Source organism: Arachis hypogaea, chromosome 4 (assembly GCF_003086295.3).
Source record: "Arachis hypogaea cultivar Tifrunner chromosome 4, arahy.Tifrunner.gnm2.J5K5, whole genome shotgun sequence".
Classification (NCBI taxonomy): domain Eukaryota; kingdom Viridiplantae; phylum Streptophyta; class Magnoliopsida; order Fabales; family Fabaceae; genus Arachis; species Arachis hypogaea.
Genome location: NC_092039.1, coordinates 119,604,420 through 119,671,545, shown reverse-complemented (window position 1 = coordinate 119,671,545; position 67,126 = coordinate 119,604,420). Strand labels below are relative to the sequence as shown.

At 36.7% G+C, this 67,126-nt stretch overlaps 4 protein-coding genes across 4 annotated transcripts; 3 read left to right on the top strand and 1 right to left on the bottom strand.

The window, feature by feature from the left end:
* Positions 1–31,149: 31,149 nt before the first annotated feature.
* Positions 31,150–31,662, top strand: LOC112795320 (putative sucrose transport protein SUC6). Its single transcript, XM_025837256.1, has one exon. It carries the CDS (start codon positions 31,150–31,152, stop codon positions 31,660–31,662), a length of 513 nt encoding a protein of 170 aa, XP_025693041.1.
* Positions 31,663–31,725: 63 nt separating this feature from the next.
* Positions 31,726–32,205, bottom strand: LOC140184246 (sucrose transport protein SUC1-like). The gene has a single exon (XM_072234559.1). It carries the CDS (start codon positions 32,203–32,205, stop codon positions 31,726–31,728), a length of 480 nt encoding a protein of 159 aa, XP_072090660.1.
* Positions 32,206–32,554: 349 nt separating this feature from the next.
* LOC112795319 (sucrose transport protein SUC2-like) lies at positions 32,555–33,887 on the top strand. Its single transcript, XM_025837255.1, has 4 exons — positions 32,555–32,778; positions 32,983–33,254; positions 33,342–33,538; positions 33,687–33,887. The coding sequence occupies exons 1-4, from the start codon at positions 32,555–32,557 to the stop codon at positions 33,885–33,887; spliced, it is 894 nt and encodes a 297-aa protein (XP_025693040.1).
* Positions 33,888–52,059: 18,172 nt separating this feature from the next.
* Positions 52,060–56,599, top strand: LOC112797599 (AP2-like ethylene-responsive transcription factor BBM2). The gene is made up of 10 exons (XM_072236126.1): positions 52,060–52,435; positions 52,527–52,994; positions 53,079–53,202; positions 53,286–53,368; positions 53,651–53,659; positions 53,775–53,863; positions 54,372–54,445; positions 54,546–54,596; positions 54,840–54,916; positions 55,577–56,599. The coding sequence occupies exons 1-10, from the start codon at positions 52,186–52,188 to the stop codon at positions 56,473–56,475; spliced, it is 2,124 nt and encodes a 707-aa protein (XP_072092227.1). The 5' UTR covers positions 52,060–52,185; the 3' UTR covers positions 56,476–56,599.
* Positions 56,600–67,126: the final 10,527 nt, after the last annotated feature.

Genomic DNA, 67,126 nt, shown 5'->3' with positions numbered 1-67,126 from the left:
GAATATATAATAGAGGAAGTTCACAGAAGCTATGTTCTTCCTGTAAGAAAAATCAGAGAAGATGACATGGGGAAAAGATAAAAAAATACCACAATAAACCATTTCGGTATCCTTGTGGATGTTACAGAAAGTATGCCATACTGAAAAGATACTCCAGCTCACCATCAAAAGCAAAAAGAGGGGAAACGGGCGAATATTGTGAATATCACCGAATCTATGGACATTCCACCAACGAATGTTCGACCTAAAAATTTCATAGAAAAACTGGTAAGAGAAAGAAAATTAGATCGGTACTTGGCAAACTGAGCAGACGATCCCAGAAAAAGAAGAAGGGATGAAGACATCGAACAGGCAGAAGATCTACAAGAGAACAATACAGGAGGGGGGAGGTGGGATCTCATCATCTCGAAAAAAAAAAAATAATGTAAGAAAAAACCCGACATCACAATTATTTTACCAAAAACGCATCTGCATCATCCCAGGACACGACGATCCTATGGTCACACTATCGATTGGCAAACCAAATCTCCACGCACACTGATAGAAAGGAAGCTGTGCGACTATTATCAAAGCTACCTTCGACAAACTTGGCATAGAAGAAAAAGAACACAGAGCATATCCGAACAGTCTATTCAGACTGGGAGACACCCTAGTTCAACCACTTGGATACATTCACTACACACGACCTTTGGAAAAGGAAACCAGTCAAGAACACTCAAAATAGACTACATCGTGGTCAACGTAAGCTCAGCCTATAATGCCTTAATAGGTCGGACAACATTGAATTAGCTCGGTGCAGTAGTCTCGACTCCACATCTATGCATGAAGTTCCCAACTGCAGAAGGAATAGCTACAATAAAAGCAGACCAAAAGATGGCGCGCCACTGCTATAACAAAAGTTTAAACCTCAGAGGCAGAGGAGAAGAATTCCACACCATCAAACTCGGTGGAACTCAGAGGCGAGAAGAACTCCGCCCACAACCCAAAGGTAAAGTGGAAAAGTCCAGATCGGAGATATCCCAAACCAAACAATCAATATTGGTACAATCCTAAAGGGAGACATAAAAGAATCACTCGTATAGTTCTTGCAAGATAACGTTGACCTCTTTGCATGGAAGGCTACAGACATGCCAGGCATAGACTCTAAATTAATGTGCCACAAGCTAGCAGTCTACCCAGGATCTCGGCCAGTATAACAGAAACATAGAAAGCTCAGGCCAGAATGATCCCAAGCTGTGGAAGAGCAGGTACAAGCCCTACTGGAGGCAGGATTCATAAGAGAAGTCATGTACCCACTATGGCTAGCCAACGTTGTCTTGGTGAAAAAATCAAATGGGAAGTGGCGGATGTGCACCGACTACACTGATCTCAACAAAGCCTGCCTAAAAGATCCTTATCCACTCCCAAGTATCAACGCTCTGGTGGATGCCTCCTCCGGATATAAATACCTCTTGTTTATGGACGTATATTCGGGATACAATCAAATCCCGATGTATCCACCCCACCAAGAAAAAACCTCATTCTTAAGCCCAAAAGCAAACTACTACTACATCATCATGCCTTTTCTACTAAAAAATGTAAGAGCTATGTATCAGAGATTAATGAATAAGATCTTCACGAATCACATCGGAAAAATCATGGAAGTATATGTGGACGACATGTTAATAAAGACACAAAGTAAAAAAACGCTGCTATCTGACCTCACCCAAGTATTCGACACTATAAGAAAGCATGGTATGCGACTTAATCCTGCAAAATGCACCTTCGCAGTAGAAGCTAGAAAGTTCTTGGGTTTTATGCTCACACAAAGAGGAATCGAGGCAAATCCGGATAAATGTCGGGCCATACTCGACATGAAGAGCCCGACTTGTGTCAAGGAGGTACAACAACTCAATGGAAGGTTGGCAGCCTTGTCCAGATTTCTAACTGGATCAGCAATAAGATCTCTCCCCTTCTATGCCACTCTAAGGAAGGGGAAGAGGTTCAAATGGACAACAGAGTGTGAGCAGGCCTTCCAAGATTTCAAAAGATTCCTGGGGCAGCCACCTATCCTGACTCGGCCTCGGGAAGGAGAACCACTTATATTATATCTCGCAGTAGGAAGTCGGGCAGTAGCCTCAGCATTAGTCCAAGAAGACAACAATGGGCAACAACATGTATACTTCACCAGCAAAGCATTACAGGGATCTGAGCTGAACTACCAAAAAATAGAAAAATTTGCCTATGCTCTCATACTAACCTCTCGATGGCTCCGATTATATTTCCAAGCTCACATCATTAAGGTTCAAACCAACCAACTCATAAAAGGGATTTTGCAGAAAATGGACCTAGCAGGAAGAATTTTGCAATGGGCAGTAGAGTTGTCCGAATTCGACCTTCAATATGAAGGTCGGACAGCTATCAAATCGCAATATATATCCGACTTCATCGCAGAATTTACAGACACTCCGGAAATACCTACAGAATGGAATCTTTATGTGGACGGTTCCTCAAACAAAACTGGAAGCAGCGCAGGCGTCATCATAGAAAGCGACCAGGGAACCCAAATCGAACTTTCTCTCAAATTCGGGTTCCCTGCCTCAAATAATCAAGCTGAGTATGAAGCACTACTGGCTGGTTTAAAGTTGGCTAAGGAGGTTGGAGATCAAAAGCTCATCATCTTCAGCGACTCACAAGTAGTCACTTCACAAATAACAAGGAGCCACCAAGCCAAAGATCCCACCATGAAAAAGTACCTGGACAAAACCAGGGAACAACTCGGACAACTCGGGGAATATGAGGTCCACCACATACCTCGAGAACAGAATGTCTGAGCTGATGCACTCTCAAAACTAGCCAGCAGCAAACCAGGGGGTACAATATAAGCTTCATCCAAGAAACGCTGCAGAATTCGTCAATCATGGAAGAAGAAAAAGTCCTAGCCATAACAGGTCAGGATCAAAGATGGATGACTCCCATAATTAACTACTCAAAACAGAAACGCTCCTCGCAGATGAAAAGGAGGCAAAGAGGTTAAAACGGGAGGCACAATACTACACTATCAAAAACAATACTCTATACAAAAGAGGGATCTCAATACCATTATTAAAATGTATGCCGACTTCCAAGACAAAGTAAGTTTTAGAAGAAGTACACAGTGGCATCTGTGGCAATCATCTTGGGGCACAGGAACTCACCAAAAAAGTACTCCGGGCAGAATTTTATTGGCCAACTCTACAAAAAGAAGCCACAGAATTCGTAAAGACATGTCCACCATGTCAAAAACATGCCAACTTCCACATCGCCCTGCCAGAGGAACTCATCAGCGTAATTTCACCTTGGCCATTCGCAAAATAGGGACTCGACCTTCTCAGACCTTTCCCTCAGGGAACGGGACAAGTCAAATTCCTCATAGTATGGATAGACTATTTCACAAAGTGGATCGAGGCAGAACCCCTAGCTCACGCCACCGCTCAAATAAGTCAAAATTTCCTATATAGAAACATTGTTACAAGGTTTGGGGTCCCATACTCCATCACCACAAACAACGGTAATCAATTTACAGATACAGGCTTCAGAAAATTGGTGGTCGATTTGAACATAAAACACCAATTTACGTCCGTAGAACACCCTCAAGCCAATGGACAAGCAGAAGCTGCCAATAAAGTCATATTGGCTGGGCTAAAACGAAGATTACAGGGTGCAAAAGGAGCCTGGGCCGAAGAGCTCCCACAAGTCCTATGGGCATATCGAATAACACCACATTCCACCACAAAGGAATCCCCTTTTAGATTAACTTACGGGATGGAGGCAATGATCCCAGTAGAGGTCGAAGAAGGATCGCCCATAGTGATCCATTATAGTGAATAGGCCAATTCCCAACTTCAAAGGGAAGAACTCGACCTACTTCCAGAAATTCGAGAAAGAGCTCGGATCAGGGAAGAGGCATTAAAATGTCGAATGGCTTCAAGATACAAGCAAAAGGTAATACCACAAGGTTTTGTCAAGAACGACCTCATCCTAATCCGAAACGATATCGGAACAACTCGACTCGGAGAAGGAAAGCTGACAGCAAACTGGAAAAGACCCTACCGAGTCATAGAAGTACTTGGAAAGGGCTACTACAGACTGTCCGAACTCGAAGGGCGAGAGCTTCCCAGGTCATGGCACGCCTGCAACCTAAGAAGATACTACAGTTTGAGGTAATAAAGATCTTAGGATAAGGTACACTCTTTTTCCTGAAAAGGTTTTTTAATGAGGTGCCAAGCCAAGATTTACAAAATTTTAGAGGGATAAAACTCCCACATGTATATATATACATTTTCTTCTAATAAAGTTTTTTAGATTTTCTACAAATTCTCAAGACGCATTACTCTGAAACGCTAAATAATTCATCGCCCGATAATAAAGCTACAAGATCGGTAGAAAGTGAAGATCAAATTCACTGTCCGACCACCATAAAGATAAAAAAGATGAAAACCAAATTCATCAAAAGGTCAACCAAACAAGGATCAAACCTGCCTTCGACAAAATCGGCAAAGATGAAAAGAGACATAACAGAATAATGCAAGAAGTTATCGAAAGTGATCCATAGAAAGGACCTGATGAGGTCTTAATAAAATGGGTTGCTAAAAATAACTTAAAAGACAGGCCGACATAGAGAAGTCGGACCAAGTCATAACCAAAGTTATAAAAGTCAATCCCTGGAAAGAGGCCTGGCCAGCCCTAAAAAAGATGATTACTAAAAATAACTTAGAAGGGACCAACACAAAGAAGTCGGCCCCAAAATCAAAAATTATAAAAAGTAATCCCTGAAAGAGACCTGACAAAGGTCCAAGAAAGAGGATTACTAAAAATAACTTAGAAGGGACCGACGTAAAGAAGCCGGCCCCAAAATCAAAAGTTATAAAGAGTAATCCCTAAAAGAGACCTGACAATGGTCCAAGAAAGAGGATTACTAAAAATAACTTAGAAGGGACCGACGCAATGAAGTCGGCCCCAAAATCAAAAGTTATAAAAAGTAAGCCCTGAAAGAGACCTGACAAAGGTCCAAGAAAGAGGATTACTAGAAATAACTTATAAAGGACCGACATGATGAAGTTGGCCTCCCACAAATAGGTTATAAAAAGTAATCCCTAAAAGAGACCTGACAAAGGTCCAAGAAAGAGGATTACTAGAAATAACTTATAAGGGACCGACATGAAGAAGTCGGCCTCCCACAAACAAGTTATAAAAATTAATCCCTGAAAGAGACCTGACAAAGGTCCAAGAAAGAGGATTACTAGAAATAACTTATAAGGGACCGACATGATGAAGTTGGCCTCCCACAAACAAGTTATAAAATTAATCCCTGAAAGAGACCTGACAAAGGTCCAAAAAAGAGGATTACTAAAAATAACTTAGAAGAGACCAACATGATGAAGTCGGCCTCCCGCAAACAAGTTATAAAAAGTAATTCCTAACAGAGACCTAACAAAGGTCCACACAAAATGGATTACTAGAAATAACTTGTGACCAAAGTGAGAAAGTCAACATACAAGTTGAACCCAAACATCCACAACCTCAAAAAGATTCAAACCACAAGTATGAAAATACAAAGGCAATCCAAAGAGGTCGGACAATAAGGCTCCAACACTCCGAAAAACCTAAAAAGGTACCAGACAGATGCAGACAAATGTGTCATAAAAAGCACAAGTTAAAACTCAAAGAGGCCACCAGAATCAGCCCCAAGAGCTTGAAAACTACTTTGTTTTTCAAAATAAAGTTGCTAAACAAGCAACTAAAGAACGTAGCAGATAGTTAGAACCACCATTTACAAAATATAAAAATTTTAAAAGCCCACAAGCCAGGCTATCTACACAAACATCCAGAATAATCATTGAGGATCCAAAGACTTCTCAGCAGCATCAACACGGGGTGAAAGAGGACTAGTCTGAAGAGGCACCGCATCCACTGTCACATCATCCCGGTTCAAGATTTGACAATCAGGTTCTGACTCAGGATGACCAACCTCAGCTGAAGGAGTTAAAGAGGTCGGCGCCACAGAGGTTTTGGTGGCAGGCAGTGAAGGAGGGTCGACATCATCATCATCAGGGTCATCAGGAACAATCTTACCATCCCTAACAATGTTGTCTAGGCTAAAAAGGAAAAGGTCAAGCTCCGGCGCAAGAACTCGAACTTGCTCCTTCAGATTCTCATAAGCAGCATTAACACTGCCTACAAGGTGACCTTGGAGTTCGGTATAATCAGCCAGGACAGATTCCAAAATATTCCTGAGATCTATCATCTCTCTATAGGTGGTAACATAACTATCCTTATGTTTTCAACGCTGTGTCCTCAGCTAATTTCACAGAGGCCGCCAGACTAATAGCTCGAGTCTTAATCCGATCAAACTCTGACTTCGCCTCCTCCATAAAAGCCTTTGTAGCATGGATAGGAAGATTCTGAGCGGTCTAGTATAAAGTTGCTCCCATGTGTGCCAATTTAATGCCACTCCGAGTGATAAAATCCAAATGATGAAGAATGGATACATCATCAGTAGGCATGACACCATAAGAAGCAATCTGTTGATCAATAAACCCGACAGCATCAAAGTCAGGAGCATCCAGATTAAAAGGCTTGACAGTCTAGGTTCTTTTTGGAGGAGGAGCGTCGGTAGAAGAAGAGGTAGCAGCAGAAGCCTGTGAAGGATCAACCAAACGAACCCGAGGAGTAGGGATCATCCTCCTTGGTCCAGGAGAGCTCGGAACAGAAGGCTTCGACAAAACCTGAGAGGACCCCTCCCCAGCCACCTTGGCCGAGATGTTTTGAGCCGCCGTAGCCTTCTTTGCCTTTTTAAAGGCTTTCATGGAATCTGTTCCGAGGGTTACCTGAAACTATAGGTCGATCTCGGATGAGATCTTCTGTATTGGTCGGGCTATTGTGCCCGACTTAGTGATGGTGCTGATCCTTCGTCCCCGGAGGGTGAGGGGTACCTGCAAGGGACTCCGATGCTTAAGTTAGCAAGGGTATTAAGTAGGTATTGAGTAGAATCATTGTATGAGTTATACCTGGGTGCTCCAGTGTATTTATAGTGATGAGGCGTGACCTTTTTTAGATAAGATAAGTTAGTTATCTTATCTTATCTTACCTTCTAGGTGAGGTCAGCTTATCTTTGTGGGAACCGCCCTTCCCTCTGTAGGCTTGGGCTGCCTTAGGATTTCGGGCGTATTCCTCTATTTGGGCCCTTCTTTGGGCTTTTCTGATGACCTGGCCGAGCTCTTTGGAAAGAGATCGGGTTATCCTGACCTGAAGAGGTCGGTTGCTTTGTCTGTAGAACATCCCGAGTCGGACAGCTTGATCCAGGGTATGAACAGTGCCCCTGCTCGAGCTCGGTCTTTATCTGGAGGTTGAGTCTTGGTCTTTCAAGCTTGCTCGGGTAAAGCCAAACTCGAGCATTTTATCGCTTTATCTTTGTAGAGCTCCTTTTGAATGTGGAACGTTTCTGCTTCTTTAAGCGCGCGCTTTTGCATTAGCGCTCTAACTTTGAAAATGTGTGAGGGTTTAACACCCTCATTAATGGACTTTTAATGCTCCGCTTTCTTTGGGTCTCTTTATTTTTAAACTTCACAATTAAAAGATGGTTTCTCTTCTTCGTAACCTTCTTTCTCTCTTTTCTGTTTTCTCTATGATTTTCTCATTTCTTTCTGTGACGTTTGCTTGGCGATCGTTTGGTGTTGTTCTTGGAGTGCGATTTTGGTTTTCTTCTTTCTTCACCTTCTTTAGCGCTTCCTCTTTTCCTCAGGTTGGTTCTTTTCCCTACTTCTTTACTTGCTTTGGAATGTGATTCTTCAAAAAAGTTTCAATTTTGCCTGCATCTATGTTGGAAAGCTTGAATTTTTTCATATTGTCATGCTTGATTGCCGCTGTGATGTACGTGTTCTGGTCCTCTTTTTGCCCTTCTGTTTAGTGTCTCTAGGGTTTTGCATGTTGCCGCTGCTTGAAAAAGGTTGCTCCTTTAGTTGGTAGTACGTGTTGGTAGTTTCTCTTTTGATGAAGACGATGTTTTCTTGATGATTTCTGCTTTGGTTGTTGTTTCTGGTTTGAAAGGGAAGCATTGTTGCTGGGGTGTGAATCTTGTAAATCTTCTTGGGTTCTTGTATTGTGGCTGCCCCCAAATGGTGCCCCAGGATTTTTAACGTAAGTCTTGGGGACTCCTTTTGTTGCTTGTAATGCACTTGGTTGTGTAGTCGAGTTGTTTTGCTGCTGCCCGAGATGTGTTTTAGTAATCCGATTATTCTTTTCTTTATTGTAGGACTAGTTGGTCTTATGGCTTCTCGTAAGAACATTGTTGAGACGTCTTCCCAAGTCCCTGAGGGCATGGCCGATTGGGTGGATTCCATGGTTCTTCTATGTCTTTCAGTGGTGGATTCTGACTTCTGTAGAGAGCTGCGAAAACACCATAGGGTTTGTGGTAGTGGTGCCCAGGAAGGGAATTACGAGCTGGTAGCGCCTGATTCCAATGAGAAAGTTTGTTTTCCTACTTCAGTTGAGGGGGGCGTCCCTATTTTTATGCTTATGAATACTTCTTTAGTCTGTTGGACATTACTTTTCCTTTTTTTGCTTTTGAGACCAACTTGTTGTGGTCTTGTAACATTGCTCCATCCCAGCTTCATCCCAATTCGTGGAGTTTTATAAAAAAATTTTAGCTGCTGTGTCAAGAGTTAGGCATCAAGCCTTCTCTAACTCTTTTCCTCTATTTGTTTGTTTCGGCCAAGCCTGGGGCCTCTTCAAAAAAGAAAGCTTCTTGGGTTTCTTTTAGATCTGCTCAAGGGCACAAAGTCTTTGCCATGTATGATGAGTCCTTTAAGGACTTTAAAAACTCTTTCTTTAAAGTTCGAGCTGTTGAGAGGGTTCGCCCCTTTTTTTCTTGATGAAAATGATGAACCTGCTTTTCCTCTTGAGTGGCAAAAGAATGTCATGGTGTCTCGGTATACTTGGGAGATGTTGGACGGGGTCGAAAACAGGCCTTTGTGAGTATATTAGAGGATATTTGGAGGGAGCCTCCGCATCTGGATACTAAGAGATTTCTGGAGGACCCATCTTTGGTCCGAAAAGTGTTGGGTATTGACTGACGTGTTATTTTATTCTATTTTACCCTTGTGATCTATGCCTTTTGTTTGTTGATTCTGTCTTTTCTGTTTTTCAGAAATGTCGAAAAACAACGACTCCATGAAGTCTTTCAAAAAAGCCAGCAAGGCAGCCGCTGCACAAAACATCTCGGTCAAGGCGGCTGGAGAGGGATCTTCTCAAACCACCATGAAATCGCCCGTACCGAGTTCCCCTGGGCTGAGGAGGGTGATCCCTACTCCTCGGGTTCGTCTGGTAGATCCTCCACAAACTTCTACTGCTGCTTCTGGTGCTCCTTCCTCGAAAAAGCAGAAAACAACTGAGCCCTTTAACCTGGATGCCCCGGATTTTGATGCTATCGAGTTTGTCAACCAGCAAATTGCCCCTTACGGTGCGCTTTTTATGGATGATGTGTCCCTTCTTCAGCACATAGATTTCATCACCAGAAATAGTGTGAAGATGGCACATATGGGTGCGACTATTTTCCGAACTGCTCAGGGTATCCCGATTCATGCTACGAAATCCTTCATGGAAGAGGCTAAATCGGAGTTTGATCGGATTAAGGGTCTGAAGAAGGAGTTGAAGGTGAAGTTGGCGAAGGTAGAAAAGGAATTGGAGGGTGAGAAGGCTAGCTCTATCGCCTTGGCGGCTTCCTTGAAGTTGGCTGAGGACATGGCATTGAAGCACAAGGATAGCTATGTCTCAGCTTATAGGGAGTTGGTGCATCTCCGAGATGACTTGGAAACTTCTTAGGTTGATTATGTTGAGCTCCAGGGTCACCTTGTAGGCACCGTGACTGCCGCCTATGAGAACCTGAGGGAGCAGGTCCGGATTATTGCCCCTGATACCGATTTGACTCTCTTTAGTCTTGATAACGTAGTAAAGGATGGCAAGATTGTCCCGGATGATCCTGATGATGACGTTGAGCCTCTTCATGCGCCTTCTCTTAAAGCTTCTGCTATGCCGGTCTCTTCAGCCCCCTCGACCGTAGTTGAGCCAGATCTTAATTGTCAGATCTTAAGTCGAGGCGACGGGACGGTGGATGCAGTGCCTCTCCAGACTCGTCCTCCTTCACCTCATGTTGATACCGCTAGTGAGGGACCTCCGAATTCTCTTTAATTATCTTTGGTATATTTTGGCATAGCCCAGCCTGTGGGCTTTTGAACTTTTTATTTTGTAAAGCATGCTTCTGACTTTGGTACTTCTCTAGTTGCTTCGCTTTAGCAACTTTATTTTCATTTAAACAAAATAGTCTCTGAACTCTTGGGCTTGACTCTGATGGCTTCTTGAGTTTGTTCATTACTGCGACTTGTGTTTGGATTGGACCTTTTTTGCTTTATGTTTGTAGCTCGACTTCTATTAAGTCTGAATCCACCTTGTGTGTTGGTCTTCTTTCTTTGTCCCGAAGTTATCTTTAGCAATCAATTTCGGTTGGACCTTTGGTGAGGTCTCTATTAGGATTTGCTTTTTGAGGTTTTCGGGTGGCCATCATGTCGAGCTTTTTACGAGTTATTTATGTAATTCTTTTTCCTGGACCTTTTTCAAGTCTCTTTCAGGGATTACTTTATAACTCTTTGTCGTTTGTGTCGACTTCGTCATGTCGGGTTCTTCTGAGTTATTTCTGTAGCTTTATCTTTCCGGGCCGACTTTGTCACGTCGGGCCCTGTCGAGTTTACTTGATAATCCTCTTTTTTAGACCTTGTTTTAGGTCTCTTTCAGGGATTATCTTTTGTAACTTTATCTTTTTGGGCCGACTTTGTCACTTTGGGCCCTGTCGAGTTACTTGATAATCCTCTTTTTTGGACCTTGTTTTAGGTCTTTTTCAGGGATTATCTTTTGTAACTTTATCTTTCCGGGCCGACTTTGTCACGTCGGGCCCTGTCGAGTTACTTGATAATCCTCTTTTTTGGACCTTGTTTTAGGTCTCTTTCAGGGATTATCTTTTGTAACTTTATCTTTCCGGGCCGACTTTGTCCCGTCGGGCCCTGTCGAGTTACTTGATAATCCTCTTTTTTGGACCTTGTTTTAGGTCTCTTTCAGGGATTATCTTTTGTAACTTAATCTTTCCGGGCCAACTTTGTCACGTCGGGCCCTGTCGAGTTACTTGATAATCCTCTTTTTTGGACCCTATTTTAGGTCTCTTTCAGGGATTATCTTTTGTAACTTTATCTTTTCGGGCCGACTTTGTCACGTTGGGCCCTGTCGAGTTACTTGATAATCCTCTTTTTTGGACCTTGTTTTAGGTCTCTTTCAGTGATTATCTTTCGTAACTTTTTGTAGGAGTCCGACTTTGCCATGTCGGGCTCTTTAAAGTTATAGTAATCGTCTTTTATAGGGCTGGCCAGGCCTCTTTCTAGGGCTTTACTTATAACTTGGGTTGTTGTGGCTGGTCCGACTCTTTGTGCCGGCCAGTCTTTAAGTTATTTTATAGCAATCTATTTTATTAGGTCCTCGTCAGGTCCTTTCTATGGATCACTTTCTATAACTTGCATTATTCTGTTTTCATCTTTGCCGATTTTGTAGAATTTGGGTTTTTAGCCCTCGTTTTTATCGTGATCGCGCAGTGAATTCGATTTTCACTTTCTGTCGATCTGTAGCTTTACAACCGGGCGCTAAATGTTTTCAGAATAATACAGCTTGAGCGTTTGTAGAGAATCTGAACAAATTTTATTAAAAGAGAATGCAAATATACATGAGGAGTTAACTTCCTAAGTCGGGTGATTTGTAGGTCTTGGCGGGGCGTCTCGTTAAAAAACCTTTTTCAGGAAAAAGAATGCACCTTGTCTAAGATCTTTTATCATCCCTAGCTATAGTACCTTCTTAGGTTGCAGGCGTGCCATGATCTAGGAAGCTCTCGCCCGTCGAGTTCGGAAAGTTTGTAGTAGCCCTTTCCCAATACTTCTATGACTCGGAAGGGTCCTTTCCAGTTTGCTGCCAGCTTTTTTTCTCCAAGTCGAGTTGTTCCTATGTTGTTTCGGATTAAAATAAGGTCGTTTTCAACAAAGGCCCGCTGTATTACTTTTCGGTTGTATCTGGAGTCCATTCGTCTTTTCAGCGCCTCTTCCCTTATCCGAGCTTTCTCTCGGATTTCCGGAAGTAAGTCGAGCTTTTCCCTTTGAAGTTGGGAATTGACTTTTTCGCTAAAATGGATTACTCTGGGTGATCCTTCTTTGACCTCCACTGGGATCATTGCCTTCATTCCGTAAGCTAATCAGAAGGGTGACTCATTTGTCGTGGAATATGGAGTCGTTCGGTACGCCTATAGGACTTGTGGGAGCTCCTCAGCCCAGGCTCCCTTTGCATCCTGTAATCTCCATTTTATCCCTGCTAATATAACTTTGTTAGCAGCTTCGCCTTACCCATTAGCTTGGGGGTGCTCAACAAAGGTGAATTGTTGTTTTATATTTAGGTCGGCCGCTAGTTTTCTAAAGCCTGCGTCTGTGAACTGGGTGCCATTGTCTGTAGTGATGGAGTATGGAACTCCGAACCTTGTGATGATGTTTCTATACAGGAATTTCTGACTTCTTTGAGCTGTGGCATTGGCTAGGGGTTCTGCCTCGATCCATTTAGTGAAGTAGTCTATTCTTACTATGAGGAATTTGACTTGTCCTGATCCTTGAGAAAAAGGTCCGAGGAGATCGAGTCCCCTTCTTGCGAATGGCCAAGGTGAGGTTACGCTGATGAGTTCCTCTGGCGGAGCAGTGTGGAAGTTGGCATGCTTTTGACATGGCAAACATGTGCTTACGAATTCTGTGGCTTCTTTTTGTAGGGTTGGCCAATAGAATCCTGCCCATAATACTTTTTTGGCGAGTGCTTGCGCTCCGTGGTGATTGCCACAAATGCCACTGTGTACTTCTTCTAGGATATCGTTAGTGTTAGAAGTCGGCACGCATTTTAGCAATGGTGTTGAAATCCCTCTTTTATATAAAGTGTTATTTATGATGGTATAGTATTGTGCTTCCCGTTTTAACCTCTTTGCCTCTTTCTCATCTGTAGGGAGGGCCTCTGTTGTGAGGTAATTAATTATGGGGGTCATCCATCCCTGATCGCGACCTGTTATGGCTAGGACATTTTCTTCTTCTGAGATTGATGGCTTCTGTAGAATTTCTTGGATAAGGCTTCTATTGTTGCCTCCTGGTTTGGTGCTGGCTAGTTTTGAGAGTGCATCGGCCCGGGTATTCTGTTCTCGGGGTATGTGTCAAATCTCATTCTCTCTGAGTTGTCCGAGCTGTTCCCTGGTTTTGTCCAAGTACTTTTTCATAGTGGGATCTTTGGCTTGGTAGCTTCCTGTTATTTGTGAAGTGACTACTTGTGAGTCGCTGAAGATGATAAATTTTTGAGCTCCAACATCCCTAGCCAGTTTCAAACCAGCTAATAGTGCCTCATATTCCGCTTGATTGTTTGAGGCAGGAAACCCGAATTTGAGGGAGAGTTCGATTTGGGTCCTCTGGTTGCTTTCAATTATTACGCCTGCGCCACTTCCTGTTTTATTCGAGGAGCCATCCACATATAGATTCCATTCTGCGGGGACTTCCGGTGTGTTCGTAAATTCTGCAATGAAGTCGGCCAGATATTGAGATTTGATGGCCGCTCGAGTTTTGTATTGAAGGTCGAATTCGGACAGCTCGACTGCCCATTGCAAGATTTTGCCTGCCAAGTCTATTTTCTGTAAGATTCCTTTTATGGGCTGGTTAATCCGAACTATAATAGTGTGAGACTGGAAATATGGGCGAAGTCGTCGAGATGTTATTATGAGAGCGTAAGCGAACTTTTCTATTTTCTGGTAGTTCTGCTCGGACCCTTGTAACGCTTTGCTGATAAAGTATGGGTTGTTGCCCACTGTTGTCATCTCGGACCAGTGCTGAGGCTATTGCCCGATTTCCCACCGCGAGGTACAAGATGAGTGGTTCTCCTTCCCATGGCCGACTTAATATAGGTGGCTGTCCCAAAAAATTTTTGAAGTCTTGGAAGGCTTGCTCACATTCAACTGTCCATTTAAACTCCTTTCCCTTCCTTAGAGTGGCGTAGAAGGGGAGAGATCTTATTGCTGATCCCGCCAGGAATCTGGACAAGGCTGCCAACCGCCCGTTGAGTTGTTGTACCTCTTTGATACAAGTCGGGCTTTTCATGTCGAGTATGACCCTGCACTTGTCCGGGTTTGCCTCGATTCCTCTCTGTGTGATCATAAAACCCAAGAATTTACCAGCTTCTACTGTGAAGGTACATTTCGTGGGATTGAGTCGCATGTCGTGTCGTCTTATGGTGTTGAATACTTGTGTCAGGTCGGATAATAACATCTCTTCATTTTGCGTCTTCACTAGCATGTCGTCTATGTAGACCTCCATGATCTTTCCAATGTGATCTGAAAAAACTTTGTTCATTAATCTTTGGTAACTGGCTCCCACGTTTTTGAGACCGAAGGGCATAACAATGTAGCAGTAATTTGCCTTTGGGGTTAAGAAAGAGGTTTTTTCTTGGTCGGGTGGGTACATTGGGATTTGGTTATATCCTGAGTATGCGTCCATAAAGGAGAGGTATTTGTATCCGGAGGAGGCATCTACCAGTGCGTTGATGTTTGGAAGCGGATAAGGATCTTTCGGGCAAGTTTTGTTGAGATCGGTATAGTCGTTGCACATTCTCCACTTCCCATTTGACTTTTTTTACCAAAACGACATTAGCAAGCCATAGCGGGTATTTGACCTCTCTTATGAAGCCTGCCTCCAGTAGAGCTCGTACCTGTTCTTCCACTGCTTGAGAGCGTTCTGGTCCTAGCTTTCTGCGCCTTTGTTGTACCGGCCGAGATCCTAGGTAGACTGCCAGCTTGTGGCATATTAGTTTGGGATCTATGCCTGGCATGTCTGCGGCCTTCCACGCAAAGAGGTCGGCGTTGTCGCGTAGGAACTGTATGAGTGATTCTTTTATGTCCCCTTTTAGGAGTGTGCCGATGTTGGTTGTTTGGTCCGAGGTGTTCCCAATCTGGATTTTCTCTATTTCTCCTTCAGGTTGTGGGCGGAGCTTCTCCCACCACTGAACTCCACCGAGCTCGATTGTTTGGAATTCGTCTCCTCTGCCTCTGAGGTTTAGATTTTCGTTGTAATAGCGGCGCGCCATCTTCTATTCTGCCTTTATTGTGGCTATTCCTTCTGCAGTTGGAAACTTCATGCATAGATGTGAGGTCGAGATTATTGCGCCGAGTTGATTTAACGTCGCCTGACCTATTAGGGCATTGTAGGCTGAGCTTACGTCAATGACGATGTAATCTATTTTGAGTGTTCTTGACTGACTTCCCTTTCCAAAAGTTGTGCGGAGCGGGATGTATCCCATTGGTTGAACTGGGGTATCTCTTAACCCGAACAGGCTGTCCGGACATGCTCTGAGTTCTTTTTCTTCCAAGCCGAGTTTGTCGAAAGTGGTTTTGAATAAGATATCAGCAGAGCTCCCCTGGTCTATCAATGTGCGGTAAAGATTTGCGTTTACCAGTATAATAGTGATGACCATGGGATCGTCATGCCCTAATGTGACGCCGGATGCGTCTTCCTTGGTAAAAGTGATCGCCGGGATGTCGGATACTTCCTTCTTTTTTGCGACGTGGTATACGTCTTTGAGATCTCTCTTGCGGGATGATTTGGAGATTCCTCCCCCGGTGAATCTGCCGTGTATCATGTGGACATGTCTTTCTGGCGTCCGGGATGATCGCGCGGTTGGTCCGACGTCTTCTGCTCTTCTTCTTTTCCTTTGTTCATCATCACGGGTGGCCAAGTATCGATCTAGCTTTCCTTCTCGTACGAGCTTTTTTATGATGTTTTTTAAGTCAAAACAGTCATTGGTGGAGTGCCCGCGGATCTGATGGTATTCACAATATTCAGCCCGGTTTCCTCCTCCTTTTTTGCCTTTGAGGTCTCTCCTAATCGGGAGTTTTGTTCCATGTTGATGTACTTTTCCGCTCATTTTTGCACCTCGTTCAGAGACGTGGGGTGCTTCTTTGATATAGATTGACTAAAAGACCCTTTTTGCAGGCTATTAATGAGGCCCATGATAGCGGCTACTGTTGGCAGGTTTTGTATATCCAGGCATGTCTTGTTGAATCTCTCCATGTAGTTGCGCAGGGTTTCCCTTTCTCCTTGTCGGATTCCCAGTAAGCTCGGCGCATGTTTAACTTTGTCCTTTTGGATGGAGAATCTTGCCAGGAACTTCTTGGCCATGTCGTTGAAACGCGAGATGGATCTAGGAAGGAGGTTGTCAAACCATCTAATTGTTGTTTTTGTTAAAGTAGTTGGAAAGGCTTTGCAACGAACTGCATCTGAGGCGTCCGTGAGATACATTCTGCTCCTGAAGTTGCTGAGATGATGGCTGGGATCCGTAGTGCCGTTGCACAAGGTCATGTCTGGGAGTTTAAAGTCTTTTGGGATTCTTGTCTTCATGATCTCCTTGGTGAATGGATCTTGCTCCTTGCGGGTGCTATCTTCGGGAGTGGATCGGCCAGCTTTAGTCTTGACATCGGCTTCAAGTTTTAGGAGTTTGTTCTCCAATTCCCGACGTCGCCTTATTTCTCTTTGCAGGTCCTTCTCAGCCTCTCGTTGGCGTAGAACTTCTTTCTCAAGTTGTTTTAACCGATCTTGAAACGCATACATGGTTCCCTCGTTTGGGGAGTTCTTTTTGTTGATTTGGGGAGTAGCTTTTGGTGTAGTGTCCGCATTTTTGTGCGGCGTTCTATCTTCTATATCTGAGTCATGGTTGTTGTTATGGTCGTCTTCCATGGTGCTGGGATGACTTCCAGGTTCCCCGCCAACAGCACCAATGTTCCGAGGGTTACCTGAAACTATAGGTCGATCTCGGATGAGATCTTCTGTACTGGTCGGGCTATTGTGCCCGACTTGGTGATGGTGCTGATCCTTCATCCCCGGAGGGTGGGGGGTACCTGCAAGGGACTTCGATGCTTAAGTTAGCAAGGGTATTAAGCAGGTATTGAGTAGAATCAGAGTATGAGTTATACCTGGGTGCTCCAGTGTATTTATAGTGACGAGGCGTGGCCTTTTTTAGATAAGATAAGTTAGTTATCTTATCTTATCTTACCTTCTAGGTGAGGTCAGCTTATCTTCGTGGGAACCGCCCTTCCCTCTGTAGGCTTGGGATGCCTTAGGATTTGGGGCGTGTTCCTTTATTTGGGCCCTTCTTTGGGCTTTTCTGATGACTTGGCCGAGCTCTTTGGAAAGAGGTCGGGTTGTCCTGACCTGAAGAGGTTGGTTGCTTTGTCTGTAGAACATCTCGAGTCGGACAGCTTGATCCAGGGTATGAACAGAATCTTTGGTCTTGGCCATCTCTGAAAAACAAATCAAAATAAGTTACAAAACTGGAAAAAAAAGAAGCTGGTCTCTACCCAGTTCAGCTCGAACAAGGGAAGGGTCCCCAAGAATCTCTTTGTGTCAAGATAGGGAGGTTCCCCCCAAATATCCTCCAACACAGTCACAAAAGCCTGCTCGACCTCGTCCAACATTTTCCAAGTATATCTAGACACCACTACGTTCTTCTGCCATTCTAAAGGAAAGCGGGGATCGTCATTCTGATCCAAAAAGAAAGGACGAGCTCCTTCAACAGCTCGGATCTTAAAAAAGTAATTCTTAAAATCCCGGAAGGACTAATCATACATGAAAAAAACCTTATGTCCCTGGACCGACCTAAAAGAAATCTAAGAAGCTTTCATTTTGGTAGTCCCAAGCTTGGTCAACAAAAAGAGATACAGAAAAAGAGTTTGAGAAGGCGTAACACCAAATTCTTGACAAACCAACTGAAAAATCTTAATGAAACCCCAAGAATTCGGATGAAGCTGAGATGGGACTACATTACAAGACCATAACAGGTCGGTCTCAAAAGAAGTAAAGGGAAGGGTGATGTTCATCTACCTAAAGAATAAATCGTATGCTTAAAAAAAGGGACGCTCCTCCTGGGTCAGAACAGGGAAGGAGACCCTTTCGTCAGAATCATGTGCTACCAATTCATAGTTGTTTTCTTGATCCCCACTACTACATATTCGATGATGTTTCCTAAGCTCCACACAGAATTCTGAATTAGCTAGGGATACACACAGGAACACAAGGGAGTCCAACCAGTCGGACATCCCCTCAGGAACCTTGGAAGACGTCTCAACAATATTTTTGCGAGAAGACATGGCCAACTAGTCCTACAAACAAGAAAGAAAATGGATTACTAAAAAACATCTCGGACAAATACGACACAGAGCAATACAAGCAACAAAAGGAAACCCTAGGACCCACACTAAAGATCCAGGGGCATCCTTTGGAGGCAAGTGAAGGAATAAGGACTCAGGGAAGCCTACAAAACTACATCTCTACACACCCTAATAGGAAGCTAATCCCCTTCTCAACAAAAGCGACACTCGAAAAAAAAGCCACGAGCTACAAATCAAAAGTCATCAAAATAACTACCTCCCCAACTCATGTCTCAGCTTATCAACAAACGGAACTACCAAACAACGAAAGTATCAAGAAGAAAATCAAAACGAGCCACCAGAGAAAATCGTTACTTTCTACAAATGTTCATCAGTAAAATCATCAAACATAGCGAAAGTCATCAAAAGGAACAACCTTTTAGGTAAAGAAAACAGGTTCACAAAAATCAGAAAAACTCGCAGCACATCAACAAGTAAGCACAACAACGCAAAAAGGTTCAAGCTTCCCAACATGCATTCAAGCAAAACTAAAACCAAAGAACCAAAGGCAAAGCAGAAGAAGTAAAGAAGCAGAAAGAAGAACCAACCTGGAAAAAGGAAGCTTCGAAGGAAACTGAGGATGGAAAAATAGAAACCGGAATCACCCTTCAAAACAAAAGCACCAACGATCACCAAATAAACATCGCGGGAAGAAATGTGAAAATACAAATATTCAGGTGTTCATATCCTGGGTCGAGTTGTCCGACCAGGGATGATCTACAGACAAAACGACCGACCTCTTCAGGTCAGGACAACCCGACCTCTTTTCAAAGAGCTCGGCCAAGTCACGAAAAAGCCCAAACAAAGGGCCCAAATAGAGGAACACGCCCCAGATCCTAAGGCAGCCCAAGCCTACAAGAGAAGGGTGGTTCCCTTGAAGATAAGATGACCTCACTTGAAGATAAGATAAAGATAAGATAAGATAACTTATCTTATCCACAGGAGGCCATATCTCACCATTATAAATACACTGGAGCACCCAAGTATAACTCATATTCTGATCCTACTCAATACCTACTTAATACCCTTGCTAATTTAAGCATCGGAGTCCCTTGCAAGTACCCCCCATCCTCCGGGGACGAAGGATCAACAGCACTTTCAGTTCCACAAGTCGGACACACCAGCTCCAGCCGCTATACACCTGCCGGACACGTCGGCTCCGACCGACACAGAAGATCTCGACCGAGATCGACCTACAGTTTCAGGTAACTCTCGAAACATTGGCGCCGTTGCCGGGGAACCTGGAAGTCATCCCAACACCATGGCGGACAACCATGACAACGACCACGACTCAGGTTTGGAAGATAGAACACCGCAAAAGAACATGGATGCTATACTTAAAGATACTCCGGAATAAATGGAATCAAAAATTCATCAAATCCGGGGGTGATAGAAGCACTTCAAGATCGATTAAAGCATCTTGAGAAAGAAGCCCAACATCAACGCAAAAAAGAAGAGGATCTTCATCGGGAGATAAGGCGGCGCCGAGAATTAGAAGATAAGCTTATGAAACTCGAAGCTGGTCTCAAAACTAAAGCTACTCGATCCACCCCAGAGGATAGCTCTCACAAAGATCAAGATCCATTCACCAGGAAAATTATGAAGACCAAAATTCCAAAAGATTTCAAACTTCCAGATATGACTCTGTATGACGGCACCTCGGACCCCAACTACCATCTCAGCAACTTCAGAAGTAGGATGTACCTCACTGACGCCTCAGATGCAGTTCGTTGCAAAGCCTTTCCAACAACTCTTACCAAGACAGCCATTAGATGGTTCGACAACCTACCTCCAAAATCCATCTCGAGTTTCGATGACCTGGCCAAAAAGTTCCTGGCCAGATTTTCCATACAAAAGGACAAAGCCAAACACGCACCCAGCCTACTAGGAATCAAGCAAGGAGATCGGGAGAGTCTTCGTAACTACATGGAAAGATTCAACAAAACATGCATGGACATACAAAGTCTACCAACAGAAGCTGCCATCATGAGCCTCAAAAATGGCCTACGAGAAGGACCATTTAGCCAATCTATATCAAAGAAGTCCCCAGCATCCCTAGATGAAGTACAAGAACAGGCGCAGAAGTACATCAACATGGAGGAGAATTCTCGACTTGGGGAAGCCTCGAGGTTCGGTTCTGCCTACCGAGATAAAGATAAAGAATCCAAGAAGAAGGAGGATCGCTCCGGGGAGAAAATCAAAAAATATCATAACTACACCCCTCTTAGGGTATCCTTGGTAGATGTTTACAAAGAAGTCTGCCATACGGAAAAAATACCCCCAGCTCGGCCACTCAAAGGCAAAAGGGGAGGAGGAAATCGGAATGAATACTGTGAGTATCATCGAGTCCGAGGATATTCCACCAACAAATGCTTTGACTTGAAAAATGTCATAGAGAAATTAGTAAGGAAAGGAAAACTAGATCAGTTCTTGGCCAATCGGGACGAGGAACCAAGAAAAAGAAAAAGGGATAAAGATGTCGGACGGTCTAAACGATCACCCCGCACACCGGAGAGACACATCCACGTGATACACGACGGATTTGCTGGAGGAGGAATCTCCAAATCATCCCGCAAGCGACACCTCAAAGAAGTATAACATGTCGAAGGAAAGAAGGAGGCGTCAGACATCCCAGCAATCACGTTTACCAAAGAAGATGCATCCGGAATCATCTCAGGACACGACGACCCCATGGTCATCACAATCATATTGGCAAACGCCAACCTCCACCGTACATTAATTGACCAAGGAAGCTCTGCCGACATCTTATTCAAAACTGCTTTCGACAAGCTCGGCTTAGAAGAAAAAGAGCTAAGAGCATACCCGAACAGCCTGTTCGGACTTGGGGATACCCCAATACAGCCACTGGGATACGTATCGTTACATACAACCTTCGGAAAGGGGAACCAATCTAAAACACTCAAGATAGACTATACCGTGGTCGACGTAAGCTCAGCCTACAATGCATTAATAGGTCGGACAACGTTAAATCAACTCGGTGCAATAGTTTCAACTCCACATCTATGTATGAAATTCCCAACTACAGAAGGGATAGCTACAATAAAAGCAGATCAAAAGATGGCGCGTCACTGTTATAACGAAAGTCTAAACCTCCGAGGTGAAGGAGGAGAGTTCCACACAATCGAACTCGGCAGAGTTCAGAGACGAGAAGAACTCTGCCCACGACCCGAAGGAGAAATAGAAAGAGTTCAGATCGGAGATACCTCGGATAAAACAACTAATATTGGCACAATCTTGAAAGGAGACGCAAAGGAATCACTAATACGGTTCCTACGAGATAATGTTGATCTCTTCGCATGGAAAGCTACCGACACGCCAGGCATAGATCTCGAACTAATGAGCCACAAGTTGGCAGACTACCCGGGATCCCGGCCGGTACAACAAAGACGAAGAAAACTCGGGCCAGAACGGTCTCAAGCTGTAGAAGAACAAGTACAAGCACTACTAGAGGCAGGGTTCATAAGAGAAGTTAAATACCCACTATGGCTAGCAAACGTCGTCTTGGTGAGAAAGTCAAATGGGAAGTGGCAAATGTGCACCGACTACACCGACCTCAACAAAACCTGCCCAAAAGACCCTTATCCACTCCCAAGCATCGATGCTCTAGTAGATGCCTCATCGGGATATAAGTATCTCTCGTTCATGGACGCATACTCAGGGTACAACCAGATCCCAATGTATCCACCGGATCAAGAAAAAACCTCGTTTCTCACACCAAAAGCAAATTATTGCTACATCGTAATGCCTTTCGGCCTTAAGAACGCGGGAGCCAATTATCAAAGGCTAATGAATAAAGTCTTCTCAGACCATATCGGAAAAATCATGGAGGTCTATGTGGATGACATGTTGATAAAGACACAAAGTGAAGAGACATTACTAACCGACTTAGTTCAAGTGTTCGACACCATACGGAAGCACGGCATGCGACTCAACCCGGCTAAATGCACCTTCGCAATGGAAGCAGGTAAATTCTTGGGCTTTATGCTCACACAAAGAGGAATCGAGGCAAATCCAGATAAATGCCAGGCCATACTCAACATGAAAAGCCCAACCTGCGTCAAAGAGGTACAACAACTCAATGGGAGATTGGCGGCCTTGTCCAGATTCCTAGCAGGGTCAGCAATAAGATCCCTCCCCTTCTATGCTACCTTAAGGAAGGGAAAGAACTTCGAGTGGACAACGGAATGTGAACAAGCCTTCCGAGACTTCAAAGAATTCTTGGGACAGCCCCCGATCCTATCTCGACCACAAGAGGGAGAACCACTCATAATGTACCTCACAGTAGGAAGTCGGGCAATAGCCTCAGCACTAATTAGAGAAGATGAAGGGGGACAACAACCCGCATACTTCATTAGTAAAGCACTACAGGGGTCAGAGCTGAACTACCAGAAAATAGAGAAGTTTGCCTATGCTCTGATAGTCACATCCCGACGACTTCGCCCACTTCCAAGCGCACACCATTAAAGTTCGGACCAACCAGCCCATAAAAGGGATATTGCAGAAAACAGACCTAGCAGGAAGAATCCTACAGTGGGCAATCGAGTTGTTCAAGTTCGACCTCCAATACGAGGCATGGACAGCCATTAAATCACAATACCTAGCCGACTTCATCGCAGAATTCACAGACACCACGGAAATCCCCATAGAGTGGAACATATACGTGGACGGTTCCTCGAATAAAACCGGAAGCGGTGCAGGTGTGATAATCGCAAGCAACCAAGGAACCCAACTTGAGCTTTCCCTGAAATTCGGATTCCCAGCCTCAAACAATCAGGCGGAATACGAAGTGTTATTAGCTGGTTTGAAGCTGGCTAGAGAAGTCGGAGCTCAGAAACTCAACATCTACAGTGACTCACAAGTCGTTACCACACAAATAACGGGAAGCTACCAAGCCAAAGATCCTACCATGAAAAAATATTTGGATAAAACCAAAGAACAGCTCGGACAACTCGGGGAATATAAGATCTGCCACATACCCACGAGCAAAATGTCCGAGCTGATGCACTCTCAAAACTAGCCAGCACCAAACCAGGGGGCAACAATAGAAGCCTCATCCAGGAAATACTGCAGAACCCATCAATATCGGAAGAAGAAAGAATCCTAGCCATAACAAGTCGGGATCAAGGATGGATGACCTCCATAATTAACTACCTCAAAACAGAAGCACTCCCTACAGATGAAAAGGAGGCAAAGAGGTTGAAAAGGGAGGCACAGTACTACACTATCATAAACAACACCCTCTACAAAAGAGGGATATCAATACCATTGTTAAAATGCGTACCGACCTCCAGCACAAAGGAAGTCCTGGAAGAAGTACATAGCGGCATTTGTGGTAATCATCTCGGAGCACAAGCTCTCACCAAAAAGGTACTTCGGGCGGGATTCTATTGGCCAACTCTACAAAAAGAAGCTACATAATTTGTAAGGACATGCCCACCATGTCAGAAGCATGCCAACTTTCACATCGCCCCACCAGAAAAGCTCATCAGCGTGACCTCACCCTGGCCATTTGCAAAATGGGAACTTGACCTTCTCGGACCCTTTCCCCAGGGATCGAGACAAGTCAAGTTCCTCATAGTGGGGGTAGACTATTTCACAAAATGGATCGAGGCAGAACCCCTAGCCAACGCCACTGCTCAAAGAAGTTGGAAATTCCTATATAGGAACATCATTACAAGGTTCGGGGTCCCATACTCCATCACCACAGATAATGGCACCCAATTCACAGATGCAGGCTTCAGAAAACTAGTGGCTGACTTGAATATAAAACACCAGTTCACCTCCGTCGAACTTCCCCAAGCCAATGGACAAGCCGAAGCGGCCAACAAAGTCATATTGACCGGAGTGAAACGGAGACTGCAAGAAGCAAAGGGAGCTTGGGCCGAGGAACTTCCACAAGTCCTATGGGCGTATCGAACAACCTCCCATTCTACTACGAACGAATCACCATTTCGATTAGCATACGGAGTGGAGGCAATGATCCCAATAGAAGTAGAGGAAGGGTCTCCCCGAGTAGTCCACTACAATGAACAAACCAACTCTCAACTTCAAAGAGAAGAGCTTGACCTACTTCCGGAAATCCAAGAAAAAGCTCGAATCAGAGAAGCACTAAAACGGCGAATGGCTGCCAGGTATAATCGAAAGATAGTGCCAAGAGGTTTTGCTGAGAATGATCTCATCTTAATCCGAAATGATATTGGAACAACTCGACCCGGAGAAGGAAAGCTGGCAGCCAACTGGAAAGGACCCTACCGAGTCACAGAAGTACTTGGGAAGGGCTACTACAGACTGTCCGAACTCGAGGGACGAGAACTCCCCAGATCATGGCACGTCTGTAACCTAAGAAGATACTATAGTTAGGAAAGATAAGGGTCTCATCACAAGATGCACTCTTTTTCCTGAAAAGGTTTTTTAATGCGGCGTCAAGATTGAGATTTAATCCGACTTAAGGGTATGAAAAACTCCCGCCTGTATATATTTGCACTTTCTTTAAATAAAATACATTTCAGATATTCTACAAATTCCCAAGACGCATTAATCTGAAGCATTCATCGTCCGATTATAAAGCAACGGATCGAACAGAAAGTGAAGAACAGATTCACTATACGATCTTGATAGGAATGATCGACCGACAAAGGTGAAAACGCGATTCACCTAAAGGTCGATTAAACCAGGACAGAAATCACCATCTACAAATCGGCAAAGATGAACACAGAATAATGCAAGAAGTTATCGAAAGTGATCCCAAAAAGAACCTGACGAGGTCTTATGGATTGCTATATAATAACTTAAAAAGACTGACCGACACTAAAAAGTCAGACCAAGTCAATCCAAGTTATCAGCAAATCCCTGGAAAGAGGTCTGGCCAACCCTATTAAAGAGGAATTGCTATAACTTAGAAGAGATCGACCTAACAAAGTCGGTCTCCTACAAGACAAGTTGTAAAAGTAATCCCTGAAAGAGACCTAACAAAGGTCCAAGAAAGAGGATTACAAAATCAACTTAGAAGAGATCGACCTAACGAAGTCGGTCCCCTACAAGACAAGTTGTAAAAGTAACCCCTGAAAGAGACCTATCAAAGGTCCAAGAAAGAGGATTACAAAAACAACTTAGAAGAGATCGACCTAACGAAGTCGGTCCCCTACAAGACAAGTTGTAAAAGTAATCCCTGAAAGAGACCTAACAAAGGTCCAAGAAAGAAGATTACAAAAACAACTTAGAAGAGATCGACCTAACGAAGTCGGTCTCCTACAAGACAAGCTGTAAAAGTAATCCCTGAAAGAGACCTAACAAAGCTCCAAGAAAGAGGATTACAAAAGCAATTTAGAAGAGATCGACCTAATGAAGTCGGTCTCCTACAAAACAAGATAATCCCTGAAAGAGACCTGAACAAGGTCCAAAAAGAGGATTATCAAATAACTCGACAGAATCCGGTATGACAAAGTCCGCCCGAAAAGGATAAAGTTACAAAAGGTAAAACCTCAAAAGAGATCTGAACAAGATCTAAGAAAAAAGGATCACCTAGTAACGAAACGGGGACCGACATGAAGAAGTCGAACTAAAGCTATGAAAAGTTATAAAAAGTAATCCCAAGGGGTTGCTCGAAAAGATCAATTGAGAAGATCAACCAACAGAGGAGAGATAATTCGACCCGATAGACCTTGACCTCGCCACAAAAGCGAACAAAAGAGGATGGATATAAAACAACTCTGAAAATTCCAGGTAAATGATAAAGAAAGCTGCAAGCAAGCATATCGCAGTTACCATAAAACAAATACTCAACAGGCCGCTTGAAGCCAACCCCAAGAGCCAGAGAAACCATTTTGTTTTTCAAAATAAAGTTGCTAAAAATAGCAACTGGAGTATCAACAATCAACAAAGTATCATTTACAAAAAAGAGTTCAAAGCCCACAAACCGGGCTAATTACACAAATATTTAAAAAGGAGGTCAACCAAGATCTAGAGCCTTCCCGGCAGCATCAGTACGGGGAGAAGGAGGGCAAGTCTGAATAGGCACAGCATCTACAGTTCCATCATCCCGGTTCAGAATCTGGCAATCCGGATCAGACGTAACGGGAGGAACCGAGGAGGCCAACACTTTAAGAGAAGGCACTGGAGGAGGGTCAGCATCATCATCATCCTGGTCATCAAGGACAATCTTACCATCCCTCACAACATTGTCCAGGCTGACGAGAGTCAAGTCGGCATCAGGAGCAATAATCTGGAACTGCTCCATCAGGTTCTCGGAGGCGGCAGTTACGCTGCCCACAAGGTGACCCTGAAGCTCGGCATAGTTAACCCGAGCAGTTTCCAAATCATCCCGGAGATGCATTAATTCCCTATAAGCTGAGACATAGCTATCCTTGTGCTTCAATGCCATGTCCTCAGCCAACTTCAAAGAAGCAGCCAAAGCAATAGAGCTGGCCTTCTCACCCTCCAGCTCCTTCTCTACCTTTGCCAACTTCACCTCCAACTCATCCTTCAGACCCTTGATCCGATCAAATTCTGATTTGGCCTCCTCCATGAAGGATTTTGTGGCATGAATCAGGATCCCCTGAACTATTCGGAAAATAGCCGCACCCATATGTGCCATTTTCACACTACTTTTGGTGATAAAATCCAGATGCTGAAGAAGAGACACGTCGTCCATGGAGAGCCCACCATAGGGGGCAATTTGCTGGTCAACAAACTCAATAGCATCAAAATCTGGGGCATCCAGGTTAAAAGGCTCGGATGTTTTTTGCTTTTTTAAGGGAGGAACACTAGAAGCAACGGCAGAAGTCTGTGGAGGATCGACCTGACGAAACTGAGGAGTAGGAATTGCTTTCCTCGGCCCGGGAGAACTCGACACAGGAGGCTTTACTGGGACCTGAGAAGATCCCTCGCCGGCCACTTTGGCCGAGATGTTCAGAGCAGCAGTTGCCTTCTTTGCCTTTTTAAAGGCCTTCATGGAGTCGTTGTTCTTTGACATCTCTGCAAATACAGAATTAGCCACAGCAAAGAGTTACAGTCACAACAAGAGGAAGAAAAAATTAAGAAACAAGTATAAGAGACAAGTCAGACAAGTACCCAAAATAGTCCGAACCAAGGACGAGTCATTCAAAAATCTTTTTGTATCAAGATGGGGTGGTTTCCCCCATAGATCCTCAAGAACAACAACAAAGGCACGCTCAACATCATCAAGCATCTCCCAGGTATAGTGAGACACTCTCACATCCCTCTGCCACTCTAGAGGGAAAGAAGGCTCATCATTTTCATCAAGAAAAAAGGGGCGGGCCCCCTCGACAGCACAAACCTTAAAGAAGTAATTCTTGAAGTCCTTAAAGGACTCATCATACATAGCAAAAACTTTGTGGCCCTGGGCGGACCTGAAGGAAACCCAGGAAGCTTTCTTTTTTGAAGAACCGCCAGGCTTGGCAGAAACAAACAAATAAAGGAAAAGAGTCTGGGAAGGTGTTACATCTAATTCACGGCAGAGAAGTTGAAAAATTTTAATAAAACCCCAGGAATAGGGGTGAAGCTGGGATGGGGCAATATTATACGACCACAACAGGTCAGTCTCGAAAGCAGTAAAAGGAAAAGTAACGTTCAACTGGCTGAAGAAGTATTCATAGGCATAGAAGAAGGGACGCTCCCTCTCAATGGAAGTCGGAAAACAAACTCTCTCATCAGAATCAGGAGCAACAAGCTCATAATCCTCCTCACGGGCATTGTTACCATAAATCCTATGGCGCTTCCTCAGCTCTGTGCAAAACTCAGCATCCACAATAAAAACACACAACAAAACAAGGGAGTCCAGCCAATCGGACATCCCCTCGGGAACTCTGGAAGACATCTCTACAATGTTATTGCGAGAAGACATGAGGCCAACTAACCCTACAAGTAAGAAAAGAAGATGGGGTTACGACAAACATCTCGGACAAAGGGAGAAAACAACTCGGTCAATACTTCTCAGGCGATGGAACAAAGAAAAAGAAAACCCCAAGACTCAAACCAAAGTCTCGGGGCATCCTTTGGAGGAAGTAACAAAGCAAGGTTTCCAAAAATCAATCTACAAGCTTACATCCCAGCATGTCTCAAAAAGAAATTCAAAAAATAGCAAACACCTTTCTTCAAGGAGAAATACAAAAAATTGTTACATTCTACCAAACACGCCAAGCAGAGACCATTAAAGATGCAACCTTTTTCAAGATCAGACAAAAAGTAAATCTCCAAACAAAGCGAGGAACAGACGCAGATTTTTATCAAGTATCAGGCAAAAAAAAACCACAAGCGACAATAAAACCCTAGAAAGCCTCAACGGAAAAGCCAAGAGAATGCATAAAGGAAAGATGGGAAAAACATGTCAAGCAAATACAAGACCACGAAAAGATTCAAACTTTCAAACATGCAAAATCAAAGCTTCACCAAAAAATTGAAAACGAAGCTACAAGAAAGCCAGTACTAACCTGAAAAGAATAGCAAGCTTCAAAGAAATTGAGGATGAAAGACAAAATCTGGGATGCCCTCTCACAAGCAAAAACGCGAACAAGAGCAATGTCGCAGAAGAGAAAACACGAAAACTACAAAAACTCCAAGAGAAAGCAGAAGCGCAAACGAAAGAACAGAAAGCAAAGAGAGCAGAGAAAAGAAGTTACGAAAAGGCTAAAGGAGAGAAACCGTTTCTGGGTTTTCAAAATCAAAGTAAAGAGCCAAAGGGAAACGGGGCAATTAATGCTCAAATTAAAGAAGGCATTAAACCCTCGCACGTTCCCAAAAAAGCGCCGATATAAAAGCACGCGTCTTTTAGAAGAAACGTTCTATATTCAAAAGCTGCTACAAAAGGAGTCAACAAAATGCCTGAGTTCGGCTTCACCAAAGAAAGACCGAAGTCAAGGACTCGACCTCAAAAAGAAGACCGAGCTCAAGCAGGGGCACTGTTCATATCCTGGGTCGAGTTGTCCGACCCGGGATGATCTACAGACAAAGCGACCGACCTCTTCAGGTCAGGACAATCCGACCTCTTCTCAAAGAGCTCGGCCAAGTCACGAGAAAACCCAAACAAAGGTCCCAAATAGAGGAACACGCCCCAGATCCTAAGGCAGCCCAAGCCTACAAGAGAAGGGCGGCTCCCTTGAAGATAAGATGACCTCACTTGAAGATAAGATAAAGATAAGATAAGATAACTTATCTTATCCACAGGAGGCCACATCTCACCATTATAAATACCTTGGAGCACCCAGGTATAACTCATATTCTGATCCTACTCAATACCTGCTTAATACCCTTGCTAACTTAAGCATCGGAGTCCCTTGCAGGTACCCCCCACCCTCCGGGGACGAAGGATCAGCAGCACTTTCAGTTCCACAAGTCGGACACACCAGCTCCGGCCGATATACACCTGCCGGACACGTCGGCTCTGACCGACACAGAAGATCTCGACCAAGATCGACCTACAGTTTCAGGTAACCCTCGAAACATCAGGCGAAAACAGAAAGTGAGAAAGAAAAGGGGAAGTTACGAAACAGAAAAGAGAAGCTGTTTTGTGAAAAGTTCAAAAAGAACAAAGAAACGGAGCATTAAAAAGAATTAATGAGGTTATTAAACCTTCGCACATTCCTAAAGCAAGGGGAAGCGCATTTTCAAAAGAATAAAATTCAAACGGAAACGTTCCGCATTCAAAGGAGAACTCTACATAGAAGAAGTTGACAAAATGCTCGAGTTCGGCTTCACCAGAGAAGGATCGAAGTCCTAAAACTAAGACTCGACCTCAAAAAAGACCGAGCTCGAGCAGGGGCACTGTTCATACCCTGGGTCCAGCTGTCTGACCTAGGATGATTAGCAACGAGGCGACCGACATCTTCAGATCAAACTACCCGACCTCTTCTCAAAGAGCTCGGCCAAACTGCCAGGAAAGCCCAATAAAGGGCCCAAACAGAGGAACACGACCCAGATCCAAGGGCAGCCCAAAACCTATAGAGATAAGGGTGGTTCCCTTGAAGATAAGACGACCTCGCTCGAAGATAAGATAAAGATAAGATAAGATAACTAACTTACCTTATTTAAGAAAGTCGCTCTACACCATTATAAATACACTAGAGCACCCAGAGATAACTCATACTCTGATTCTACTAAAAACATGCTTAATACCCTTGCTAACTTAAGCATCGGAGTCCCTTGCAGGTACCACCACCCACTGGTGACAAAGGATCAGCAGCATTGCGAGTCCAACAAGTCGGACACGACAGCTCCGGCCGCCACACACAAATCGGACCCGTCATCTCCGACCAGTACAAAAGATCTCGTCCGAGATCGACCTACAATTTCATGTAACCCTCGGAACAGTAACTGGGCACAAAGAAGAGAGTTTGGAGGGAGGTAGAAGGTATCGGGTACAAAGAGGAAGGTATTAGAAAGTGGGCAGAAAGAGGAAAAGCTTTGGAGGGTGGTAGTCCTCGGCTGGGCAAGAGGTGCGTTAAAATAAATCATCATCATCTTCATCACCTTTTTCTTCAACCAAAGCTTTAGTTAAACAAACTCTTATTTTAAACCACCTCTTGCCCAGCCGAGGACTACCTCCCTCTAAAGTTTTTCCTTTTTGTGCCCACTTTTTAATACCTTCATCTTTGTGCCCGATAGAATCTACCTCCCTCCAAACTCTCTTCTTGGTGCCCAGTTACTTACCTTCTTCTTTGATAGCCATGAGTTCACTGACAGAATCATGCTCCACACCGACGGAGCCAATCTCAGTGTGGAAGCTGGTTTTGGTGGCCACCATCGCTGTCGGGATCCACCTTGTCAACGCTGTCTAAATAGCATGGCTAATACCAATCTATATGGAGTTCGAAATACCGGATAAATGGACCTCTTTGGTATGGCTCGTCGGCGCCGTTTCTAGCTCTGTTTTCCATCCCATAGTTAGATATTACAACAACACCTGTAAATTCGGGTGGCGGCAACGTCGTTTTATGTTTGCGGGTGCCGTTGGTGCCACCATAGCTTTTTTGACAATTGGATTCGCCAAAGACATTGGGTACGCCTTTGGAGACAACCTCTCCGAGTATACTAAGAATCGCACCTTAATCATTTTTGGGATCAGATTATGGATGTTGGAGATTTCGATCAACATAATCGATGCCCGCTGCAGAGACTTCCTTGATGATCTTGCCAGTAGAGACCAACCAAAGATCAGACTGGCATACCAGTTCCTCTCATTCTTCATGTCAGTCGGAAACGAAGTGGGTTACTTGACCGTCTTATTTAGTATATTCGATGTTATATTGCCATTCACCATGACAAAAGCATGTGATAGGTTCTGTGAAAATGTGAAAAGCATATCAATTTTTTAAATCCTTCTTCTTCCCGTGGCTGTGTTCTGCTTCCAGAACAAGCCAGCATTACATGAGGATGAATCAAGTGAGAGGGAAGAAAAAGATGACATATGCGCACAAGTTAAATGCTTCCGAGAAATGTTTCGGACCATGAAGAGGCTGAATAACATGTTGGGTTTTATTTAGCCTCTTCAAGATCCGAAACATCTCTTGGAAGCATTTAACTAGTGCACATCTGTCATCTTCCTCTTCTCTCTCACTTGACTCCTTCTCAGGTAATGCTGGCTTGTTTTGGACGCAGAACACAGCCATGGCCATCAATAACGGTAGAAGAAGAATTAAGAAAATTGATACGCTTTTCACATTTGCGTCGAACCTATCACATGCTTTTGTCACGGTGATTGCCAACATGACATCAAATCTACTAAATAAGACGGCCAAGTAACCCAATTCATTTTTGACTACCATGAAAAATGAGAAGAACTGGTATGCCAGTCTTATCTTTGGTTGGTCTCTGCTGGCAAGATCATCAAGGAAGTATCTGCAGCGACCATCGTTCATGTTGATCGAAATCTCCAACATCCATAATCCGATCCCAAAAATGATTAAGGCGCAATGCTGAGTATACTCGGAGAGGTTATCTCCAAAGGCGTACCTAACGTCTTTGGCGAATCCAATTGTCAAAAAAAGCTATGGTGGCACCAACGGCACCCGCAAACATAAAAGGACATTGCCGCCACCCGAGTTTACAGGTGTTGCTTCAATAGCTAAGTAAGGGATGAAAAATAGAGCCAGAAACAACACCAACAAGCCACATGAAAGAGGTCCATTTATCCGGTATTCCAAACTCCACATAGATTGGTATTAGCTATGCTATCTGGACAGCGTCGACAAGGTGGATCCGACAGCGATGGAGGCAACCAAAACTAGCTTCCACACTGAGATTGGCTCCGCCGGTGTAGAGCCTGATTCTGTCGACGAACTCATGGCTATCAAAGAAGAAGGTATGAAACCGGGCATAATGAGGAGAGTTTGGAGGGAGGTAGAAGGTATCACCCACAAAGGGGAAGGTATTAGAAAGAGGGCAAAAAGAGGAGATGCTTTGGAGGGTGGTAGTCCTCGGCTGGGCGAGAGGTGGGTTAAAATAAAGCATCATCATCTTCATCACCTTTTTCTTCAACCAAAGCTTTAGTTAAACAAACTCTTATATTAACTGACACATTGCCCAGCTGAAGACTACCTCCCTCCAAAGCTTCTTCTTTGTGCCCACTTTCTAATACCTTTCTCTTTGTGCCCGATACCTTCTATGTCCCTCCAAACTCTCTTCTTTGTGCCCAGTTACATACCTTCTTCTTTGATAGCCATGAGTTTACCGAATTCATCGATAGAATCAGGCACCACACCAGCGGAGCCAGTCTCAGTGTGGAAGCTGGTTTTGGTGGCCTCCATAGCTATCGAGATCCACCTTGTCAATGCTGTTCAGATAGCACGGCTAATACCAATCTACGTGGAGTTCGGAATGCCGGATAAATGGACCTCTTTGGTGTGGCTCGTCGGCGCCATTTCTAGCTCTGTTTTTCATCCCTTACTTAGTTATTACGGCAACACATGTAAACTTGGGCTGCGGCACCGTCCTTTTATGTTTGCGGGTGCCGTTGGTGCCACTATAGCTTTTTTGACAATTTAATTCGCCAAAGATATTGGGTACGCCTTTGGAGACAACCTCTCCGAGTATACTCAGCATCATGCCTTAATCATTTTTGGTATCGGATTATGGATGTTGGAGATTTCGATCAGCATGATCGATGCCCGCTGCAGAGACTTCCTTGATGATCTTGCCAGCAGAGACCAACCAAAGATCAAACTGGCATACCAGTTCTTCTCATTCTTCATGGCAATTGGAAACGAACTGGGTTACTTGGACGCCTTATTTAGTTGAGTCGATGTTATGTTGGCATTCACCGTGACAAAAGCATGTTAAGTTCTGTGGAAATATGAAAAGGATATCAATTTTCTCAATCCTTCTTCTACTGTTATCGAAGGCTGTAGCTGTGTTCTGCGTCCAAAACAAGCCAGCATTACCTGAGGAGGAGTCAAGTGAGAGGAAAGAGGAAGATGGTAGATGTGCACTAGTTAAATACTTCCGAGAAATATTTCGGACCATGAAGAGGCTGAATAAACCCATGTTATGCCTGATGGCGGCTGAGTTATTCAACTGGGTGGCCTTGTACGGGTTCTTCTAGTACATCTTTGATTGGATGGAGAGCGAGGTATTCGATGCGAAGCATAGAGAGCTTAACTCTAGTGCAAGACCATTATATAACCCAGGCTACCGGTATGGAACTCAGGGTCTTATACTAACTTGGGTGGTTGCGGGTGTTATCTGCTTGGCTGTACAGCCCATTGGGCGAGCATTTGGTTGTGCGAAGAACCTTTCGGCAGCTGAAAATTTTATACTTGCTGGTGGCTTGGCCATGACGTTTTAGATAAGCAAGTTAGCAAAAGACAAATGGCGGAGAGCAATGATTTAATACCCTCCAGCGGCATTCTGGCTTTGGTCTTCTGCTTTTTTGGAGTTCTGGGCATTTCTATTGGGGTAATTAATAATATCTTTCTATTAGTATCAGATATAAGATAAGAATATATTAGTATATGTTCTTATCTTAAATAATTATTCATTTTGACCTCAATAAAATTAACCATTTTAGACATATTAATCGTACTCTTATTTGGATTTCAGATAACATTTAGTGTCCCGTCAGCACTAGCATCCTTCTACTCAAACTAGTGTGGCTCAAACGAGAGTGGTGCAGGAAAAGGTATGACACTCACCCTAAATTATACACTACAAATAATATTATATTAAAATAGGATGACATCCACTTTTAAAAAAAACTAAAGTAGAATATAATTTGTTTAGAGAATAAGCCATAACCAATAAAAAAGTTTTCCATCAACTTGGCCCTTTAAAGATTACGAATTTGACTAGACAATTTCTAACCGTGTGTTTTGCTTCTCAACTTACTCCACGAAGTTACAATATACGGATTAAAAAAAAGAAAAAAAAGTAAAACTTCTGTTTTGCTTCTCATCTTACTCTACGAAGTTACAATATACGAAAAAAAAAGTGAAACTTCTGTTTTGCTTCTCATCTTACTCCACGAAGTTACAATATACCAAAAAAAAGAAAAAAAAGTGAAACTTCTCCTTACGCTCTCTGCTTCAGTGCTGCTTCTTCTCTTTACTCTATTTCTTCATCTTCGTCTTCTTCATCAATCATCATCAGCTTCATCTCCTTCTTTTTCTTCTTCTTCTTCAAACAAAGCTTTAGTTAAAAAAACTCTTATTTTAACCTACCCCTTGCCCAGCCAAGGATTACCTCCCTCCAAAGCTTTCTCTTTGTGCCCACTTTCTAATACCTTTCTCTTTGTGTCTGATCCCTTCTACCTCCCTCCAAACTCTCTTCTTTGTGCCCAGTTACATACCTTCTTCTTTGATAGGCATGAGTTCACCGAGTTTAACTCTTATTGGATGGAGATTGAGGTATTCGGTGGGAAGCATAGAGAGCTTAACTCTAGTGCAAACCATTATATAACCCAGGCTACCGATATAGAACTCAGGGTCTTATGCTAACTTGGGTGATTGCGGGTGTTATGTCCTTGGCTGTACAGCCCATTGGGTGAGCGCTTAGTGGCGCAAAGAACCTTTGAGCAGCTGGAAATTTTATACTTGCTGGTGGCTTGGCCATAAAATTTTGCATAAGCAAGTTAGCCAAGGACAAGCGGGCAGAGAGCAATGATTTAAAATCCTCTAACGGCATTCTGGCTTTGGTCTTCTGCTTTTTTGGAGTTCTGGGCATTCCCATTTAGGTAATTAATAATATCTTTCTATTCGTATCAGATATATGATAAGAACATATTAGTGTATGTTCTTATCTTAAATGATTATTCATTTTGACTTCAATAAAATTAACTATTTTAGACATATTAACCGTACTCTTATTTGGATTTCAGATAATATTGAGTGCCCCGCTAGCACTAGCACCCATCTACTCAAACGAGAGTGGTGCAGGGAAAGGTATGACACTCTCCCTAAATTATACACTACAAATAATATTATACCCATCAAATTGGTCATTTAAAGATTACGAATTTGACTAGACAATTTCTAACCGTGTGTTTTGCTTCTCATCTTACTCCACGAAGTTACAAGATACGGATAAAAATAGAAAAAAAGTGAAACTTCTGTTTTGCTTCTCATCTTACTCCACGAAGTTACAATATACAAAAAAAAAGAAAAAAGTGAAACTTCTCCCTTACGCTCTCTTCTTCAGTGATGCTTCTTCTCTTTACTCTGTTTCTTCATCTTCGTCTTCTTCATCAATCATCATCAGCTTCATCACCTTCTTTTTCTTCTTCTTATTCAACCAAAGCTTTAGTTAAACAAACTCTTATTTTAACCCATCCCTTGCCCAACCAAAGACTACCTCCCTCCAAAGCTTCCTCTTTATGCCCACTTTCTAATACCTTCCTCTTTGTGTCTGATATCTTCTACCTCCCTACAAACTCTCTTCTTTGTGCTCAGTTACATACCTTCTTCTTTGATAGCCATGAGTTCACCAAGTTCATCGACAGAATCAGGCTCCACACCGACAGAGCCAATCTCAGTGTGAAAGATGGTTTTGGTTGCCTCCAAAGCTGTCAGAATCTGCCTTGTCAACGCTGTCCAGATAGCATGGCTAATACCAATCTACGTGGAGTTCAGAATACTGGATAAATGGACCTCTTTGGTGTGGCTCGTCGGCGCCGTTTCTAGCTCTGTTTTTCATCCCTTACTTAGTTATTACAGCAACACCTGAAAACTCGAGTGGTGGCACCGTCCTTTTATTTTTGCGGGTGTCGTTGGCGCCTCCATAACTTTTGTGACAATTGAATTCGCAAAAGACATTGGGTACACCTTTGGAGACAGCCTCTCCGAATATACTCAACATCGCGCCTTAATCATTTTTGGGAGATCGGATTATAGATATTAGAGATTTCGATAAACATGATCGATGTCCGTTGCAGAGACTTTCTTGATGATCTTGCTAGCAGAGACCAACCAAAGATCAGACTGGCATACCAGTTCTTCTCATTCTTCATGACAGTCAGAAATGAACTGGGTTACTTGGCCACCTTATTTAGTAGATTCGATGTTATGTTGACATTCACCATGACAAAAGCATGTGACAAGTTCTGCACAAATGTAAAAAGCATATTAATTTTTTCAATCCTTCTTCTACCGTTATTGACGGCTGTGTCTGTGTTCTGCGTCCAGAAAATTTTATACTTGCTGGTGGCTTGGCCATGACGTTTTACATAAGCAAGTTAGCCAAGGACTAGTGGCGAGAGAGCAATGATTTAACACCCTCCAGCGGCATTCTGGCTTTGGTCTTCTGCTTTTTTGGAGTTCTAGGCATTCCCATTGGGGTAATTAATAATATCTTTCTATTCGTACTAGATATAAGAAAAGAACATATTAGTATATGTTCTTATCTTAAATGATTATTCATTTTGACCTCAATAAAATCAACTATTTTAGACATATTAATCGTACTCTTATTTGGATTTCAGATAACATTGAGTATCCCATCAGCACTAGCATCCATCTACTCAAACGAGAGTGGTGCAAGGAAAGATATGACATTCACCCTAAATTATACATTACAAATAATATTATACTAAAATAGGATGACATCCACTTTTAAAAAAAACTAAAGTAGAATATAATTTGTTTAGAGAATATGCCATAACCAATAAATTTTTTTTCCATCAAATTGGCCCTTTAAAGATTACGAATTTGACACCATAATTTCTAACCGTGTGTTTTGCTTCTCATCTTACTCTACGAAGTTACAATATACGGATAAAAAAAAGAAAAAAAACTGAAACTTCTGTTTTGCTTCTCATCTTACTCCACAAAGTTACAATATACTAAAAAGAAAAAATGAAAAAAAAGTGAAACTTCTCCTTTACGCTCTCTTCTTCGGTGTTGCTTCTTCTCTTTACCATGTTTCTTCATCTTCGTCTTCTTCATCAATCATCATCAGCTTCATCACCTTCTTTTTCTTCTTCTTCTTCTTCAACCAAAGTTTTAGTTAAACAAACTCTTATTTTAACTCACCCCTTGCCCAGCGAGGACTACCTCACTCCAAAGCTTTCTCTTTGTGTCCACTTTCTAATACCTTCCTCTTTGTGCCTGATACCTTCTACATTATTCCAATTTCTCTTCTTTGTGCTCAGTTACATACCTTCTTCTTTGATAGGCGTGAGTTCACCGAGTTCATCTACAGAATTAGGCTCCACACCAATAGAGCACATCTCAGTGTAGAAGCTGGTTTTGGTGGCCTCCATAGCTGTCGGGATCCACCTTGACAAAGCTGTCCAGATAGCATGGCTAATAGCAATCTAAGTGGAGTTCGAAATACTGGATAAATGGACCTCTTTTGTGTGGATCATCGGCACCGTTTCTAGCTCTATTTTCCATTCCTTACATAGCTATTATAGCAACACCTGTAAACTCGGGTGGCAGCACCATCCTTTTATGTTTGCGGGTGTCGTTGGCGACACCATAGCTTTTTTGACAATTAGATTCGCCAAAGACATTGGGTACACTTTTGGAGACAACCTCTCCGAGTATACTCAGCATCGCCCCTTAATCATTTTTTGGATCAGATTATGGATGTTGGGGATTTCGATCATGCCCGCTGTAGAGACTTTCTTGATGATCTTGCCAGCAGAGACCAACCAAAGATTAGACTGGCATAACAGTTCTTCTCATTCTTCATGGCAGTCGGAAACAAACTGGGTTACTTAGCCGTCTTATTTAGTAGATTCGATGTTATGTTGGCATTCCCGTGACAAAAGCATGTGACAGGTTCTGCGCAAATGTGAAAAATATATCAATTTTCTCAATCTTTCTTCTACCGTTATTAACAGCTGTGGCTGTGTTCTACGTCCAGAACAAGTCAGCATTACCGAGGAGGAGTCAAGTGAGAGGGAGGAGGAAGATGACAGATGCACACTAGTTAAATGCTTCCGAGAAATGTTTCGGACCATGAAGAGGCTGAATAAACCCATGTTATGCCTAATGGCAGCTGAGTTATTCAACTGGGTGGCCTTGTACGGATTCTTCTAATACATCTTTGATTAGATGGAATGTGAAGTATTCGGTGTAAAGCATTGAGAGGTTAACTCTAGTGCAAGACCATTATATAACCCAGGCTACTGGTATGGAACTCAGGGTCTTATGAAAACTTGGGTGGTTGCAGGTGTTATGTCCATGGCTGTACAGCCCATTGGGGGAGCGCTTAGTGGCGCGAAGAACCTTTGGGCAGCTAGAAATTTTATACTTGCTGGTGGCTTGACCATGACGTTTTACATAAGCAAGTTAGCCAAGGACAAGCCGCGAAAGAGAAATTATTTAACACCCTCCAGCGGTATTCTGGTTTTGGTCTTCTGCTTTTTTGGAGTTCTGGGCATTCCCATTGGGGTAATTAATAATATATTTCTATTCATATCAGATATAAAATAAGAACATATTATTATATGTTCTTATCTTAAATGATTATTAATTTTGATCTCAATAAAATTAACCATTTTAGACATATTAATCGTACTCTTATTTAAATTTCAGATAACATTGAGTGTCCCTCCAGCACTAGCATCCATCTACTCAAACGAGAGTGGCTCAAACGAGAGTGGTGCAGGAAAAGGTATAACACTCACCCTAAATTATACACTACAAATAATATTATACTAAAATAGGATGACATCCACTTTTAAAAAAAACTAAAGTAGAATATAATTTGTTTAGAGAATAAGCCATAACCAATACAATTTTTTTCCATCAAATTGGCTCTTTAAAGATTACGAATTTGACTAGACAATTTCTAACCGTGTGTTTTGCTTCTCATCTTACTCCACGAAGTTACAATATACGGATAAAAAAAAAGAAAAAAAAGAAGTGAAACTTCTATTTTGCTTCTCATCTTACTCCACGAAGTTACAATATACCAAAAAAAAAAAGAAAAAAAGTGAAACTTATCCCTTACGCTCTCTTCTTCAATGCTGCTTCTTCTCTTTGCTCTGTTTCTTCATCTTCGTTTTCTTCATCAATCATCATCAGCTTCATCACCTTCTTTTTCTTCTTCTTCTTCAACCAAAGCTTTAGTTAAACAAACTCTTATTTTAACCCACCCCTTGCCCAGCCGAGGACTACCTCCCTCCAAATTTGTACCCACTTTCTAATACCTTTCTCTTTGTGCCCGATACCTTCTACCTCCCTACAAACTCTCTTCTTTATGCCCAGTTACATACCTTCTTCTTTGATAGACATGAGTTCACCGAGTTTATCGACAGAATAAGGCTCCAAACCGGCGGAGCCAATCTCAGTGTGAAAGATGATTTTGGTGGCCTCCATAGCTGTCGGAATCTATCCGATAGCATGGGTAATACCAATCTACGTGGAGTTCGGAATATCGGATAAATGGATCTCTTTGGTGTGGCTCGTCGGCGCCGTTTCTAGCTCTGTTTTCCATCCCTTAGTTAGTTATTATAGCAACACCTGAAAACTCGGGTGGTGGCACCGTCCTTTTATGTTTGCGGGTGCCGTTGGCTCCTCCATAGATTTCTTGACAATTGGATTCGCAAAAGACATTGGGTACGCCTTTGGAGACAACCTCTCCGAATATACTCAGCATCGCGCCTTAATCATGTTTGGGATCGGATTATGGATATTGGAGATTTCGATCAACATGATTGATGCCTGCTGCAGAGACTTCCTTGATGATCTTGCTGGCAAAGACTAGCCAATGATCAGACTGACATACCAGTTCTTCTCATTCTTCACGGTAGTCAGAAACAAACTGGGTTACTTGGCCGCCTTATTTAGTAGATTCGATGTTATGTTGGCATTCTCGTGACAAAAGCATGTGACAGGTTCTGTGCAAATGTGAAAAGTATATCAAGTTTTCCTATCCTTCTTCTACCGTTATTGACGGCTGTGGCCGTGTTCTGCGTCCAAAATAAGCCAGCATTACCTGAGGAGGAGTCAAGTGAAAGGGAAGAGAAAGATGACATGCGCACTAGTTAAATGCTTCCGAGAAATGTTTCAGATCATGAAGAAGCTGAATAAACTCATGTTATGCCTGATGGCGGCTGAGTTATTCAACTGGGTGGCCTTGTATGAGTTCTTCTGGTACATCTTTAATTGAATGGAGAGTGAGATATTCGGTGCGAAGCATAGATAGCTTAACTCTAGTGCAAGACCATTATATTACCCAGGCTACCGATATGGAACTCAGGGTATTATGCTAATTTGGGTGGTTGCGAGTGTTATGTCTTTGACTGTACAGCCCATTGGGCGAGCGCTTCGTGGCGCGAAGAACCTTTGGACAGCTGAAAATTTTATACTTTGCTGGTAGCTTGGCCGTGATGTTTTACATAAGCAAGTTAGCCAAGGACAAGCGGCGAGAGTGCAATGATTCAACACCCTCCAGCGACATTCTGGCTTTGGTCTTCTGCTTTTTTGGAGTTCTGGGCATTTCCATTGGGGTAATTAATAATATCTTTCTATTCGTATCAGATATAAGATAAGAACTTATCTTAAATGATTATTCATTTGACCTCAATAAAATTAACCATTTTAGACATATTAACCGTACTCTTATTTAGATTTCAGATAACATTTAGTATCCCGCCAACACTAGTATCCATCTACTCAAATGAGAGTGGTGCAGGAAAAGGTATGACACTCACCCTAAATTATACACTATAAATAATATTATATTAAAATAGAATGACATCCACTTTTAAAAAAAACTAAAGTAGAATATAATTTGTTTAGAGAATAAGTGATAACCAATAAAAAATTTTTCCATCAAATTTGCCCTTTAAAGATTACGAATTTGACTAGACAATTTCTAACCATGTGTTTTGCTTCTCATCTTACTCCACGAAGTTACAATATACAGATAAAAAAAAAAAGAAAAAAAGTGAAACTTCTGTTTTACTTCTCATCTTACTCCACGAAGTTACAATATACAGAAAAAGAAAAAAAATGTAAAACTTCTGTTTTGCTTCTCATCACCAAATTTTGAGAATGAAAATATCTTATTTTTCTTGCAAAAAATTATATCAAAATATGATATAAAAAATATTTTTTGTTAATATATATTTAATATCTAATTCTATTTTGTAGTATTTTAAAATCTTTTGAGAACTTATTTGTCATTTATTAATATTTTTTGGAATTATTTTTATCAGCATTATGAACTTTTCGAGTACTATTTTAGTAGTTTATTCTTAATTGTTCTATATAATATTTTTAATTACAGATCATATTTCAAAAAAAAATGCTTCAAACTTAATTTTCAATTATTATATTTATAGTTAGAAAAAATTAATTTTTATGTACTATTATTAGTATAAAAAAATTTATATATCATAAAAATAACAAAATTTTAAATTGACTAATTAAAAATTATTAAATTTATACATATAATTAGATGATAATGTAAAATTTTTTGTACGGTCAATATATCGAAATAAAACTCTTACAAAATACTAAAATTGGTAAATGAAAATCTTTTAATAAACGCATTGTAAGTGAATAGTGATCAACCTAATTCGATATTAGGGTAGCCTATGACAAGTGAATGGGAAAAAAAAGTCAAAGAATCAGTCAGGACAAATCGGCACACTTTCGGCTTTTGATAAGTTTTTGTTTCGTTTTTTTAACTCTAGAAACTTAAAAAAAAAAAAAAACAAAAAGGTCCGATCCAACTCACTAGTTGAGCTAAGGTTATTGGTTCATAAGATAAACTCATTCCGTTTCACAACTCTACGTACTTTCATGAAACTTTCCACTAACGTTTAACACTATATATGCCACTATATATTGTTAGACTTTTCAAAAAACAAAATACATTCACCAAGATGGATACCATATAGTAAAATGAGCTCATGAAATCATATAAGAAGAAAATATAATAAAAAATGGTTAAGGCCCATGATTTGTGTTATATGTGTATCATACTCATAGATTATAGGTGATGGTACTATTAGAAGTAGGTCAAAATTAGCTTTATCTCTGTCTAATTCAAGGGCTTCTTCTGCTAATCTGGTCGGTTTGTCGTGTGTTTATTACTTGCAAAATTTAAATTTTTATATACTTATTTTTTTTCATTTCCATCCGTTGATAAATTCATAATTAATTACTTTAAAGAATTATGCTTTTGTAGAGTTTCAGGAATTGCTTTTTAATTTTGGTGTTGCCTTTTCAGCGATGTTTTTTAGTAATGTTAAAATTTAGTATTTTTTTGGTACATGGAGATCACAAATTTAATTGGGACTTTTATTTTTTTAAAATTTATAAATTTAAAGGATAAATTTAGTTTTTTATTTTAATTTTTTAAATATATAAATATAACTCTCAAAATTTTTATTTTAGTATTAAAAAATTTTTAAATGTATAAATAAGATTTTTTAATTTATTTGATGTTAAAAAATTCAATATAAATAAGATCTTTCGATTTATACATTATAAAATCTGATTCTCATTTTTCTATAAATTTTATTATCTCTCAAATCTAAGAGTGTAATTTATTATTTAAAATAAAAAATTAAAATTTATATCAGAATAAAACATATCAATTAACTATTACACTGAATAACACGCCATTTTCTTCCATTTCTAAAAATATTAGCCTAATTTAATTTGTGTATTCATATTGTTTTGCTTTATTATTATTATTATTATTATTATTATTATTATTATTATTATTTCTAAAATAACTTAATATAAAACTAAATATGTTTATTTTATTTTAAAAAAGATTTGAATAAATATACAATAGAAATATTAAAAGAATTTTGCCAAACTATGTCTTGAAGACACTTATTAAATGTACTATTTAAAAAAAATTTAACTAAAAGTTATAAAAAATTATTATATTCTTAATTATACCCCTAAAACATAAATTAACCAGGGGCCGTTTAAAAATTTTCAAAAGTAATTTTTTTGAGTTTTTAACTTATGAAAAATAGTAGTATTAATATTTGGTGTAATTTTTTAAATTAAATTATAACTTTTTAAAAAATTATTTGAAAACTTATAGAAAAATTGAAAAAAAATAACTTCTCTCATAATAAAAGAAAATTTATCACATTTTTTTAAAATAAATACTTTTAAAATTAAAAACATAAACATAAAATAACTTATTTATAAATTATTTTTAATATAATTATTTATTATTTAAATTATTTTTAAAAAAATTAATTAAATTATTTATCCAAATTGGACTATATTAAAAACTTCGAACTTTTAGATTCTCAACAAAATTTTCTATATTTAATACCTTGAAATTAAATGTATACACGTCTTTATTAATTTAAAGAAAACGATGACATACGCGTCTATAAAGTATAAATGCTACTATATAATGTAGATGGAATGGATTAGGCAGGTCCAAGATAACTTGCATGCCTATTACTTACATTACCAAGGTAATTAATTAAGCATGTTTTTTACGGTGGCAAAAGGGGATGGCAGAACAACAAGTTTGATTTTAATAATCCACTTACTTTATTTTTTGTATCTTAGAAAAAGTAGTTTGAAGGCCATGTGTTTTTACCCATTCTTTGATTCCTTTCTTCACAGTCAAACTTATAAGTATTGAATTTGCACTCTTCGAGATTAATCTTTTATCTGTCATCAACTCATATATATTATTAAAACTTTTCTTTTTGTATTCATTCTCTTCGTACGTGTGTCTCCATGTGTGTACTGTTTTTCCTCCTTTTCATACTTATTATTTAACCTTGCATTTCAAATTACCTTGATCTCTATCTTATGTGATTCAATTAATCATATCAATTTGTATGGTAATGCTACTATAGAAAAAGAAAAAAAATAAATAAATAGTATTTACACCCAATTGACTTTTTTATATGGGGCAGTTAATGATATTGACTTCATTCAAGAATCCTTTTTTTTTATCGGTTCAATATTAAAGAAATCAAATTTTGCATCCTAATAAAATCAAAAATATTATTTACACATTAAAATGGGTTATTATATATTTTTATATAAAAAAATTTAGAAATTAATAAAATTTATTATTTTTATCTGTATTTTAGTCATTAATCCATTTTTCTTATTTTTCACAGTATTTTTCAACCCAATAGACACGTTAAAGACTAGTTTTTCACAAAAAATTTGTCATTGGGCAATAAATTACTGCATATACGAAGCGAAATTTAAATCCTGACACTTACTTAAACGGATTAGTGAGCTAACCAATAGACCAATTCAATTTAGTTATCAATCCAATATTTTTAGTTTAACAATTTAATAACATGCTTTTGATCTACATTTTTAAACATTATTAACTCTTTATTGACAAAAAATAATAAATTCTACTACTTCTCTAATATTCTTCGTTATATAAATACATATATAATTTAACTCATTTTTAGTATATATTTTGTATTTTATATTTCAATATATATTCTATATTAGTAGCTGATTTTAATATACAGTTAACATAATTATAATAAAATAAAAGATTTTATTATTTTATATTCTAAAAATATATGCTAAGATTACAAATTGAGTAAATTTTTATTACAAAAATAAAAAATTTAATTTAATGAAAAAAATTTAAAACTTTTTACTATATTAAAATATACCGTTACTATATTAAAATATACAGTTGTTATTAAAAGATTTTATTATTTTATATTCTAAAAACTTTTTTCCTAAAATAAAATATGATACTACCACATTATTTAATTTCATATATTATTATATGAACGGGTACGAATTTTACTTACATTGTTATAATGTGTTTATCTAATTAACAATGCAAGTATATGTATAGATCACTAGTCCTAGTTCAAAAATTTAGGAAGGAAACTTTTGCATTCATAAGATGAACATGTGTATGTGATGTATTGAATAATATGTTGAAAAGGGTTTATTAGTTAATTAAAATAGTATTTATAGACATTTAATTTGTTACAGAAATAAAATATTACAAATGGAAAGAACTTTATGTCTAATAATAATGTATATTATACAATTCACTATACTTAAAGTTTATACATCAAATTCAAAATATTTTTTTTCTTAATTTTTTTAATCAATGATATTAATAATGTAGCAAAACTAACAAAACACTAGTAAAATGTATAGGCATTTTCTTACAAGATTTTTTCTATGAAAATTAGGATTTTGCTAAGATATTGATTGATGATTAGAAGAATTATAAAAATTAAAACATTTTTTTTATTATGAAGTCATTAAATATGATAAATTATTTACTATTAGCAAAACCCTAAATTTTTTGTAGTTTTGTTCACACATACACATGGGAAAAATTAATCCAATTCCCTTCATTGATTTGTTTCTCCACAAGTTTTAAGGGGTTTTTTTTTTTGAGAATGAAATAATATAACCCGCAAGACAAGGGTGGTTGTCCTCTCATAGGGGTGCAACGTGAAAAATCCACACTACTAGTACTCCTCCTCCTATAATATATATGCATATCTCGAATTTCTATATTTACAATAATTATGCTCTATATTTTTATTTCTTTTTTTTTATTTGAGCTTCTACTATCTATTCCTTAGCTTTATGTTTCATAGAAAAGCAATCATATGTATAGGTGTACACAGTATTATTCCTAAGCTTTGAAGACGAAACCATTTTGAAGCAAAGAAGAAAACAAAGTATGCTGTCATACATGAATAATTATTTGCATTGGTTTGCGGCTGTGCAAAATATAACATCTTATTCATTTGCTTGTCTATATGTACCAATTTTTTTTTTTTTGTCAATACAAGTCAATTTTTTAAAAATTATTTTATTTATTTTAAATTTAAATAATAAAACTAACTAATATTGACTAACTAAAAATTAATTTTTTTAATTTTTTTATATAAAGTACAAAATTATGAGTTAAAATATGTGTTATAAATTCATAAATTAATATTTTTATTTCATAAGATATATGAAAATATAGTAGATAAAAGTTATTAGATAGTTTAATTTATGTTTAATTATTCTATTGATTCATATAGTTTTGTCAAATTTTTAATTAGGTCTTTATGCTTTTTTTTAATTAAATTTTTATACTATTTTTAATTTTGTAATTAAGTACTTTCTAGTATAAATAATATTAAAATTAACTGAATATTTTTTTTACAAATTAAAAGTATTTATAATTAAAAAACTAACTAAATCTTTAATTTCATATATTTTTGAATAAATATTCTATTACTTTTAGCAGATTTTGATATAAAAATATCTAATTATAAAATTAAAAATAATATAAAAATTTAATTTAAAAATATATATATAAAAATCTAATTAAAAATTTGATAAAACAGTACAAACCAAACAAAACTTTTAATTTATTCAACTAAATAATTGTCTAATAATTTATTATTATTATTTTTGTAGGGAGAGAAAGAGTATCTTACTTAGCTTACTGTGTTCCCATAACATGCAAGAAAAGTTCCAAAAAGAAAGAGACACTCCCGTTTGTAGCGGGGGATGGGAGCAGATCCATTATTATCATAACACTTAAGAATCTGTCTCTCAAAGTATGTAACTATGTATACATCATACATGTAATGTGAGAAAGCAGCGAAAATTTCAACATACAAAGCATTCATCAGATATTATATTAATTTACATTTTTATATCTATTAAATAAAATACAAATTTTACTATTAATAATATCTCACAGTAACTATATAATGGAAAAGCGAAGAGAGAGGGTTATATTTATCGGAGTTGTGATAATAGCATCTGACATGAGGTGACTAATGTCCAAGTGGGCTTCAATTGTAAATGGCTCAGGAGAGGGGCTGCGTGTGTATTTTTTGTCACGCTATATAAATCTGTCAGCAAAATTATATATATTATTATTTTCAATCTTCACCCTACTACAGGTGTTTACAGCCAAGAAAACACCAATAAAATAATGTATACCCATATTTAAACCGCGAGCATGTTAGTGTACACTAAAATTAAATTAAATTATATATATTTATATATAAATATATAATAATTAATTTTAATAATTTTTAATTTTAATATATAAATAATATTTTTGTTAAATAATAATTATTTGATAACTTGAAATCTTGTATTGAAAAGGCATTTAATAAAATTAAAAGGTGAAAAATAACAATGATTATTAGTAAAAAAATGCGCCTAAAAGAAAATATATTATAAAAACATTATTCTACCAATATATATGATATAAAAATATTTTGCTATAAACGATTTTGCAGCATGTGGTAATTATTTAATGTGACGATTAACAAAAGTATAAAGTATAATTCAGGGATTTGAAGTCCAAATTTTAACATTATTTAAGTAGATAGGTCTGGATGCATGAATTACCCTATAAGAATAACTGGTAAATATTCTTGGCTTGTTCATGATATTGGAAAGGAAAGAGATGAAGTAAGCACTGTAGTTCCCTGTAGTTATATTGGCTGAGAGTAAAGTACCGTTTTTATTTTTAATATTTGGAATTAGTTTTAAAATTATTTTTAATATTTAAATCATCTAACAGTTTTAAAATTGATTTAATGTTGTTATGTCGTTAAAAATCTGTTAACAGAATTAATGATAGAATAAAATTGGGATAATTTTAAAATATTAAGGACTTAAATAGAATGAAAATGTTAGAGATAAAAACGATATATAAAAATAAAATTTAATTTTATCCTTTAATAATATCAATCTTTTATAATACATAGTTATTCAATTATTTTTTAATCACATCTAAGTAAATTATACTTAATCATATTATTTTTATTTTTAAGATTTATTTTTTATAATTTTATTCTTAAAAATTTTTACTCATCATGAAATATTTGTAGAATGACTGGAATTATATTATTTTATTGTATATGTATCATTTTTTTTCATAAATTTATGTACTAGTCATTTTACAAACATTTTATTAGAATAAAAATCTTTAAGAAAAAAATATAAAAAATAAATTTGATTTAGAATAAAAAATAATGTGATTAAGTATAATTTACTAAGATGTAACTAAAAATAATTGAATAACTATGTACGTAAAAATTGATATTATTTTGAAGGATAAAATTAAAATTTATTTCTATATGTATCGTTTTCGTCCTATTTAAGTTCCTAACGTTTCAAAATCGTCTCAATTTTATCTTGTCGTTAATTCTGTTACAGATCTCTAACGACAATATAATATTGAATCAATTTTAAAATATTAGAGGATTTAAATAGGACAATTTAAATATTAGAGATAACTTTAAAATTTATTCTAAACATTAAAAACAAAAACAGTATGTTACTCTATTGATTTAATTCATCTCAAAATAAATAAAAAATAAAAGGATTATATTAGTATTACCGACAGATTAAACTAGTGGATAATAACTAGCTACATGTCTGGTTTATAAGATCATAATATAAGATTTCAATAATGTTTCATGCTTCAGGGTGCTAAGTAAATCGGTCACTTTCATGGTTTTCTAATAATGTGATATTTATTTATATTTCTTACAAGAATATTGTTATGCATTGTTTTTTATTTTTTGTTTTTAATAGGATTAGATTCTGCACACAACTGGCACATACCGTAGATATCATGCACATGCACAATAATTAGATCAGTGTCTGTACAAAAATACAGTTTGAGAAATACTAGAATATACTTAGAACTCGCACGTATTTTATGCATACAAATTAATTAAAATATATAGTAGAGATCAGATTATCTTTGTAAGCAAAAATTATATAAATAATATAGTTTCAAATGTCTATCGAAATATATCAACTGATTGGTTTGTTGTTGTGGCTTTTTTTGGATATGCACAAAAAACTTGGATATATATAAATAAAGCTCACTCATTTTTATGGGAATTGAAGAATAATTTTGTAACTTTTCACTTTCTTTTAAGAAAAAGTGAATGATGTATTTGATGTGTGAATAGAATAGAATATAATTAGAGGATTTATTTCAGGAAAAATTAAGGAAAAACAAAAGCATATACTTGAGAGAGATATGACTCATGACATATACACACCTTTACTTAAAAGTTATAACTTTGGCCAGTTTTTATAGTCTATAAGAATTTTTTTAAAATTTTTAACTTTTAAAAAGATATAATATTAATATTTAGCATAATTTTTAAATTTAAATTGTAATTTTTTTTAAAAATTATTTAAATACTTATAAAAAATTAAAAAAAATAACTTTTTTAAAATAAATCTTTTTATCATTTAAAAAAATACTTTTAAAACTAAAAAATTAAATATAAAATAACTTATTTACAAATTATTTTTAATGTAAATATTTATTGTTTAAACTCTTTTTTCAAAAATTTTTTAATTAAATTGTTTACTAAACTGAACTTTAGACGAATACACTTTTTATTCCCCTAAAAAAAACCGTGGATTTGGTTTTAAGTAGAATTTTAAAATAAAAAGTTTTAAGAGTAAATATTGCGTCGATAATATTGTATAGTCAATATTTAACACAAAAAAATTATATTTAAAATTTTTAAAAACAATAATATCCAAAATTTAATTTAAAAAAATATTTGACATTTATACTAAAAAAAGTTCATCTTTAATAAATTTTATAATAAATTTGTTATTTAATAATCTGTTATGATATTAATTGAAATTGACCATTATAATCTTGATTTTTTAGTATTATTCTTTTAAAATAGAATAATGCTACGTGTATATTAAAATCAGTCATCAAAATTCGTTACTAATATAAAATATATATTAAAATATAAATACATATTAAAAATAAATTAAACTATATATATATTTATACAAAAATATATTAACTAATTTTAATATACAAATAATATTTTTGTTCACCGTTTAAATTTTGGATGCGTTTGTGTTCTTTTGAAATGATTTTGAAACATTATTTACATTGGATAAATAAGACTATAAATGCTTTCATTGAAATTATTTATATTAGATTTTGTTTTGTAGATGATCAAGTGCCCTAACACTTATTAAAATTCAAAAGTAGCTAGAAAGTGTTTATGGAATTCAAATATTTATTGTCATTTTTTTTAAATAAGCTTATTTTTCTGTTGTAAAGATAATTGAGTTTAGATTAAACTATCTTGATTAAGAGCATTGACTAAGAAGATGAAAGTGATAGATATATTTGTTTTTCCAATGCAGAAACAATTTAAAAAATTTATAAGTAATATGCCTTTCCTATTCAAATTTTTTATTTGTTAGTAAGACTCAAATTAATTACTTTTGAATTATTAATAAATACCCTTAAAGTACTTTAACGAAAAAATTTTTTATAGTATCAAATATAGTTTAATGAAATAATTATTAATAAACTCTCGGTAAAAAAAATGGATAGAATAAAAGATAAATAAAAGGTGAATGGCACAAAAAAATTTTAAAAATTATTTATAAAATGATTAAATAAGATTTACATATAAATAATTTTTCTATAAATATAATATATAATAGAATTTAATAATATTATTTAATTTATGTAACCGATGGATTTTATCTAATAAGATAAGATTTTTGTTGTTGTTGTTGACATTGTTGGATGAAAACTAAAGTGTAAATTTAAGTTGAAAAGATTAATTGTAATTTTGATGAAAAGATCAGAGTAGAAAGCGTGTTTGAACTCCATCAGTTGAGCATTAATTACGAAATGGTCATCATCATTATCATCAATCCTTCTTCTTTTCATTGATTTTGGTGTGTGTATGTGATTTGAAAAGATCCCAATAGTGTGCCCTAGAATGAGAAGAGCCCCATATTCATTACTATAATATTCATTAATAAATCATGTACCTGCACCTAGCACATCAAAAACATGAAATACAAGTACAAAAATATTTAAAAAAATAACAAAAATTTAGGCATTTAGAGTATGAAATCCATAATTAAAAATTATTAAATGTCAATCTAATTAAATTTATTAAATTATTTAATAATTTTTAGTTATTAATTTTTTATAAAAACAAATTATTTACGAGTCTGTAATTCAAAAATATCATATTATAATAAAGGAAGATATTATCAAATGACAAAATTGCTCTATTTAAAATTTTTGTATTATTGATAAATTATTTTTTTTATAAACTTAATTTTAATATATTAATAGTGTGAAAAATTTTACAACTTTATCCAATCATATTTTTATATTTAGATAACATTGTAAATAGAAAAATTGAAAAATAGTTTACAATGAATTTCTTGTATAAAAATTAATTTTTGTTGTTGCATTTATCGATAATATTAATTAATATGAAAGTATCTATGACTCTATGACTATATTCATATATAGAGAAGGGGGAACAAAGAATATTAAGTGTATAAATGCTGTTTCATCTCAACTCTTCTCATTTTCTGCATTCTCTTCTTCTTCTTCTTCTTCACGAATAGCAATCTAACCTTTCTTCTTCTTCTTCTTCTTCTTCTTCTTCTTCTTCTTCTATGGCTTCAATGAACTTGCTGGGTTTCTCTCTCTCCCCTCAAGAGCAACACACTACTACTACTCATCATCATCATCAAACTCGTTTTGGGCTATTCAATCCCACTGCACAAGATGATGTAACTGCTGCTGATGATGGAAACTGCTTCGATCTCACTCCTTCCACTCATGCCGCTACTACTCTCAACCTCCCTCCTTTTCCCATCTATCAAGAACCCTTCAACAATCATCATCATCTTTCTACTCATCAAGGTTTGACAATTTCTTTTCTCGTTTAATTTCTCTATTATTATTACAAATTTCTTTTTTTCTTTTTTTTTTTAATTTTCCTTTATCATCATAGATTGGAAGGAGAATAACTACATCAACCAAAACCTGCTATTAGAAACTTCATGCAACAACAATAACAATGTCGACAACAACCACCACCACCATCACCAACAACCCAAGCTCGAGAACTTCCTCGGTGGACACTCCTTCGCCGATCATCATCACGATTACGGTGCCAACTCATCAGGAGACTACCTCTTCCAAAACTGCTCTCACCCGGAAGTTACAGCAGGAGGAGGAGAAGGCTCCGCCGGCGGCGGCGGTGGAAGCACAAACTCAATAGGGTTGTCAATGATAAAAACATGGCTAAGGAACCAACCACTTCATCATCATCACTCATCAGAAAACAAAGAAACCATGATTGCATCTTCAAATAATACTACTGCACCAACAACTCAAACCTTGTCGCTTTCTATGAGTACTGGCTCACAATCTCTCCCGCTATTACCACCTACTAATAATAATAATGTTAGTGTTGCCGGTGCCGGTGCCGGAGGAGGCGGCGGAGACAGTTATTCTTCGTCGGAAATAAACAGCAACAACAACAACAAACAGATAGTAGTAGTAGCAGGAGGGTCTTCATCAACGGGAGCAGTTGAAAATGGAAGCATTGTTGAGAATAACAATGTGACCAAAAAATCCATTGACACTTTTGGACAAAGAACTTCCATTTACCGTGGTGTAACAAGGTCTTTCTTTTTCTTCTAATTAACATTATTGTTATTATTGTGAGATTAGGGTTTTGATTTTTTGATAAAAATAAATTAAATAGGCATAGGTGGACAGGGAGATATGAAGCTCATTTGTGGGATAATAGTTGTAGAAGAGAGGGACAGACTCGCAAAGGGAGGCAAGGTATGTAACATCATCAGCTACCATCACCCACCATTCCTTTCTCTTTTTTATTTTTATTTTTATTTTTAATTATGTCGCTAATTTCATTTTCCCAAATCTCTTCATGGACCCTTGTCAATATTTTTATTTATTTAGTTTGTGCTCTTTGTCCTTTTAAAAAAATAAAACATTTATTTATTCTTTTATGAAATATTATATTAACTTGTGTGTTCTTCATCTTTGCATATTACCCTCTTCATTCCAATGGTGTATGATCTTCATCAACCTTAACGGTTTTTGCAGTTTACCTGGGTGAGTAGAAAAAATGAAATAAAATTACCCCCCCCCCCCTTCCTTTTTTTTTTTTATGAATTATGCCATGTTTTCTGTTTGAGTAAAATTTTAATTTGTTGATGCTTATTTGCAGGAGGTTATGATAAAGAGGAAAAAGCAGCTAGAGCCTATGATTTAGCAGCCCTAAAATACTGGGGAACCACAACAACAACAAATTTTCCGGTAATTTTAATTTTCATTTGCACACTTTTTTATGTTAATTCTCTTCTTAACTGCCTTGTATAGTATTACCCTCAATTAAGGGTTTGTGTTGAATAAAGCTCTATAGGCAACAAACATTATTTGCATTGGGATTAACATGCAACAATGTTGTGAACATATAAGCTATTATCCACTACTAGCAGATATAGGGAACATTGTATATATTTGTGTCAATGTGCAATATGGAAAAAAGTTTCCTCTTTTGATGGGTTTTGTTTGCTCATAGAAGAAACTAATTTAGATTATTTGTCTTATCAAGCTAACTATGTTACAGTATATATAATTGATGTGCTTATTAATTGGTAATTAAGGAAAACGAATATTCATTTTACACTATTTATTTAATTATCAAATATTTGTTAAGAAGGTAAATATATAGAAGTACAACAGTTTTGTTTATGTAGCAATATAATTTATATATTTCTTATATTTTATTTTTGTTAGAATATAATTTTGATAATGACTTCAGATTAGTCAATATGAAAAAGAATTAGAAGAAATGAAGCACATGACAAGACAAGAGTACGTTGCGTCATTGAGAAGGTATGTGTATTTGTAATTGTATATACCCTCATTGTTATTGATTAATTTTATTTAAAAATATGAATAATAAATTATATATAAATAATATTTTGTATTGTAGGAAGAGTAGTGGATTTTCTCGTGGTGCATCCATTTATCGTGGAGTAACAAGGTACATTTGATTATTAGAATTTAAAATATATCTATGCAATAATGTATAATGTAATTAATAATAACCGGCATAATAAAAATTTGTTAATGTAGTGAACTTAATTGATATTTGAAGTATTAAAATATAAAGAATTAATGGTATTCTTTTTTGCCTGCCTCAAACTGTGTTAAGACTTGCTCTTATCCAAATATCAGAGTGTCATTAGTAGAGAGTTCATTATTATATTTTAAAATATGAATGTAGGCATCATCAACATGGTAGATGGCAAGCTCGGATTGGAAGAGTTGCAGGCAACAAAGATCTTTATCTAGGAACTTTTAGTAAGTGAATTTAGGCATCTAGCTATTCTATTCCACTTTAATTCTCTATTCTATGCATGTATGATAATTCACTAGCACATGCCAACCATATTTTTTAATTATGGGCAAAGAAACCTCCAAGTAACTAAAACAAGAAAAAGAACCATGCATGATTATACTAATTCTATGTGTCTCACTTTCAATTGCGTTGAATTATATCACCTCTTAAAATATCATGACTCATTAGGTACACCTATATATACAATCAATGAAAGCAATAATTGATGGTTAAAATAAAACTTGTGACTAATATTTTAAATAATATTAGGTAGTTAATATTTTTAGTAAATATTAATCTTTTTAAAAAATGTTTATTTTAAATTATGAATTTTTAAAAGAATGAAAATTTTAAAAATATAAAATTTAGTATTTTCTAAATAAAAATTAATTACTTATACTTTTTCTAATGATTTCTTTTCTATACAAGCTAAATGTTTTTTCTTTGATTCATTCATTCTAGATACATATAAAAATTCTAGTGTTTGTTTTATTCTTGGGACAGATGTTCCAATTAACTTTGGAATATTTCTATAATCATTTCTACTTATATCAAACGTAGATACTTAATTTGTGATATGTCTTATGTTACTTCAATTCTCTTAACATGTTGGTTTTTTGCAGGCACTCAGGAAGAGGCAGCAGAAGCATATGACATAGCAGCCATAAAGTTCCGAGGTTTGAATGCAGTTACAAACTTTGACATGAACAGATACGATGTGAAGAGCATACTAGAGAGCAGCACCTTGCCCATTGGTGGCGCCGCCAAGAGGTTGAAGGACATGGACAATGGAGACCTAATTAATGTAGACAATAGTGTTCACCAAAGACAACACCAAGAAGATCACAGCAACAACATCAATTCTCATTCTCTAACTGATGGAATCAACAACTTTGTAACTGCGGCGGCTGCCACCCATCATGGTGGTTGGCCTGCTTCCCTTGCATTCCATCACTACCCTGCTAACTATGGATCTTCATCATCATCATCACAAAGGTTCTGGTGCAAGCAAGAGCAAGATTCTTCTGATCAAAACAATGTGTCTCACAATTTTCATCAAGAGATTCATCCTTTGCAACTAGGGGGTAGTACCCACAATTTCTTTCAGCATGGTATCATGACATTGGATCATTCTGCTTCCATGGATAACAATAACAGCTCTGGATCAAGTTCTGTGGTTTATGGTGGGGGTGGTGGTGGTGGTGATGTCAACGGTTATGTGTTTCAAATGGGTGCTGTTATTGGCAATGATAACAATGAAATCAAGGGACTTGGCTATGAAAGTGTTTTTGGCAGTGAGGCATATAATCAAACACATGGAAGGCATCTGTATTATCAGCAACAATCATCAACAATGGATCATAACAATAATGGAGCTGTAGTAGTTAAGGGTAGCCCATATGATCATCATCATCATCATGGTGGTGGTTCCAACAATTGGGTTCCAACTGCAATACCCACTCTTGCAGCATCAAGGGGTCTCTGCCATGGGGCTCCACCATTCACATTATTGCATGAATGAATGAATGAATGAATGCATGAAGAATAGTTTATTAGAACTTCTGAGTCATAGCCAAGGTTGAAAAAAAAAGTATATGATGTATACATACATTTACTCACTAATTTCCTAGTCCTTTTTGGCCTAATTCTATTCTTCTTTATTCATCTAATAGGAAATCATTACTTAATTAGTGATTGAAGAAGGAAGATAGTATTTCATTATATATATCCTCACTTTTAGTCGTGACAAATATATATCAAAGATGCTATGAATTTTGAGAACTACTAACTTTGAGAAAATATGGGTATATATTTATTGGATTATTGCCATTTTTGTATTTATTTTTCCCTTTGGAATGAATAACAAGGGTCATACAAATTTAAGGAGGGATAATTTTCTTTGTCATATTATGTATGGACAGAGACATAGATATAGAATACGGCATATGACATGACATATATAAATAAGTGAATACATAAAAAATTTTAAATTTTTATAAAATATAGAGATACGGTATATATATAAAGTATAAATTATTTTAGATAAATTATAATAATATTTTAATATTTTATTGATATTAAAATATAAATTTATTTTTTAATTATTTTTAATATTTTTTTGTTATTTAAAATTTTTTTTTAAACAAATAATAATATATTCTATTTTTAAAGTGATTTCAAGATTATATGTTAAAAAATGTAAGGTTGGATATATTGATACATGATATTTAGGTATAGTTAAGTATGTCAAAAAAATTTATTCTTATTAGAGAAAAATCTTAAACGGCTCTTGACAATTATCTCGAAAGACAATAAGGCTCTTAACAAAAAAAAAAAGCTCTTCCTGGCCTTTGATTTTTATTTTTATGGGACTGATTAGCCCTTATGCCAAAAAAAATCAATGTTTTATTTTTTTAGCACAGGCGCTAATCAGTCCCATAAAAATAAATGTTAAGAGCTAAAAAGAATATTTTTTTTGTTAAGGATCTCATTGTCCTTTCAAAATAATTGTAATTTTAAAATATGATATTAGAATTTTTTTAAAATGTAAGTGATTTTATAACATATTTAAAATTGAAAAAGCTAGTGATCTTTTATTTTAGCCCATGCAACAATGTAATGGCATTATAAGAATTTCGGTGATATGACTAAATCAAGAGTTTAGTTAACATATACAGCAACTACTACAAGAAAAATGTTGAGTATTGTCAGATTCAGCGTTAAGTTTACTGGCAAATTTTGGGTCGGATCTAAGGTAGCTTAAATTTTTTGAAAATATTTGCTGTTGGATTTCACATTCCGACGCTAATTCCGACTATGATTAGTGGTGCGAAATATATGATTTTGTTCTCGCTACAATTATCGGCGAATTTACCATCGAAATGGATTTAATGAAATGCTGCATTGCACCAATTTACGATTGCAGTACTCCGACGGCAACATGTTATAAAATTCAAACGCGAACTCTTCCTCCCTCACTTATCCGAGTTCACACACACACACACACTCTCTCTCTCTGGTGTCACCGTCGTTGGATGTTGTCGCCCCTGAAGCTGTTAGTCACAGTTGGGAGGCTGGACACACCATTGCTGTTCTTGGTGGTCACTGCTGTCAGTGTCGCCATCACTACTGGTACCACCACTGCTCCAGCATCTTGCACTCACAATCAAAGGTAAGTTTGGTATAGCTTTTTAATTTTGTTAAGATATTTATGTGAGTTTAGGATTTTTTGGCAAATACTTTATGAAATTATTGATTAAATTAATGTAATGAAGTTTGTGAATAGAATTTGCTATATTTTTTTTTACTATTTTTAGATTTTTTTTGTAATTTTAGGATTTTGTTAGGTATTTTACCAAATTGTTGACTAAATTATAATAATGGAGTTTGTAGTTTTTAGTTTTCTCAAATTTTGTTGTGAGTATAGAGTTTTATTATGTACTTTATTATCAAATTATTGATTAAAATAGGGTAATGCAGTTTGTAATTAGGAAAAGATGCACTTCTCTTCCTATTACTCCTGCATCAAATCTGTCTCCTTCGGTTTCAACATCTGTATAGTTGATTAAAGATGACTTTTATTACATGATACCTTTGTAGGATATAATATTTTGGATTTTCGTAGTTTATTAGTAATAAATTCTAAGTAGTCTCGTACATATTTTGATATAGGTATGCTTAATTTAGTATGAGATGTATAAATACTCGAAATTATGGTAAGGCTACACTTATATATAATAGCTATAAGTATATAATGTTGCTATGTTTCTAAAGTGATGCGTAGCAAAGAAAAGTGTAGCCTATTCTTTTGAATTCTGGTAATCATTAGTGTTAAAAAGTGTAGCCTTTGGTCCTAAAGAGCATCACTTGAAAAATGCACCCTATTCTCAAATATCAAAAGTGTAGCCTTTGATACAGAAAAGCGTAACCTTTAAGAAAGGCAACATTGGTATAGGCATTCCCCACTAGAACGTCTCCAAAACCTAAAAAGCGTAGCCTTAGCCTAATGCATCATTTCTTTTTATTTTTGCCTACACTTTTTAAGTGTAACTGAATGATTGATTTTTCTTGTAGTAATCAATTGTTTAAGTTTTATGTTTGACTTACTTTTCCTAGGATATAGTTTTAGAACGAAAGTGAGAGAAGGTTGCGTAGAGGCGCCTTTTCGTAACCTTTGTTTGCTGAAAAATTGTGGAATTATAAGGGGTTACGTACTAGAACAATTAGGATTTGATATGTTATTGAATTTGTGTTTGTTCTAATATATGCTTGCAGTTGTTTCTTTTGTGAAATTTGTTATATTTATTTGATAGATGTCTCTGAGTTAAGGAAAAGTTCTGCCAAAATTTCGTGCAATTTGTTTTAAAACTTGTTTGGTTTGCAGAACATACTAATTATAGGATATGCTATGCTAGATTTTGTAAAAATAAATTTTAATAATTTTGTCTTGTTTGTCAAATTCTAGGGTGTGTGATTCAAAATGATTCCAAGTGATCGTCTATGGATATATGATAGAGATAACGGTGGACTAGGGGGATTAAAACCTAAAGTTTTTGAGGCAGTTGACACATTTGTTGGGCATGTGTTCAGCATGTGGAACTGTTTTGATGTGATGCACATTGAGAAAAACATGTTTGACAATATCATGCACATAAATTTTATCGTCGGGGGAACAACATACCCAATCTTTGTCTTGGAAGGAGCTGCAATAGGTACGGGCAATGACTATTGGTTAGAGTAGAAGGAAATTGATGCCGCACATCTGTATGTGTTGCTTAAATGTGACCAGATTTTACTGTACCTCATGTGAGTTTATTAAGTCCTCGTATGCAATCAATAACATTCTAACTTCTTAATGTAATCAAAATTTCTTTATCCTATTCTATCATATAGATTATTCTAAGAGGCGAATCCTGATACCTCATTGAACAATTTTTCACGTTGGTTTAGAGAGTATGTCAGCATACAGCTACATGACACAACAGATTCGGAATTAGTTGTACTTAGTTGGAACCCAAGAAATAAGGGCACTAGCTACCTGATGTACATTGGTAATGGATATCGTTACATACCTTGCAGTGGTCAATATGGAAGAAAACTAATAACACTGGAGTTTGGATTCATGGAAATTTAGGCAGGGTCACTTTGATTGGTTTGGTGTGTTGCACAACATAACTGAGTTAGAGTATTTCTGTCGCACTACATACAAGGTGTGTGTGTTTAAATATAAATGGTATGATCCAAGTTCACGACAAGAAATACGAAAGCAGAAGGACTATGATATCATTGAAGTTAATGTAACCGGGAAATATAGGCACTACAATCCTTTTATTCTACCTTAAAATACACGACAAGTGTACTTTCTGTCTTATTCGGGTTCATACAAATCTAGTTGGGTGGTTGTGGTTAACACTAAGGCAAGATGTCACATCGAGCCTGATGATAGGACAGAGAATTAAAAATTTTACCAGATTGATGACCCAACCCCTTCGAAAATAGTGATTGATACCGGTGAGCCGATTATCCTTAGCTCTGCTGTTAAGGATGATGATATCATTGACCTTGGATTACAGGACGACACACCACCACAATAGGACGACGATCTTGAAGAAAAAGACGGGGTCGACATGGATGAAAAAGAGGAAGATGAATTCGATGATCAGAAAACTACCTCAAAAGAGGAGGAAGGTTAATGAGAGGAAGAAAATGAGAATTTAAATAGGATTACTGTAAATATAGTTCTATGCTATGTATAATTCTTTACCAAACATTGAGAAGAGCGTATTGTAATTAACATTGTTTCAGATATATCATTCCATACTTTTACGTTGTTTGTTTGATATTTCACTTCAAGTTTAAAGCACTGTTGTTTCAATTATGTTTTTCATCAAGTTACGCTTTAAATGGATGAAAAATAATTATTTTTTAGAAAAATAAAAATTTGTTTCTGTCAGCATTACCGTCGGAATTTACCGGCGGTAACAACCAATAGATTTAAAAAAAATCTCCAAAAAATATTCCGTCGGAATTACCGTTAAATTTGGCGCGAATGTGTATGTGCAACATAGCGCCAACGTTACTGTCAGATAACTATTTATGTATTTTGTCATCCTACCCCGACCCCTTATATTCTGCCGCTAATTCCGACGAAAATTAGCATCGGACTAGAAAAATCAAACGGTAAGTATTTTCTGGCGAGGTTTATACTTTTACATTAGTTTCGTCGGTAAACTTGTTATCGTCAGATTTATCTATAAAAAATTCTTTGGTAGATCTGACGGTATTCGAGGACTTTTTGTAGTGAACGAACATAATAAATTTACTATTAGTGAAAAATTTTAATTTTTTTTAATTTTGTAAAGAGGTAACTATCAATTTGGTATTCGAAAGATTCAAATATTGACAAAAACGATTTTAAAAGATGTTATCGATAAAAAAAAGTTCCTAAAAAATAATTATTTTTGACAAAAGTGACCAACCGTCAATTCAGTTGACTGAAGTTAACATTAAATGCTGACATGACAGTTAACAATTATTATAATTACATAATTACCCATATTTTTTAATTTTTATAATTTTAAAAACATCCCAATTTTAATTTTTTAAAGATCCTAATCTCCTTTTTTCTAAAACTCTCATCTCTTCTTCGTCTCTAATTTTCTCACACCTCAAATCTACTCGGTCATCCGTCTCCTTCTCCTTCACTTACAACAACAAATTCAAGTTTAAATATCAAACCACAACAATAAAATTCTGATTTAAATATTAGCGTCAAAATTATAATATCCATAAAAAAATCAAAAAAAAAAAGAGAAAAAAAACAAAAAGAGAAAGAGAAAGGAGAAAGACGATAACGATCGAGGATAGTGCTATATTGCTACTGCAGTTTGGTTCCATCTTTCGTCTCATACTCACTCTCAAATTCAGTACTGTTAGGTTCCATCCTGGAAATGGAGACGTCAACGATGATATTATTAAAGCGAGACAGAGATAAAGGTTGATCGAAAGAGGAAGAAAAAGAGAAGAAAAAAAAAAAGACAGAAATAGCAGTGACAAAGAATAATGAAAAAAATAGACAACTCAAATTGGAGAGGGAGAAGAATTTTATTTCGCAGGTCCATCTCTCTTCTTTCTTTAATATCTTCTTCTTTACTCCCTGATTTTTTTAAATTTATAATTTTAGATAATGCATGTAAATGAATGAATTCAAAGGAAAATATATATATATATATATATATATATATATATATATATATATATGATTTGAGAGTTGCCAGTAAAGGAGAAAGAAGCGAATGACTAAAGAGATTGTTATGAGAATCTGAAGAGATTATTGGGATAGAAGAAAAAAAATAGAATTAAAAAAAAAACTAAAATTATGATGTTTTCAAACTTAATAATTGTTAAGTACCACGTCAGCGTTTGACGCGAACTTTAGTTAACTTAATTAACGGCTTATTATTTTTATCAAAATTAATCTTTTTTTAAAAAAATTGTTAATAACATCTTTTAAAATTTTTTTTTATCAGTTATCGAATATTTTAAGTATTAAATTAGTAGTTATTTTTTTAATAAATATATTAAAAATTTAAAATTTTTTATATTTTTAATAAAAAAATTTTAATTTATAATGTTAACATTTATTTTTAAGAAAAAAAATAGGTAAATTAAACCCATGACTGAATCATATAGAGGGTTATAAATTTTGTTTTTCTGATCTCCATTATTATATGTTAATTTTATGTCGATGGATTTGCTATTCTTCGCATGATCCGATGATATGCTTTAATAGATTGTGACATTTTTCAAATGAAACAACCAATAAGAAATATCTATCATGTTGTCTTATTATATGTGGTCATTGTGATAACTGCATTGTGATAACATCATATAAAAGAGAACAGAAATAATTGACAATATATATTTTGGTAGAACCAGAACTGGAAAATGAACTCTTTTTTTTTAAAATAATTTTTTTTGTTCATATGCTTCTATTAAACTATATATATAGTGAGTTGGTGATGAATGAATAAGTTAATATATAAGACGAAAATTAAAGAACATTATTTTCGGACCATGCATGGGATATTGAATATAAATAAAATCACTATTAAAAAACTAGGGATGAAGGATAATACTCAAGGCTGAAGGCCCATTCAAATTAATCATAGAAATAAATTAAATCTCATGCATGCTCCAAAAATAATGCTCTTTAATTTTCATCTTAACTTGTTCATTCTACGTTTACCTAGCTAGCTAGGACTTTGTTACTTGCATCAATGTCTTTTGTCGACTGATTCATTCAATGAGAAAACAACAAAATGGATCTGCCATTTCTTTTTCTTTTCATTTTAACTCTTTGCCTATGGCCCCTTATTTGTTTATTAACACACATTAATTAACTAAACTATCTAGCTAGTACTAACTAATGTATCAAAAACACACACACACATATAGACACAAAATAGAACATGAAAATCGAGAATAGAGTAATGTAAGTGTAAGATATAGTATATAGTTGTAGAGATAGGAGTATATTAAAGAGAGTAAAAATGAAATTAAATTAAATTAAATTGAAGTTAAACTTAGAGCTAGTGGGATTTGGGAAGCGGGATTTATTTGATTTGCATAGGAGAAATCAGCGGAGTGCCCGTGCCTTCTTGGAAAGAATACCACATTATTATTATTATTATTAATTAATTAATAATTATTTTACCAACTGTGTTGCTTCTTTCTCTCTTCTCTCTGCGCATCTTCTCTGCTTGGTTGCAGCATTATCCATGCACAACCACAAACCCTACCCCTCCCATCAAACAAGATAATTCCAAGAAATAAAGTGCAACCTTTCATATTAATCTTTTACTAAAGTTTAAAGTTATATACACACACTTATACTATACTAGCGTCTATTGTGAGTGGGTCACAATCCCTTTCCCTACTTTTTGTCCCTTTGCACCCTACCTACTATACTATTATGTATTATCTCACTATCTATATGTTAATTTAGTAGATAAATTCTAGGATGCCTATTTTTACAGTGGTTATAGGAATTATATAAGTGTTTTAAAAATTAAAGTCACATTTTTATTTTCATTTTGATAACATTTTTTTAGTAGTATATTTTAAAAAGTGTTGCTAAATAATAAAAAATATATTATTATAATTTTAGCAACATTTTTTTAAAATATTACAATCATTATAACCACAATAATATAAGTATACTAAAATGACTCTAATTAATATAGTTTCTTTCATGAATTTATTTTATTAAAACTAAGCTATTTCATGAGTTTTAAATGTGATCATCATCAATAGTAGTATTCAATAACCATAGTCAAAGCAAGTTAGCACTTCTAATTTAACCCTCTAATTTTGACCCCACACTAGTTGAAACTTGAAACAACCCAGAAATTACGGACCTAGCTAGTTAGTAGTTAGTAACCTTTAGATAGTTCAAAGGGTTTTTTGTTAATAAGTATCTTAGATAAATTTTTGTTTTTATAAAATACTTATTTTTGTAGTTTTGATCTTAGTAATATTTTAATTTTAATTCTTACTATTAGCTTATTTCGTTTAATAGTATTAACATGACAAGTTAAATTTGGATACGACAAACTAAACTACTAATGTCAAATACCATGTCATATATATTAACATTTAACTTGCGCATTAGTAGTTAAGGAGTAAACTAGCAGCGAAAATTAAAATAAGGCCTTTTAAATTTTGTTTGACCAGAATAAAAAATACAAAATTTTATAAAGACAAATTAAATAGTTTATTTAAGTCTTAAAAAGTTTTAAAATAACATAAGTAATTGAAACTTGTAATATATTTTAAAATATTAAAAATACTAAAATTTGTCTCTTTACTCCTTAAAGCACTTATTAAAAGATCCTCACTTAAAAGGCCATTTTTAATTATTTCTTTAATTTCTTTCTCATCTTAATTTAATCTGATGTATGTGAGGATGTGGGGTTGGAAATATTATATAAAAGTGGTGCATGCTTCATGTGCTTCTGTGTCCTTGTTTTTTCAAATAGAATCCTATCATAAGCTAACAAGCCCTAGGAATGCTCATTCTCGTCTTTTTCTTGGGAGCTCGTATATATTTATTTAACAAATCCAATGCCCTAGCTTTGTGATTGTGGAAACTCTGTTTGGGATTTCAACTTTTTTGACTTTGACCAGGGTTCCCATATCTACCAACACTTGTATTATTATTGTTATTATTGAATTAAAAAAAACTATAGGTGCTGCCATATTAGTTTCAAAGATTGAAAATAGTTAAAAATTTATGGCTTTATTATGCCACTGCTTTAATTAGTCATTTAAGAAGTATAATAATAATAATAATAGAATAATGACATTTAGATCTTAGCTTCCACTAATCAATAACTTATGTAGAGTTTTCGGTACCTTAGAAAGAATTTGAGATGAATATTTAAAAGAATCGTCCTGCGCTTTTTTTGTCTCTTAAAAAAATTTTGTTTTTTTTTATGCTTAGTTGTTTTAAATTTTTAATTACCAAAAAAAAAACTTATGTGATAACTAACAATAATAATTTTTAAAAAATATTATTTATTGTTGTTGCCGTTTACTATACATAGTATCAATCTAAAAAGGTATTTTAAATGTTATACTCTAGTTTATATGTCGTATTTTTTTTTACAAAAACATTTAATAACAAAAAATAATCAAAATCAACAAAAAATTACTTTATTTGATATATATTAATTTTTATAATAAATATTTAATAAAATAAATTTTAATTATTTTTTGTCTCATTAGCATTATCCTTCTTTATATAATTATGGCAGACTCATAATACTTCCTATAAAAAGAAGGAGCCAAAGATCAGAGTACACAAGTCATTAAATAGTACTATTGATCATTGATATCATGACCAAGAAAGAAAAAACAAGAGGGGGAGAGATAATAAAGGAGTTTCTTTGCTTAATTATTTAGGGTTAGTAAATTAATGATTTATATACAATTATACAGTTTAAGCAAACTAATGAAAAATGAAAAAAACAAGAATATATATAAATTAATAATGATAATAAACTAAAATTAAAGTGATAATTAAAACTAATCAAAGTGAACTTATCTTCTATGAGATACTAAACTGCTCATTACAGCTACTTGTCCAACAACTCATTATTAATAGTATATTATAAGAGGAAGTATTGAGAGCTAATGAAGTATCTGTACAATGTGTACAATGGGAGTTTAGGGATGTTCGATTTAGTAGGATATTAAATATTTATTGTTTTTTGTATTCGGATGGTTATTCTGGATAGTATGGATGTATTGTGTTTGAGAAATTAGTAGTATTTTATCTTGAATATTTATTTTTTAACTCATATTAAGCCAAATAAATAACTTATTATACACATTGTACAAATACTCCATTGACTCCCTAGCATAATTCATATTATAATTATATTTCTAAGAAAATGAACTTCTTTTTCTCCCATAATATATATAGATAAAGCCAGAGATATTGGTGTTTGCTTTCTTCATCCTATCCAATGATATAAAGAGGCCAACATGTATTTTATTATAGAAGAAATACTTATATGAAGACATCTGTTTATAAAAATAGTATTGTGAATTATTAGATAATTTAATTAAATATATTCGATCAAATATATCAAATCATTTAATGTTTTACAATACTATTTGCATGTGAAGATATCATTATCCAAATATCTACCTCTTATTATATGTTTGCATGATGATTCAGTAACATTCAAGAAAATAAGAATGATATATTAAGTTTAGTTCTTAAAACTTGGTTCAGCCAATTGAAGGGGACATGAACCAAATGTTGGAAAAATAATACTTACTTGCTTAGTTTGTTGAGATTCAATTTCCTATAGTGCACGTGAAGGCTAAGCCCAATTAACGTTCTCTAAAGAATGCCACTATCAACATCACATGATAATTTCTTTTATTAAATTAAAAAAAATCCTAAGCAATTTGGATGGTGAAAAGCAAGCATGCCATAAGAAGAGCTGCGTCAATCGGAACTTTTCACATGTATTTTTTTTTTTCGGCTGACTGAAAATTTTTTTGTAACAAATATAAATCATTATGAGAAGATCAGACCCTTGTTTCGATGTAATATTCTCACCCTGTAAAATGCCACTCGTTTACACATTAATAATTCA

What these genes read in the sequence shown, in the direction of transcription:
- LOC140184246 (XM_072234559.1), bottom strand. Translation starts at nt 32,205, where the DNA reads ATGAACGATGGTCGCTGCAGATACTTCCTTGATGATCTTGCCAGCAGA.
- LOC112797599 (XM_072236126.1), top strand. Translation starts at nt 52,186, where the DNA reads ATGGCTTCAATGAACTTGCTGGGTTTCTCTCTCTCCCCTCAAGAGCAA. An exon ending in TCATCTTTCTACTCATCAAG is followed by an intron (nt 52,436 to 52,526) that starts GTTTGACAATTT and finishes TTATCATCATAG; the next exon opens with ATTGGAAGGAGAATAACTAC. An exon ending in TACGTTGCGTCATTGAGAAG is followed by an intron (nt 54,446 to 54,545) that starts GTATGTGTATTT and finishes TTTGTATTGTAG; the next exon opens with GAAGAGTAGTGGATTTTCTC.
- LOC112795320 (XM_025837256.1), top strand. Translation starts at nt 31,150, where the DNA reads ATGGAGTTCGAAATACCGGATAAATGGACCTCTTTGGTATGGCTCGTC.
- LOC112795319 (XM_025837255.1), top strand. Translation starts at nt 32,555, where the DNA reads ATGGAGGCAACCAAAACTAGCTTCCACACTGAGATTGGCTCCGCCGGT. An exon ending in AGTCCTCGGCTGGGCGAGAG is followed by an intron (nt 32,779 to 32,982) that starts GTGGGTTAAAAT and finishes CTTTGTGCCCAG; the next exon opens with TTACATACCTTCTTCTTTGA. An exon ending in AGTTCTTCTCATTCTTCATG is followed by an intron (nt 33,539 to 33,686) that starts GCAATTGGAAAC and finishes CTGTTATCGAAG; the next exon opens with GCTGTAGCTGTGTTCTGCGT.